Below are 72,089 nucleotides of genomic sequence, written 5' to 3'. Positions count from 1 at the left end.
AACAACATAAAGGTATATGGAAACAGAGCACAAATATGAGGACAACTCTTTGTAGATGGACAAATAGCTTCTTTGGATGCTCTACCCCAAATACATTTTATTACCAGCAGAAGTCATAATAAACAACTGTATGTATAACTACTCTCCTGCACTTTGTTCTGTTTCAGTTCAACAATCCCATGTACAGAAATTAGAAACCATTCAAATCTGCATTACAATTTCAAATTAAGCATATCTGGAAGAGGAGTGAACCATGTAGCTTCTTATCTGCAATTCAGTACAATTATGGCTGATCTTGAGCTTTAACTTCATTTCCCCCCTTACCCCTGAACTTCCTGAGATTAAAATCAGTCTCTCAAGATATTCAATAATGAAGCATTCACACTGAAGGGGTAGAGAATTTCACAGGTTAATCACCCTATTGAAGAAATTTCTCCTCAACTCAATCCTAAATAATTTACTTAACCTGAAATTATGTCCTTGTGTCATACATTCTCAAGCCAGGTTAAGCAACCTCTGTATCTCTCCAATCTATTTCAATGACATCACTTCATTCTTCTAAACTCCCCTGCCAAAGGCTCAATTTACTCAGCTTTTCATTAGTGGAAAGTGACTGGTGAATATTTGCCACCCTGCCTGTATATTATGTCCTTCCCTAAATATGGAGAGCAAAGCTACACAGCTGTGGTCAAAGTCCTGTATATTTGTAGGCTTCCTTATTCTTGAACTCCAGTTCCCTTGAAAGAAAGGGCATTCTGCTTCTCTCCTGACGTGGTTTCCTTGGTAATGAAGGTTTGTTAATCACCGCACCAGGATATTCCAGCTGGGAAAAGGAGAAGAGCAAGCTCCAAGTACCATCCTAGCTGGGATGGGATTGAACAATTAACTCGGCCTTGGCCTCCCTAACATGGCTTGCCTTACTAAATGCATGTTAGATTTCTAGTTCATTGCATGATTCCGCTCCAGTCCCTATAAACAACAACATTTACAATTTTCACTCCTTTTGAAAAGTGTTCTACTTTTATCTTGGTGCATGTGACAATAAATCTAATCAAATCGCCAAAATGACAAACCTCACTTCTCCACATTAGACTCTATTTTACACCTTTTGGTTTACTCACTCGGCCCTATCTCCTCTGAAGTTTCCCTCACGCCTTTGTTTGATGAATAACCCTCAAATACATTACTGTGTTTGGTGATCTAGTTACTAATTGCCAAAGCCTGAAAATATCTCCTTTTTCCATTCCGTTTGGTTCTTATCTTTTAACCAATCCTCTCGATGACCTGCTAGCAATTGTGATTTCGGGGTTTCATTCGTTTTCAGTCCTAGACGGAAAATTACCTTCCCTTCCAGTCCCACTCCATATTTTTAAATAAAAACAAGAAATGCTTCCTGACGTTAGGCAGCCGTGGATTAAATCATCGTGGTACAACTCCGATATAATGAAGTGTGAAGGAAGGGATAAATTCTAATCCAATGAATTTCCCTAATTCAAATTCGATACAGATAGACAGAAATTGGTATGTACTTACTTTGCCTTCAGTTCCCTTGTTCTCCGCGGTAATTTTGGGAAAGATTAAAAGCCAAAAGGTGCAGACAAGGGATGCGATGATGATGAAAAGTAGCAGCACGGAGACGAGCAGGACCGTGAGCAAACGGCGCTCACACTGGTTCGATTCCCTGCCTCGGTCTAGCTCCCAGCTGCTCAGGGTCTGACTCACGGTCACTTCACTCAAATCCCCTTTCTGTGACATGTCTCAGCGTGCCGCGGTCTCACTTGGTTGTCGATCCGTTCCCTGGAGAGGAACCTTTCTGCTCTGAAGCCTGTTACTTTCTCGGGCCCCTTTTTGTTTCATTAAAAGAGGAAGTTTCCGTGATGACAGAATCCATGAGTCGGACTTCCCCAGCGGAGAGGAGATGCCGTTTCACTGACAGGAACTGTCCAGGATTGACCCGAGAAAGCGGAGAAAGGAAACGGGGGCGGAGGAAAGCCAACTGTCAGTGGAAAGGGGCGAGGTTTAACTGGAGAGAAAATCATAATGAGTGAGAAAGGGAAACATTAAACGGAATAGCAACAGAGGAGAGAGACGGGCTCGGAAACTCAGCGCAGAGAGAGATGGCATAAAGGGAAACAAATGAAAGGGTGAGAAACATAGTCGTTATGGTTTGGAGATGCCGGTGTTGGACTGGGGTGTACAGAGTTAAAACCCACACAACACCAGGTTATAGTCCAACAGGTTTATTTGGAAGCACTAGCTTTCGAAGCGACGCTCCTTCATCAGGTGATAGTGGAGAAATGGCACCAAATGAGAAGGACATGAAGAGAGGCACAAGGGGAAAGGGTACAGACAATACAGCTGCTCCAGAGAGACAGAGGTTTGGTCTAGGACATAGAGTGGTACAGGCCGCCAGTACAATCTCGTGAATCAGACAGAGTACACACACACGGAAACACAAAATGAAAAGCTTTGTTGTGTACAAATGCCTGTTGCCATTACAGCAGTGACCACAGTCTGGGGGTCGGGATAACCTTGTCAATGCAAGTCTTCCTACAAAGAAATAGACATGCACTCAGTGAGACAGGGAAGATGTACCACTTTCCAAAAGAAGCATATTTAGTGAGACACAGTCAGGAGGAAACACAAATCGCCTCAACGATATAAAAAAGCAGAAAAACAAACGGGAGAGATTGGTGGGAAAGTGAAGGGTGGAGAGACGCTATTGAAACAGAATGGGAAAAGGAAATACTGACGGTGGATGAAAAACATAAATAGCTGGGAAAAGAAAATATAGACAGGAGGCCCACTTGCCATTGTCCCATCCCCCCACCCCGTCCCCTTTCAGTGAGCACCACCCATCCCCAGTGGAGCCCCATCAGTCTGTACAACCACCTGCAGACTCATCCTGAGAATGGAAGAGAGTCATTCTGTCTGAAAGGGACTGCCAACGATGATGGGAAATGATCCATTGGAATGAAGTGACCAGGATTAGACGGTCCCTGGGATTTAGGACAGCAGGGGCATATATCTCTCTCTCACACACAATCTCACACCCTCCCTCAGAGGTGCAAGACAGCTAATGTCAGTCAATGTCACTGAGTGTGGTGGTTACTGCTGGTAATGCACAATGAACTCAGATCACAGGTGGGTGAGGAAGGGGAAAAGGATTGATTCCCAACAGGCAGCCATTCCCAATGGAAGGGCAGGCAGTAGCATAGAGATAATGTCATTGGGAAAATAATCTAGGAACCTCAGGGGACATGGATTTGAATCCAGCTCTAGCAGATGGTGAAATTTGAATTAAATAAAAATCTGGAACTAAAGGCTAGCCCAGAGGTGGGGAACCTTTTCATGTTGGAAGGCCGCATTATGTTAGTTGTAATCTAATAAGGCTGCATTCATGAAACTTCAATTATATATTCTACAAAATTCACATTTTTTTACTTGTGGCGGTCAGTTTGTGAGGATTATTTTGTTGAATCTTCTTTTACTCTCTGGTATTTTAAATACATTCATTTTAAGATTAAAATAAAAATAGTAAAGGACAAAAAAAACATATTAATAAAAAATAAAAGATTTGTCCTGCAAAATTTGGATTCATTCAGAAGGCCACACACAATGGTCTAACAGGCCGCAGGTTCCCCACCCCCGGGCTAGCCTAACGGCAATGACATAACTCTTATCAACTGTGGTCAAAAAAAAGACATCTGTTCACAAATGTCTTTAGGGAAGGAAATAGAACATAGAACTGTACAGCACAGAAACAGGCCCTTCAATCCATGATGTTGTGCCAAACATAACCAGTTAAACAAACCCCCTCTGCCTCCCATGGTCCATATCCCTCCACTCCTTGCTTATTCATGAACTTATCTAAAAGATGTTTAAACACCCCTATTGTATCTTCCTCCACCACTACTCCTGGCAGCACCTACTATTCTGTGTAAAAAACTTACCTCTCACATCTCCTTTGAATTTCCCATCTTGAATACACGCCCTCTAGTATTAGACATTTCAACTCTGGGAGAAAGATTCTGACTGTCAACCGTATCATAATTTTATAAAGTTCTACCAGGTCTCCCATGTGACAATGCTGTCACTTCAACAAGGTTATTTTTTCCCTTGGATTTTGTTAAAGAGAGGTGGTAAAGGCAGGGGTGCTGAAAGACACTAGTTTAACAATGGCAAGGGAGTGGCTAATTCTCCCAGTTCAGGTTTTTTCAAGTTTGTTTTTAGTTGCAACAGTGAGAAGCTGCTGCAGTCCAGAAAAAGGTTCCAAGCTTCAGCAGATGATTCTCAATTGACTTGTCTCTCTGAAATATTTTTGGGTGTTGTTCCCTCTTGCCTGTAAGACTCTGCGTTTGAATTTGCCTTTTGCAAATGGGATGTTGCTGGATTGGAACAGTTCCTTAGTTAAGTTTCTCTATGGGGTAGGTTAAGTTTTCTAATAGTTAAGTTATTCTAAATTCCATTTTCATTTGTTCATCTTTCAACTGTAGTGTTTAAATCAATTCTATTTTGTTTAAAGCTGAGTGGTTTGACCAGATGCATCACACCGGGAATATCCACTTCACAGCTGCCTTTAAAATAAGAGAAAAAGTTAGGGTCTGAGCTACTGTAAAATACTTTGAGGGTGTCTGGCCTGGTCTAAAACACCCTCAGCCTTTGCTGCTCCAGAGAAAACCCTCTAATAAAGGCAGCATCCTGTTAAACCTCTTCTGCAAACTTTAACACCTCCACATCCTTCATGAAGTGTGGCAGCCAGAATTGAATGCAATACTCTTAAGTGCAGCCTGACCAAACTTATATCTGTCATCCTTACCTGGTCGGGTCAACATGTAGACTCTAGAACCACAGCATGGTTGATTCTTAACTGCCCGCTGAAATGGCCCTAGTAAGCAACTTAGATCAAGAAACCATTAGGAATGGCTAATAAAAGCTAGCCCAGCCAGGGAATCCCACACCTCATGAAATATTTTTTTAAAAGTGCCAGCTCACTTGATAAAGGAACTCCAGAAGTCTTCAACATGCTCAATAAACACAATGATGTCCTTAAAAGGGCATCAGTTGGCCATTTGAGGATTTCAATTAACATCTAAGTGGGAAGGCTGTCCATGATCAGGCAAAGGAGGGAATCCAGCGAGGACCCAATCTGCACCCTCCTGACAAATTAAATGTCCTCCATATCTACGTTTGGGGTTGGTGTACCATTGCATTTCACCATTTGTGTCTCTTCATCTTTCACTTTCTATTTTCCTCCTCCCATCTCTTTAGCTTAGAATTGAACATTAATGATGCTTTGTTTTTAATCCTTACATATATGAGGAAGGCCAGCATTTGTTTCCTACTTTTAATTGTTTTTAGAAAGTGACTGTGAGCTACTTTCTTGAACTGTTGCACTCCATCAATTGTGGACACTGTTATGATGTCACTAAGAAGGGATCTCTTGGATTTTGATCCAGTCACCGTCTAGGAGCAGCTTCTGTATATAGTTCAATATCAGTATAGGCTGTGGCTTGGAGGGGAGTTTGCAGGTAATGGTGTTCCCTTGACTCTATTGCTCTTGTCCTACTCAGTGCTATTGAAAGGCACTGTGTAAAGAGCCTTGAAGCAATCTTGTATAAAGTACACACATTGTCATTGTGAGCTGGTAGAGAGTGTGCATGTTGATTTTGGTGTGCATGTTTATATGGGGTGTTGATAAGTGGACTACTCTGTCTAGATATGTCAAGTTTCTTGAATATTGGAGCTGCATTCACCCAGCCAGTGTGGAATATTCTAACAGCCTGGTAAATGGTGGACAATCATCCCCACTTTGGATGTCATGATGAAAGGAAAATTACCAATGAAGTAGCTGAAGGTAGCTGAGCCTTGGACACATAAAGAACTCTTTAAGAGGTGTCCTAAACCTGAGAGGACTTGCCTCTAAAACTTCAACCATCTTCCTTTATGCAAGGTGTGACTCTGACTAGTGAAGGGTTTTCTCCATGATTTTCATTGATTCCAGGTTTACTAGACTCATGGATGCCACAATTGGTCAGTTGCTTCTTTGCCTTCAAAAACAGTCACTTTCACCTCCCTTCTTGTGTTCAGCTCTTTTGTCCATTTTTGAATCAAAGCTGTAATGAAAGCAAGAGGTGAGTAGCCCTAGTGAAACCCAATGGCAATGACAGTCTAAAGCTGATCAAGACATTGCTGTGTAAGTGCTGCTGGGTGGCACTATCATCAATAGAGATAAAATACTAAATGGTTCCTCAAGTTCTTTGCCTGTAACTTTTATTAGATGTCTTAACACATTTAAGATAAAGAACTGCTTGAATCAGTGGTTGCAGAATTAACATTAAAAAAAATCTTCAAATGTTGTAAACAATTTCTATACTCCTTTATCTACATCTAATTACATCCCTTTCTGTTCATTCCTTTTTTAAATTATCTGTCATCTATGTTTTACTGTCATTTTCCAATACATGTTCACTTTCCTTAATTTTCTCTTGTCCACAACAATATTCTATTTTGTGGTCACTTCTTTATATCTCTGTGTCACTGAGTATCTTGTTTCTGCCTTTTTTTCACTGTGTGTATAATTCTTTGAATGCCTGTGTATCTCTCTGTCAATCTCAATTTCTTTCTTTTGCAGTCTTAGCTCGATTTTCTTTCTAGATCCTTCCTTCTTTCTATTTATCTGCTCATGACTCGAACTATCTTTATCTAACTGTCTGTTGCACTGTTTCCCAACTAGCTCATGTCAAAACCTACTTGGTCAAATTTGGGATATTAAACTTCCTTTCTTACACCACTTATGTTTTTCCCCTCTCCTTTAATGCCCCTTTCATAGAGGCATAGAGTCCCACAGCATAGAGACAGGTCCTTTGGCCCATGCCGACCAAAATGTGCATCAACGCTAGCCCCATTTCCCTGCACTTGGCCAATCTCCTTCTAATCCTTTCCTATCTATGTATTTGTCCAAACGCCTTTCAAATATTGTTAATGTCCCTGTCTCAACCATTTCTACTAGCAGCTCATTCCATATGCATACTGTGTAGAAAATGTTCCCCTCAGGTTCCCTTTTATTATTTCTCTCTAACTTTAAACTGATGCTGTCTAGTCTTCGATTCCCCAACCCTAGGAAAAAAAAACTGAGTGCATTCACCCTATCCATGCCTCTCATGATCTTATACACTTCTATAAGATTCTCTCCACATCCTACTCTCTAAAGAGAAAAGCCCTAGCTTGTCCAATCTCTCCCTACTCAGACCATTGAGTCTTGGTAACATCCTTGTAAATTCCTCCTGCACACTTTTACAGTTTAATAACATCCTTCCTACAGCAAGGTGATCAAAACTGAACACAATACTCCAAGTGCGGCCTCACTATTGCCCTGTACAACTGCAACATAACTTCCCAACTTCTATATTCAATGCTCTGAATGATGAAGGCCAGTGTTCCAAAAGCCTTCTTCATTGCTCTATCTAGCTGTGACTCTACTTTCAGGGCACCTGAACCCCAAGGTTCCTCTGTTCCACTACACTCCTAAAGGCCCTACCATTCACCATGAAACTTCCATTATCTTATTTCCTCCAGTTTCTGACTTTCTCTCTGTTTGTCTTCTCTTTTCCTGTCCATGTCTCATTATTGCCCTGCACATTTGTTGGTGTTGTTTGCGTGAATGCTCAGGGAATCATCTCAGTTAGTTTCTGTAAATCAGAAAACTCCTAAATGCCTTATAGAAAGGGGATCCTGGGAAGTCCCACATGAACAGTAAGAGCTGCCTATTTTTAGACACAACACAAAATTATGTCATAGCTCTACTTGGCTGGTTAAATGGAATTTTTGTCTAATTTTAGCAATTCTTTGTATGGTCTTTATGTTTAGGTTTCATTATTAATAAAATATAAAATAAATGCAGCTCCTAAAACATGTGAAAATACTGCACAGACAGGAGAATGACAGAAATAGAGTATAAGACAAATAGAGTGGACAAGAATACAGAGACAGATGGTGTATGAGAGAATAAGAGATTATAGGTACAAAGAGAAGCACAAATGGAGAATTAAAGAATGGAGGCTGGGAAAGGACAAAGAGAGCCAGTGGGAGAGAATATAAAATTGAGTTCTTCCAAAGCTTTCTTGCCACATCCTAACTTACACTAAGTCATATTTGCTCATCATCCACAATGCTTGCTGTCTCACACTGACTCCCCATTAAGCAACACTTGATTTTAAAATCTGCGTCTTTGTTTTCAATCCCTTCACAGCCTTAACTCCCACCACTTCTAATATTTTCCATAGCCTCCTACAGTTCACTGCTGTTCCAATTCTGACTATTTTTAATTATTTCACATTTGGTGACATTATTTTACACTGGCTGGTTCCTAAAATCCTGAACTCCACCCCCCCCACCTCAAAACTGCTTTGCTTCTCCAAGTCTTTTCCCCTCTAAGATGTTCATCAAAACCCCCTACCTCTTTGACCAAGCTTTTAGCTATCGATCCTATTACCATCTTCCAAAAGAAGCGCGTTACCCAAGCCATGGTGACAAAATAGGAGAATCATTCGGACAGTTTAAAATTGTTAAGGAGGAGATGTTGGATAAGCTGTTGATACTTAGATTTGACAAGATACTCGATCCAGAGGAGATGCAAGAGAAAGAAGAAAGAAATACAATTGCAGAGGCATGGCCCCTAATCCTTGAGTCTTCTCTTATCTTGAAGGTGGTGTTAGAGGATGGAGAATTGCATACATTACACTCTTACTCAAAAAGGAAGTTAAGTCAAGCAATTGTAGACCAGTCGGTTTAACTTTGGTAGAGTCAGAGAGTTTTACATCAAAGAAAGAGAACTTTTAGCCCACAGTGTCGTCAGCTGTCATCGAGCAGTCGACAGTAGTACCATTTTTTCAGTACTTGCTATATCCTCGTGGATTCCAAGCAATCATCTAAATACTTCTTTAATGTTCTGAGGGTCCCTGCTTCAACCACTCTTTCAGGCAGTGATTTCCAGGAATCCCCAACTCTGGGTAATAAAGTTTCCTGTAAATCCTCTCTAAACTTCCTGCCATTTACCTTAAAATCTACGTAATCTGATTATTAATCCCACTACAATGGAGAAAAGTTTCTTCCTGTCTGTCCCATCTATGCCCTCAAATCTTTATACACCTCAACCAAAATCCCCCTCTGCATTCTCTATTCTAAGGAAAGTAGCTCCAGCCTAGCTAGCCAGTCATCACACCTGAAACATTCCAGCCTAAGAAACATTTTGCTGAATCTCCTCTGCACCCTCTCTAGAGTAGTCACATACTTCCTCTGGTGTGAAGGTCAGAACTGCAAACAATAATCTAACTGGCAGCAAATTAATTTCTTATCCAACTCCATCATAACCTCCTTGCTCGTAACAAAGGCATGTGGCCCATACGTTATCTTAATACTTTATCCACTTGTCCTATTACATTCAAGAATCTATGGATATACACGCCAAGGTCCCTCTAATCCACTGTACTTTCAACAATCCTACCATTTATTATGTATTCCCTTGCTTATTAGTCCTCTAAAGTGCATCAGCTCACACTTTTCTGGATTAAATTTTGTCTACCATTGTTATGTCCATTTGATCAGCCTCTCGATATCATCCTGCAGTCCAAGGCTTTCCTGCTTGCTATTTACCTCACTACCAATTTTTGTCTTATCTGCAAACTTTTCTGTGGGAAGCTAGAGAAGTGATTGCTGGGCCTCTTGCTGAGATATTTGTATCATCGATAGTCACAGGTGAGGTGCTGAAAGACTGGAGGTTGGCAGACATGGTGCTACTGTTTAAGAAGGGTGGGAAGGACAAGCCTGGGCACTATACACCAGTGAGCCTGACCTCAGTGGTGGGCAAGTTGTTGGAGGGAATCCTGAGGGACAGGATGTACATGTATTTGGAAAGGCAAGGACTGATTAGGGATAGTCAACATGGCTTTGTGCGTGGGAAACCATGTCTCACAAACCTGATTGAGTTTTTTTAAGAAGTAACAAAGAGGATTGATGAGGGCAGAGTGGTACACGTGATCTATATGGACTTAAGTAAGACGTTCGACAAGGTCCCTCATGGGAGACTGATTAGCAAGGTTAGATCTCAAGGAATACAGGGAGAACTAGCCATTTGGATACAGAACTGGCTCAAAGGCAGAAGACTGAGGGTGGTGGTGGAGGGTCGTTTTTCAGACTGGAGGCCTGAGACCAATGGAGTTCCACAAGGATTGGTGCTGGGTCCTCTACTTTTTGTCATTTACATAAATGATTTGAATGTGAGCATAAGAGGTACAGTTAGTAAGTTTGCAGATGACACCAAAATTGGAAGTGTAGTGGACAGCAAAGAGGGTTACCTCAGATTACAACAGGATCTTGACCAGATGGGCCAATGGGCTGAGAAGTGGCAGATGGAGTTTAATTCAGATAAATGTGAGGTGCTGCATTTTGGGAAAGCAAATTTTAGCAGGACTTATATACTTAATGATAAGGTCTTAGGGAGTGTTGCTGAACAAAGGGATCTTGGATTGCAGGTTCATAGCCCTTTGAAAGTGGTGTCACAGGTAGATAGTTTAGTGAAGAAGGCGTTTAATATGCTTTCCTTTATTGGTCAGAGTATTGAGTACAGGAGTTGGGATGTCATGTTGTAGCTGTACAGGACATTGGTTAGGCCACTGTAGGAATATTGCGTGCAAATCTGGTCTCCTTCCTATCGGAAAGATATTGTGAAACTTGAAAGAGTTCAGAAAAGATTTACAAGGATATTGCCAGGGTTGGAGGATTTGAGCTATAGGGAGATGCTGAACAGGCTGGGGCTGTTTTCCCTGGAGCGTCGGAGGCTGAGGGATGACCTTATAGAGGTTTACAAAATTATGAGGGGCATGGATAGGGTAAACAGGCAAAGTCTTTTGCCTGAGATCGGGGATTCCAGAACTAGAGGACATAGGTTTAAGGTGAGAAGGGAAAGATATAAAAGAGACCTACGGGGCAACTTTTTCACATAGAGGGTGGTACATGTATGGAATGAGCTGCCAGAGGAAGTGGTGGAGGCTGATACAATTGCAACATTTAAGAGGCATTTGGATGGGTATATGAATAGGAACGGTTCGGAGGGAAATGGGCCGGGTGCTGGCAGGTGGGACTAGATTGGGTTGGAATATCTGGTCCGCATGGTCGGGTTGGACCGAAGGGTCTGTCTCCATGCTGTACAATTCTATGACTCTATAACTTGCTGGTCGTACCTCCTACATTCAGATCTAGATATACACTACAAAACAGCAAAGGTACCCAGCACTGAACCCTGTGGCATGCCACTGGAGGAAAGGGGCAAGGGGACTAAGTATCAGCCAGCACAGTAATGACAATTTCCTATGGTTATTAGACAATGTGGCTTGTGCTGCAATCATTGAAATGAGGCCCCTCTGTCAAAAGTCCATGTAGAGACATTCCATGGCCCTTCTTGTCAGAGTTTTCTTTTTCCCACTGTATTGACGAATACACTAAACTCTCAAGGACAGTTATTTTACAAAGGTGGTTATTGGGAGACAAGGGTTACCCTCTGCAATGACAGTTATCAGCTCCATTAGGCATCAGGGGTAAATACCATGCAGCTCACTTTGACCACGGCCATATGGATCAGATTATAGGCTTGTTGAAGGTGCAGTTTTGATGCTTGGATTGGTTTGGAGAACTTCAGATAGAGGGTCCTGCATAACCCTTGCATGCTATGCTCCACACAGTGGAGAAGGCAAAGTGGGGATGTGGTGGATGCTGAAAAGCTGAGAGAGTTGCAGCAGTCCTTCAAAGAGGAAAATGAGGGTATTGAACAGGAGGAACGTCATCTTCTGGCATGATGGAGCACTGCAGCATCAGGTGCAACAGGCCAAACAGGACCTAACTTACACCCCATCCAGTAAATGAGAGCTGGGTGCAGGGATCACTCATTGACAGTAAACTTGTTTCCGCTCAAAGGGCAAATGGTCCCTGTCTGTGCTTAGAAGACAAGTGGTCCCAGTATGTGCTCAGAACCAAATGCAACTTTTGTTGGTTGTTTCTTTATTTCTATTGTTGTTGAGTAGGAAGTGAGTGTTTTCAGCTGTCTGAAGGTTTTTTAGTGCAATGTGGCCCTATGTTGAACAATGAGAAGACAGAAGGCTACAATGGACATTGATGAAAGAGTAGCCCTCTCTAGTTGGAGTTCTAAGAAGCAATGACAATAAGAACAGGTAACCTGTGTAGCTTCAAATAGCTATGAATGTGCACTTTTATTTGCAATGAAGTGTCAACCTTGCCACACATGTGCATTCCCACTATGTGTAGAGTGAAGGACAACTCCAGACTGGACTTTAAGGATAAGACTGGGCATCGGGAATTCCAGGAGGTCCCGGCCATGTCAAGTACTTCTGCTGTTTGCAAAGAGAAAGAGGAAAAGCACTGTGAAGGAGTGGTGCATAGCTAATGAAATGAGTTGTGGAAAACAGTGTGAGAAAACTCACTAAAGGTTCATGGGGAGAAACCATACCTGAAACTTGCCAAAGATTACACTTATCCAATTTCTTGTAAAATTCAGCCCAATGGACCAAATAGCTATCTTCTACACCATGACAATAGTGTGATCCTACTATATGATTCAGTGGCAAATTTTACTCTATTAATGCTGTTGTGAAGTCCTTTGGGGCACTTTATTAATTAAAGACATCATGTAAATACAAACTCCATAAAGAATAGAGAGTAAAGATAAATAACATCTAAATGGGCATGGAAATTTTGTCTCCACTTATTTGGAAACCCTATTATGATCCCTCAGAGACCATTAACTTAAAAAAAAACAAATGTCCAATTGATAGCTAAAAGCACCACTGACTAAAGATTGATGTTGCAGGCAACTTATAGTTTAAACTACAGAACAGAACTTGCCCTTTTTGGTAGTGTAAGCAAGTTAAAAAAATCTGCTTCATAGGTAAACCTTACAATGTCTCATAATTAGTCATTTGATTTCTCTGGAACAATCTAATGTGGTTCTTAGCTCCTGAGAGTTCAGTTCTATTTCCCAACCTAGTATCTTTTAACCCTTTCATGATGAGAATTTGTTTTTGGAGCTTCTCCCTTGAGCTAAAGCTAGGTGAATCTTCTAGCCTCCTATTAAATCCTCACAAATTTGTTCTTTTTAATCCAAACACAAGCAACTATTGTCCATTCTTTCATGGTAAGCCATAGACTTTTGTCTTCTCATGGCTCTATCTCTCAAATCTCGGTAAACTGTGTCTGAGAGCTTGTGTTATCTTAGAAATCTTTTCCCTCACAAAGCACAACTGCATGACTACTTGAATCACCTGAGCCTTGTAATGCTTATTACCGTACATACTTGCGTATAGGTCAAATTTTGAAGATTTTTTTAAAGCTGAAATTAAGAGGTCGACTAATATATGAGGTATTGTTTTCGAGGGAATGAAAATCATGCTTGGTATGAGTCAAAAAATGGACAAACAAGAACCAGATCTTTATATAAAATAATAAACAACAAAACGAAAAAGAATTACACCAAATATTGAATATTTATCTACAAAATAACTGTCTTCATTCTGTCTGCTATAGTAGAACAGTACTGTCGTACCATATTCCAGTTACCGGTACTATGAAGTATATGTAGGTCTACACATATGTACAAAGGTTAATAGCATTCCAGCAGGTGGCCAGGCCATCTACCGGGGGGTATTTGTACAGCACGCACTTCATGAAATAAAAACAAAAGAGCAGTAAGACAAAATAAAAATACTGATAGTATTTTATTAGAAAATACCACATGAAACTGTCAATAATATAAGATAAAAACTTTACATCAAACGACTGGTATAAACAGCAAAAAACTCTCCTTACTGTATATCACAAATATTACGGGATAGCTGCTTAAAACAAAAGTTACATGCAAAAATCCATTAGAATCCTTCAAATTCAATGTCCTCATCACTTGCACCACTGAATAATTCCTTCCAGTCATCTGGGTCAAGTATATTGTCGTATGGATCATTTTCATCTGCAATCCCAAGAGGATCATCAATTGATTTGTCATCACTTCCATCTGACCATAAATAGTCATCCTCTGTACCATCTAAAACATTAAAAGTTCCACATTTTTTGAAGGCTTTCACAATAATTTCAGTTTTCATCTCCTTCCAGGACTCAACAATCCACTCACAGACAGTTGTAAGTAATGGAGTAAGCGTGTTGCCACCCTTTGAGAAGCATTTTTTCCCCTTCTTACATCTTCTTCCCCTTGTATTACATCCCCTTCTTAAATGTTCCATTAAGTCCTTAAAAAGTTTTTTGATAGTCATAAGGCCTCCAGGAATCATTGCAATATCAGTATTGTTAGCCCAAAGTTCACTGATAAGACTTTTCACTCTGTGTGATCTGAACATATCCCAAACCAGTAAGCTTTTTTCCTTTCTAAGTCCATCTTGTTGCATATTCCAGACCTACCTAATCCAAATCTTGCAGCCACCTTCATCCATCCACCCTTTTTCATGGACGAGGACAATAATGGCTTTCAGAAATTTCTGTTTGTGCAGTTTTCTGATTAAAATCCATTAAAGGCTTTGTTCCATCTGCCATACAACCAAGTACCACAGATGAATTGGCTCAAAGGTAGAAGACAGAGGATGGTAGTGGAGGGTTGTTTTTCAGACTGGAGGCCTGTGACCAGTGGAGTGCCACAAGGATCGGTGCTGGTCCCTCTACTTTTGTCATTTACATAAATGATTTGGATGTGAGCATAAGAGGTATAGTTAGTAAGTTTGCAGATGACACCAAAATTGGAGGTGTAGTGGACAGCGAAGAGGGTTACCTCAGATTACAACAGGATCTTGACCAGATGGGCCAATGGGCTGAGGAGTGGCAGACGGAGATTAATTCAGATAAATGCGAGGTGCTGCATTTTGGGAAAGCAAATTTTAGCAGGACTTATATACTTAACGGTAAGGTCCTAGGGGGTGTTTCTGAACAAAGAGACCTTGGAGTGCAGGTTCATAGCTCCTTGAAAGTAGAGTCACAGATAGATAGGATAGTGAAGAAGACGTTTGGTATGTTTTCCTTTATTGGTCAGAGTATTGAGTACAGGAGTTGGGAGGTCATGTTGTGGCTGTACAGGACATTAGTTAGGCCACTGTTGGAATATTGCATGCAATTCTGGTCTCCTTCCTATCGGAAAGATGTTGTGAAACTTGAAAGGGTTCAGAAAAGATTTACAAGGATATTGCCAGAGTTGGAGGATTTGAGCTATAGGGAAAGGCTGAACAGGCTGGGGCTGTTTTCCCTGGAGACTGAGGGATGACCTTATAGAGGTTTACAAAATTATGAGGGGCATGGATAGGATAAATAGGCAAAGTCTTTTCCCTGTGTTTGGGGAATCCAGAACTAGAGGGCATAGGTTTTGGGTGAGAGGGGAAAGATATAAAAGAGACCCAACGGGCATCTTTTTCATGCAGAGAGTGGAATGAGCTGCCGGAGGATGTGATGAAGTCTGGTACAATTGCAACATTTAAGAGGCATTTGGATGGGTATATGAATAGGGAGGGATTTGGAGGGATATGCACCGGATGCTGGCATAGTTCTGTACCCTGGCATATCAAAGTTCATTGGGATTTTGTCTATATTGCCGATGCATGAGAACCTGTACCCGTTTTTCTTCTGACTTCTGATTACAAAGCAATGGAGCTCAATTAACTTGTCATAACGTTCTGCTGGTAGACAATGGGCAATCTTAGTTTTCTGTCTAAGCACTAAATCATACCTTTTCATAAACCTACTGCACCACCTAGCACTGGCTTTGAAATCATTGAATCCACCTTTTTTTGCTTCATTTTTGTCGAGTCACTATGCTTCCGTTCTGATGACACTGAATTACCCAGGCAGCAATCTTTTCCTGTAGCTGTGGCCAATTGTTCGCCTTTCCTTGTTTGGCATACTTGTGCTTTGGATAAGCCTTTAACCGTGTGGCTTTTTTCCTCCAATCTCAAACAAATTTTTCAAGTCCTCATCACTTGCACCACCGAATAATTCCTTTCAGTCGTTTGGGTCAAGTACATCGTTGCATGGATCATCTTCATTTGCTGTCCCAAGGGGATCATCAATTGATTTGTCATCACTTCCATCTGACCATAAATAGTCATCCTCTGCATCATCTAAAATATGTTGTCATTTCAGAAATACAGAAACCCCTTGCAGCCACACTATTGTTGTTCTTCTCTGCAATTTTAATAACTTTTAGTTTAAACTGTGCAGTATACTTGTTTCTTCATGATGCCATTTTGTCAGAAAAATTTGGGGGAGTTTTACAGTAAGTTCAGAGCACAACTGTACACGACACCTATTAGTAAAGAAACTGAGGCAACAGCAAGAAGACAAGGTCAAGGGCTGCCATAAGGTAGATATTTGCAAGCGCAGGTTAAATATATGTATGTAAATATTACATAAATAAATATACACTATATATATTAGATTACTTACAGTGCGGAAACAGGCTGCTCTTGAGACATTGTCTTGGAAGTAAATAGATAATTTAAAGCATAATTGCTTTCAATGAAATAGTCTCAAAACCTTTCTGGGACTTTGCAAACACAGGTGCTGCTGTGAATACCTTGAAGCTTCCCAGCAAAACAATCTGAACAGCCCCCTCACCCCAATCTATTGTCAAGTAGTCTTCAGAAGTGGTTACATGACCAATTAACTTTATCCCAAATTAAAGTTTGTGTGAAGATTTGTAGCTCGGGTGCTCGTTGTTGTGGGTCTGTTCGCCGAGCTGGGAATTTGTGTTGCAGACGTTTCATCCCCTGTCTAGGTGACATCCTCAGTGCTTGGGAGCCTCCTGTGAAGCACTTCTGTGATGTTTCCTCCGGCATTTATAGTGGTTTGAATCTGACGCTTCCAGTTGTCAGTTCCAACTGTCCGCTGCAGTGGCCGGTATATTGGGTCCAGGTCGATGTGCTTATTGATTGAATCTGTGGATGAGTGCCATGCCTCTAGGAATTCCCTGGCTGTTCTCTGTTTGGCTTGTCCTATAATAGTAGTGTTGTCCCAGTCGAACTCATGTTGCTTGTCATCTGCGTGTGTGGCTACTAAGGATAGCTGGTCATGTCGTTTCGTGGCTAGTTGGTGTTCATGGATGCGGATCGTTAGCTGTCTTCCTGATTGTCCTATGTAGTGTTTTGTGTAGTCCTTGCATGGGATTTTGTACACTACACTGGTTTTGCTCATGCTGGGTATCGGTTCCTTTGTCCTGGTGAGTTGTTGTCTGAGAGTGGCTGTTGGTTTGTGTGTTGTTATGAGTCCTAGTGGTCGCAGCAGTCTGGCTGTCAGTTCGGAAATGCTCTTGATGTATGGTAGTGTGGCCAGTCCTTTGGGTTGTGGCATGTCCTCATTCCGTTGTCTTTCCCTGAGGCATCTGTTGATGAAATTGCGCGGGTATCCGTTTTTGGCGAATACATTTATAGGTGTTCTTCCTCTTTTTGCAGTTCTGGTGTGCTGCAAAGTGTTGTGGCCCTTTTGAACAGTGTCTTGATGCAACTTCTTTTGTGTGTTGGGTTGGTTGCTTTCGTAGTTTAGGACTTGGTCTGTGTGTGTGGCTTTCCTGTATACCTTTGTGATGAATTCTCCGTTCGGTGTTCTCTGTACCATCACATCTCAGACAACAATTCACCATAATGAAGGACCCGATACCCAGCATGGGCAAAACCAATGTAGTGTACAAAATCCCATGCAAGGACTGTACAAAACACTACATAGGACAAACAGGAAAGCAGCTAACGATCCGCATCCATGAACACCAACTAGCCACGAAACGACATGACCAGCTAACATCAGTAGCCACACACTCAGATGACAAGCAACATGAATTCGACTGGGACAACACTACTATTATAGGGCAAGCCAAACAGAGAACAGCCAGGGAATTCCTAGAGGCATGACACTCATCCACAGATTCAATCAATAAGCCCCTCGACCTGGACCCAATATATTGGCCACTGCAGCGGACAGCTGGAACTGACAACCGGAAACGGCAGAGACAAACCACTATAAATGCTGGAGGAAGCATCACAGAAGCGCTTCACAGGAGGTTCACAAACACTGGGCTATCACCTAGACAGGGGACGAAACGTCTGCAACACAAATTCCTAAATTAAATACACAGTCCAAAGGCATAATGATCGCATAAAGCTTGTAACTGCAACAATTCAGTTTTTGCACATGTTCTCTGCGAAGTTCCTATTTCGCAAAATGAATCACAAAATTCTGATTTGTCAAATGAAATGTGCTTATCCAACTTGTGTGGGGGTCGCTGTGGCATTGTCATGTTCATGTGGTGCAATTGAGGTAATGTCAATTCTCCACATGTGTGTCAATGATACAATCCTGTGATTGGCCTCTGCAGATTCTGTTACATTTTTCATCATCCAATGTCTCCAAAGTTCTTAAAAGAAATACCACTGTCAGGAATTGGATTAATGTACTATTTTAGACTTAGTAAAAATGTTCAACGTTGATAGACTGAGAAGATGGCAAAGATAGATACTGAAGAGAGTAAAAGGTCAGTGAAGTACAAAATGGAGAATACTCGTACAAAAGTAATTTAAAAACTAAAGATGAGAGATAGATGCTATCAGTAATCTGGATGTTACAGCTGTAAATATCAGGCGTGACTGAGGCCGCGAAAACATTGCCAGAACAGCAGCACAACACATTTTAAAATGTAGATGTGGAACTTCACATACTTTGATTGCCATTCTTTTAGAGCAATGCAAGCCATTCACAGGACTGAAGATTTTTCTCTTATGAACAATAATGGATATGAGGCCATATTATAAACTTGGAAATAAAAAGTTTGCCAAAATTGGAAATCTGTAATTAAAACAATGTTGGAAATAAACAGTAGCTTTGTGAAACTGTGAAATGAAAAGATAGATTAACTTTGGGGAGGCCTTTAGTTCTTCTGAAGGAGAGTCCATAGTCAAAACATGACTAATATATTGTAGTTATGTAAATGTTTCTTTTATACCAGAACTCTACATTGTACAGATACTTTGTGAAGAATTGAAATTAGATTTTATTGTCACATGTACTCAGAACAGGAGTACAGTGAAATGTGTAGAAAGTCACTATTCTATGGTGCCATCTTAAAATACAAAAACAAAACCAGAATTTTTTTTAAAAAGAGAAGAAATAAAGGAAACAGAACCAAGCACTGCCCCAGAGTGTGATTGAGTTTTGAGAAGATTTGTAGCTCTGGTTGAGGTTCTGGATGTAAGAGGGCAAACCTACATCCAGAACAGTGTGTGGTGCAGGCAGATTCAATCAAGATATTAAAAAAGGAATTAGACTTACTTGAAAAGGAGAAAACTATACAAGGCTATGGGGAGAAAGTAGTGAGATTTTCATTTGGAAAGCTGACATAGTCATAATGACCTCGTTTTGTGCTATTATACATCAGTGATTCTGATGTATACAATAGAGGAAATATTATATAGAGCATCTTTCAGGGTATCTCAAAACACGACAGAGCCAAGAGTTGTAGTTCCTGCTGTTATATGGGAAGCCAACTCATACACAGCAAGGCCCCCGAGACAGAAACATTATTAGAACATTTATTTGACTCTTGTGAGATGTTGACCAGAATAATGGGAAAACTCTATCCTTTTCTTCAGGAGATTCTACATAATCTTTGAAACATAGAAACTCACTTCACCTGACAATGGAACAGTGTTCCAAAAGCCTGTGATTCCAAATAAACTTGTTGGACTATAACCTGAGGTTTTGTGACTTCTGTCCACCCCAGTCCAACACCAGCACCTCCACATATTTGAAACATAGAAGCCAGGAGCAGCCATTCAACTCTTTGAGCTTGTTTAGCCATTCTTTATAATCCTGGCTGATCATGAAGTTCAATTCCCTGATCCTGTCTATTACCTCCCTCGCACCACCCCCATATCCCTTGATCCCTTTAGCTGCAAGAGCTATATCTACCTTCTTCTTGAAAACACGTAATGTTTTGGTCTCAGCCCCTTGTGTCACCTTGTGTCACCCTCTGTAGGTGAAGAAATTCCTCCTCATCTCAGTCCTAAAAGGTTTGTCCTTTAACCTTAACACCCAGTCTGGACTCTCCCACTATCAGTGACATCCTCCCTATACCTAAACTGTCTAGTCCTGTTAGGATTTTATAGGTTTTTAAGTACAGGGTTTTTTCAGACTGAAGGACTGTGAAGGGCAATGTGTGACGAAGATTGGTGCTGAATCCATTGTTTTTTGTCATTTATATAACTGATTTGGATGTGAATATAGGAGCTATGGATAATAAGTTTGCAGATGACACCAAAATAGAAGGTGTAGTGGACAGCAAAGAAGGTCCTCTCCGAGTACAACGGGACTTTGATCAGATGGGCCAATGGGGTGCGGAGTGGCAGAAGGAGTTTAATTTAGATAAATGCCCGGTGCTGCATTTTGGAAAGACAAATCAGAGCAGGACTTCATGGTAATGTCATAAGTGTTGCTGAACAAAGAAACCTTCGAGGGCAGTATCATATTTCCTTGAAAGTGTAGTCCCAGGTAGACAGGGTGGTAAAGAAGGCGCTTGATACACTTGCCATTATTGGTCAGAACACTGAATATAGGAGTAGGGAGGTCATGTTGCAGCTGTACAGGACATTGGTGAGGTTGAGTTTGGAACACTATGTACAATTATGGTCGCCTTTCTATACGAAGGATGTTAGGAGAAAGTGAGGACTGCAGATGCTGGGGTTCAGCGTTGAAAATTGTGATGCTGGAAAAGCACAGCTGGTCAGGCAGCATCTGAGGTGCAGGAGATTCAATGTTTCAAGCATAAGCTCTTCATCAGACATTGAAGTGGAGGGAACAAGGGGGCTGAGAGAAGGAAGGATGTTGTTAAATTTGAAAGGGTTCAGAAAAGATTTACAAGGATGTTGCCAGGACTGGAGAGTTTGAGTTATGGGGAGAGGCTGAATAGGCTGGGTTTTTTCCCCTGGCACATTGGAGGCTGAGGGGTGACTTTATTGAGGTTCTGGGTGTAAGTTTGTTCACTGAGCTGGAAGGATGTTTTCAGATGTTTCATCACCATACTATGTAACATCATCGGTGAGCCTCTGGTGAAGTGCTGGTGTTATGTCCTGCTTTCTATTTATGTGTTTAGGTTTCCTTGGGTTGGTGAAGTCATTTCTGCATCAGTGATGTTATTTTCTGTGTTGGTGATGTCATTTCATGTTCAGTTCTACTGAGAAAAAGAACAGGAAATGACATTACCAAATGGGAAATGACATCATCAGCCCAAGGAAACCTAAGTACGTAAATAGAAAGTGGGACGTACCACCAGTGCTTCACCAGAGGCTCACTGATGATGTTACCTAGCATGGTGATGAAACATCTAAAGACAGACCTTCCAGCTCAGTGAGCAAGCTTACATCCAGAACACCAATATGAGCTACAAATCTTCTCAAAACTCTCTAACTTTATAGGGGTTTATAAAATCATAAGGGGCATGGATAGGGTGAATAGCCTATGGTGGGATGGTCCAAAACTAGAGGACGTAGATTTAACATGAGAGGGAAAAGATTTAAAAAGGACCTGAGGGGCAACTTTTTCATGCAGAGGGTGCTGCATGTATAGAATGAGCTGTCAAAGGAAGTGGTACATTTAAAAGGTATCTGGATTGGTGTATTGAATAGGAAGGGTATAGAGGGAAATAGGCCAAATGCTGGCAAATTGGATGAGGTCAGATTGGGATATTTAGTCAGTGCAGACAAGTTGGACCAAAGGGTGTGCTTACTTATCCTATGACTTTGAGATCTGAGAGTCCTCCATTCTTCGAAACTCCAATGAATAGAATCTGAACTGACTCAATCTCTCCTCACACATCAGTCCTGCCACCCCAGCAGTCAATTCGGTAAACCTATATTTTACTTTCATTTCCAATTGTAGACAGGCCAAGGATACAATATAATACATATCCTGTAAACAGAAATTGCATATATGGTTATAGTGTACAGGTTATATAACACTATAATATTATATGGAGAATAAGCAGACAGCATATATACTGTAGAGCATCATTCCCTCAAAGCTGTGTGGCTGCATGTATGTACAGCTGCTCCAAAGGTCCACATACACTGATCACAGCATTGACTTTCAGCTCCAGATGTTCCTGCCATGCAGGGATCTTGGAGACCTGCACAGCTGGGATGGGAATTACAGAGTAAAAAGTGAGGTCTGCAGATGCCGGAGATCAGAGCTGAAAATGTGTTGCTGGTTAAAGCGCAGCAAGTCAGGCAGCATCCAAGGAACAGGAAATTCGACGTTTCGGGCCAGAGCCCTTCATCAGGAATGAGGAGAGGGTGCCAGGCAGGCTAAGATAAAAGGTAGGGAGAAGGGACTTGGGGGAGGGGCGATGGAGATGTGATAGGTGGAAGGAGGTCAAGGTGAGGGTGATAGGCCAGAGTGGGGTGGGGGCAGAGAGGTCAGGAAGAGGATTGCAGGTTAGGAGGGTGGTGCTGAGTTCAAGGGAATCGACTGAGGGAATTACAGAGGATGCTACAGTGAAGCATAATGCTGTAACTTTATATAAAAGTGTAGACATCTAACATAATGCAGACAGAAAAATAAGTTATATAGTATCTCTCAGGACAGTCCCAAGCAATTATGGCCAATTAAATAGTTTTGAATGTAGTCACAGCTGTAACACAAGAGATGTAGCAGCAAATTTATGCAAAGCTCTCACAAATGGCAATATGATAATGACTAGAAAACATGTATTAATAACATTGTTTTAGGGGTAAATATGGACCAGAATACCCAATGGATCTCTTCTGCTCTTTTTTAAAATAGCCTCCTGAGGTCTTTTACACTCATCTGAAAGATGGGACCTTGGTTTAATGCTTCAATTGAAAAGATTACATCTTGAACTATGCAACACTTCCTCAGTACTGCATTGGAGTGTGAGAAATGTTAATGTCCTCAAGTCTTGGTTTTGCTCCAAATATGGACAACTGAGCTGAAGTATCGAGCTGAGCTGAAAGTGACTGCCATTGGTATCAAAACAAACATTGATCAAGTGTGTTATCAAAGAATCCTAATAAACTAAATGTCAGTAGGAACTGAAAAAAAACTCTCTGCTGACTGCAATCATACATATAAGGCATAAGTCAAGGGTCTAATGGAATACTTTGCAGTTGCCTTGATAAGTGAAGCTCCAACAATACAAGCAACACAATACCATTCAAGACATTGTAGTCCACTTGAACACTACTCTTTCCACCAACTTAAACATCAATTCCCTTCAGAACTGAAGCACAGTGGCAGCATTAATCGTTCACAAGGTATGGGTGTCATTAGCCAGGCCAGCATTTATGACCCATCCTTAATTATCATTGAGAATGTGACGGTGAGCTGCTTTCTTGAATTACTGCAGTCCATAGGGTGTGCAGCCACAATGCTGTTAAGAAGAGAGTTCCTAGGTTTTAACCCAATGACAGTGAAGGAACATGATACAGTTACAAATGATGAAGGGCTTTTGCCCAAAACGTCGAATTTCCTGTTCCTTGGATGCTGCCTGACCTGCTGCGCTTTAACCAGCAACATATTTTCAGCACAGTTACAAATTAGGATGGTATGTGGTTGGAGAACACATAGGTAGTAGTGTTCACATAGTATAAGCTCTTACCACAGCTTCATCCAAATCTATGGCCTTCTTACGGAGACAGCATAGCCAGGAACACACCACCACCTGCAATATCCTATCGAAGTCAGGCAACATCTTGATTTGGATATATGTGGTTTACTCTCCTTCACTGTTGCTTGGGTAAGATCTTGGAACTTTATCTCCAAGAGCACAGTGGGTGCACCTCTATTCCTGGATGTAAGAAGTCCACAACCTCTCACCCAAGCAAGACTGTCCAGTAATCTGTGCAAAATAAACAGACTTTCTTTTTTGAGTAGATGATATAGTATTTGACACACGATTAAATGACGAACTACATAACTATAAAGATTGGAATACACAAAATATAATGAGTTGCTAAACGTAAATCTGTTCCTACTGTAAAAATTCCAGGTCCTTATTTCTTAGTCACAAGCAGAGTGAGAGTTGCAGGAATTAGGGGAGTTTTTACAGAGTGCCGAGCTGGGGAAATTGGGATCATGTGGTGATTCCTCCACCTCCCTCTAGCGGCGATCCCCTGCCGCCTACCGTAAACTGGGAAACTCTCAGCGACAAAGGGCAATCGGATGATGATATACAAACAACAACATTTGTACCAGGGACATAGCGCGTTGGATTCAGTGCAAACTGTACCGCGCATTGCTGGGAAATAAAAACACAGCCACGTCGCCTTCATTTCTCCAGGACCGGTTCGGGGCCATAAACTCTATCTCAGAACTGTATTAATTTCACCTGTAACAAATCCTGACTCACTGAAATCTTATCAATAATCATAATATTGTGTATTATTTTAAAGTGGTTGTGGCCTGTGCCACACGACTATGTAATCCATGCAGTGAAGAAAAGTAGGTGCTGATCATAGGGGTGTGAATGTACAGGTGATGGTGAGTGAGTGATGGACATCGGGGAGTGAATTCAGGGATGGTGAGTGAGTGATGGATATTGGGGGGTGAATGCAGTGATGGAGAGTTAGTGATGGACATGGGGGAGTGAATGCAGTGATGGAGAGTTAATGATGGTCATTGGGGAGTGAATGTAGTGATGGAGGGTGAGTGATGGTTATTAGGGAGTGAATTCAGGGATGGTGAGTGAGTGATGGTCATTTCTGGTCAGTATGTGTTAGCAATCATAGGTAAAGGGACTCAAACTGACCTACTTTGATTTTAAAATACTTCCTCAAACTCTTAATACGTTAATTATAGTTAGGAATGTTTGATCTATTTCTGATTGCCTTTAAGATGATGCCATTCTCAACCTGACTACCTGATTCATAAGTAACTGCTCATAGATTAATGTTTTGAGCAGACCTTTCTGTGTTCAAATAAGACAGAACTTTCCAGTCACTTGCTTGTTTTTTTCAGCAATTGCACTGGTGACTTTTCAGTTGTGGTTTTTAGTAATGTCATGCAGATCATTGGAACCCACTCATACTTCCAGTATCGTGAACATTTTACTTTCACTTCTTTATCTTGTCATTTCCCAACTTTGTGGAGCACTTTTTAATTTAACTCTTTAGAATCGATGAAGTATAATTCAGGTAAAACAACTCCGACATTTTTTTTAAATTGGAGATCTAGAATCATAAAATCCCTATGGTATGGAAACAGGCCGTTTGGGAAGCTAGCTACAAATGCAATAATGGAAAGCAAGAGTCAGTCTCATTTGATTTTTTAAGGGTACATAACTCTCCAGTGATTGAACTGTAGCTTCAACAAAATGCATCTCAAAACTCTACTGCTACTTCCATCGATAAGCATAGACATAGCATCATGGGGCTACTAATCTCAATGAATGACATGTTGGACATACAATGCTTGGAAAGCTGTGGACCTATCCAATGGACCATTGGATTTCTATCCTATAAAGACCAATAAACTGAAATTTGTGATACGATAGATTTTGCTGCCATTTTAGACTGTATTTGTATAAATATAACATTTTGCTATTGCTTTTTCTGTCCTGGGAATGTCAAATAAGACAGTATAAGCAGTGGTGAAGCAATTAACTTGGCTATATTCAAAGTAAGGTCAATACACTTGAGTAAGAAGGTAGAAGGATAACATGTTTTATAGGTTTACACAGAAAATATGTCATTTAAAAGGGCCATTTGGATTAACCAATCCATGCTGGTATTCAAGATCCACTCAAGCCTCTTCTCGTCTTTTATCATCTTCATCTACCTTATGACCATTATTCTCATCTCCATCTTATGCCTGTCTCATTTCCCTGTAAACAAATCTGTACTATTCACTTCAACCAATCAAATTCCAAATTCCTATCATGTGTTGGCTAATATGTTTCTTTTGAGTTTCCTATTAGATTTCTTGATGACTATCTTATATTCATAGCCACAAGTTATACTCTTTTCCACAAGAAGAAACATTTTCTCAGTACCTGTTCTGTTAAAACTTTTCAGAAGTTTAAAGGCCTTCAGTACATTACCTCTCAGACCTTTAGTCTCTTGGAGAAAAGTGAACCAGCCTGTCAAACTTTTCCTGACACGCCTCCATACACATTTCTGAGATCATCTAGAGAAATCTTTTCTACACTTTATCTCAGTGTCTCTATAGTCTATACTTTTTTAAATAATATGATGACGAGAACGGCAACTGTATTCTAAGCATGGTTTATGTAAAGTTTAACACAGTGATATAAAGGGGAATTACTATAGATGTTAGAGATTTGAAGTAAAAACAGGAAGTGCTGGAGAAATTCAGCAGATCTGGCAGTATCTGTGTGGAGAGAAATAGAGTTTATAGCATTTGAATGATGTGAGACATGGTGAGAAATTTTGGACATTGAGAAAATCAGGTAAGACATCACACAAGGACTTTCCAGATAGAAACTAGTTGCCAGGAATTTCTGACATAAAAGTCAGAGCAGTTACTTAGTAACACCCACTCGCCATTTGTTCCTCTGAATCTCCACCTTAGACCCTTAGAAACTTTCTAGGCTGGGATACACTACATCAAAGCCATTAGTGGGATTGATTCATAACGTTGCATGATGTTTTAAAGAGTGCTTCAGGCCTGGATATGTACTCACACAGTAGGTCAATGTGTAAGGCCTCCATTCCTGATGAAGGGCTTTTGCCTGAAATGTCGATTTTCCTGCTCCTCGGATGCTGCCTGACCTGCTGTGCTTTTCCAGCACCACTCTAATCTAGATTCTAGTTTCCAGCATCTGCAGTCCTCACTTTTGAGTAGTTGATTTTAGCCTCTCAACGTGTAAGGTTCACATAGAGCATTTTGTGATCACAGGTGTCTTTCACCTACTCTGTCTAGGTGTCTGTTTAATTGCCCTTCAAGATGGCAGAGATCACATGAAAGTGGAGCCCTTCCCTCATTTACTCTATCACTCAGGATGTGGGGCTGTCATTTTCATCTCCACGCTTTCTGGTTTGATGTTGATGGAAGGAGACAGCAGTTGCAGTGTGTAACAGACTCAGCTTCTCAATCTTGGTGACCTCTGAAATCTTCAAATCTCCTTCTTGGTTGCCCTCTCTGACAAACTTACCAGCTTTGGTCTTCCCAAGTTCCCACCAATCAACATTTATTTAAATGTTCCTTTCCCACTTTCATCTCTGAGCCCCAGACATTCCACACTGTGATGTCAGGCATGTTAGTGCACTATGGCACCATCAATAGTACTGCTGATTATTGATTCCCCCAAATCACTCTCCATACACAAATACATTACCCCTTCCCCTTCCATCCGGTATTATTTCCACCATACATTTTGAGTTGGCCTTCTTCAGAATTGTCACTCCTCATTCCAGCATGCTACCTCCAACCCCCACTATTGAGTTCCACAGCTTCTCTACCAGAACAGCAGTCTCGAGAAACCTTCCTTTGATAGTTTGTGGACAGATTCCCAGGATTGACCATGAGCCAATACCTTGACTAACTTGGATGGATAGTTCCAAATGATGACTGACCAGACTTCTGACTGCTGTCTGTGCAGTTCCCTGATTTACGTACAACTCCCCAATCTGGTTGCATTGGCCCTACAGGGCTGAACATGACCACTCCCTGGACAGTAATGTTATTTGACTGTCCCAAGTGACCAATTGACTGTGTTCATGCTCCTAGACTGACAGCAGACACTACTTTTGATTTACTGTGTTGGGACTCTCTGACTGGAGACTGGATCCTGACTTGAATGAGTTCTACTCATTCATTGAGATGTGTCGATTGGATGAAGCACATGCAGTCTGTTTGTCGAGGTGTAAGATCGATATAGCACTGTGCCATACAGCAATAGTCCAACCTCATGACTTTCAAAAACATTGACAGGTTGTTTGGCTTTGTGCTCACAGTAAATGGCAAGGCAAGACAGAAGGCCTGTGTATATTTCAGCTGTGGCCATGCAGCAACAAGGCAAGGCAGAGATTCTGAGAGCATCTAAGCAGGCACAAAGTCAGGTTTCATTTTGGAATCTGACTGGTTAAGTTGTATCATCAGCTGAATCTTCCACACAATTGTAAGCAATTTAAAGGACAAATCATCAATGTTTAAGCTCTGAGTCTAATTTAATCTGACCAAACATGGAAAATACAATTAAAAATGTTTTATCGGTTATAATTTAAAAGAAAGCTCTTGCACAGTTTACCAAGAAAAGCAGATTAGCATTCCAACTCTTACCATCTCTAACACCCCTGGTAAGAAAACCCAGGCACATGATATAAATGCAGGAAAAAGGCTGCAAAATCCTTTCTGATGTTACTTTCCGTAAAGAATGGGCACGATCAAATGTTTAAAAACTATGAAGCTTGTCTGCAGGCTGAACTGGAGTGTGCAGCAGGGCTGGCAGCTTTTACTGCATTAGCAGAACAACTCATTTACCTGGGGCTCCCGAGTTCCGTAGTTCAACAGCACTATGGTACAGTTACGTTAATCTACTATGTCCTCAATTACAGCTGGATTGTGGAGTGGAGGTGGGGTTTTGATTGGGATATTGAAGGGAGAGAGAGTGGAAGTTGCAGAGACACTGGCAATAATCTTCCAATCTTCTCTAGATTCAACAGTGGTGCTGGAAAACTGGAGACTTGCAAATATTTTGCCCTTGTTAAATAAAGATTGTAAAGATAGGCCCAGCAATTATAGACTAGTCAGTTTAACATCAGTAGTGAGGAAAACATATTTGGGATAGAATGAATAGTGACATGAAAGGATTTTTAACAAACATTTGTTTATATTTTACTGGTTATCTTACTATTAATTGCTATGATCTGTGTGCACAGATGCACAAGTCTAGTAGACAAAGAGAGTAGATTAAGAGTGCTTCAGTCTTGAACTGATTTGTGCTTTATTTTCTTCCTCTTCGGTCGAGTCTTCCTTTTGGTTTTCCAGTCAACAATCTGCTGTGATTGCTGTTTTAACACTGCTCTTGTGACAATGTCACCACTTTCATCACTGCTGTTGCCATCATCGTCGTCATCATCAATATCATCATCATCATCATCATCATCTGCAATCAGAAAACTTGGTTACACATCACTAAACAAGAAAGAATGCATGAAAAAGAAACTGATAGAAAAGTAAGGAGGCAGAGAAAGACGCACACACAGATATAATCTTTCTTCCATTCATTTACAGTATGGAAATGTTCCTGCTGACACTAGTAATGGAAGACAGAGAAACAGACTAGGTCAAAAAAACTGGAATTGGCTAGCATGCTAATTTTGCAATGCTGGTCAATGTTCAGGAATGTAGGAACAGGGGAATACCTGCCAGATTCCCCCAATTATGACCAACAAAGGCCCTTCGAAAGTTCAATAAGAACATACTAACAAGTGCTGTTGATTGTCTCGGGGTGAAGGAGTAGAGAGTGGGGACTGCTGATGCTGGAGATCAGAGTTGAAAACTGTGGTGCTGGAAAAGCACAGCAGGTCAGGCAGCATCTGGGGAAAGAGAATCAAAGTTTCAGGCATAAGCACTTCGAAATGTCGACTGTCCTGCTCCTTAGATGCTGCCTGACCTGCTGTGCTTTTCCAGCATCACACACTCGACTCTGTATCAGGGTAAAGGTGAGGTAGGGTGGAGGGGGAACATGGGTTACATGCTCTGTTGGAGCAGACCTGATGAAGGGAGCCAGTCATGACTATTCCAGGGAATTACCTTAGAGACATAAGCATTTAAATATTGCAAAGGAGGATGTAGTTCAAGACAAGCAGAGTGGGACAGCAAGGAACAGAGAGTTTAACCATAATTGTATATTGCTGAGTAAGGCTCATGAAGGGAATATGGGATAGGAGTTGGTTAGCTTTAGCTGATGCAGAACAATGCATATATTATAGGTTCAATTCCTGCACTGGTTGAGGTCACATGACAGCCCTGCCTTCTCAACCTCATCCCTCACCTGAGGCGCAGTGACTCTCATGTTAAACTAACCATCGGACCTCTCATTAAAGAGAGAGCAGCCTTATGGTCCTCTTGGGACTGTGGTAGCTTTATGATGCACGGAATAATAGCAAAAAAAACCCTAAAGTCTCTTTATCTGAATGCGTGAAGGATCCACAATAAGACTGATGAACAAGTGGCATAAACAGAGGTTTACATTAATTATGATTTTAGCGGTCTGGTTACAAGGTGTAATAAATAAACTGAGGGGGACAACATTTCAAAAAGACAGATGGAATGGCAAAGGAAGAGAGGTAACCATGACAGTAAAGAATGACATTATTGAAAAGGAATCCTTTCTTACAAATTACCCAAGTGGGATTAGAGAAGTTAGGTGCTTGTTTTTGATCAGATCAGACTTTTTCGATGCTGTCGACTTCTATGACTCCACGAAGTTGAATAAGTATAAATAAAAATCAGGAATAGCAAGAATCAGAAAAACACTGGTCAGAGTAGTTTATACTCACCTGTACCTTTGGACACAGCAGTAAACAAAAAATTATTGTAGCTTTTAATAAAGGCAGTCATGGAGAATTTTAATTTTCATATAGACTGGAACGATCAAATGGCAAAAGTAGTTTAGAAAATGAGTTTGTAGAATATTTTCGGGACAGTTTGCAGCATGTTGTGAATGGACTAGAAAAAAGTTACATTGGATCTAGTGTTGTGTAATGAGGAGTATTAATTAGTAATATCATAGAGGGAAATGGTGACATAGTGGTTATATCATTGGATTAGAAACCCAGCGATCTATAACAATACTCTGGGATATGCATTAAAATCCCACCAATGTAGATACTGAAATTTAAAATCCCACCCATATAGCTACTGAAATTTAAATTCCCACCAACGTAGTTAGTGAAATTTAAATTCTATGAATGAAACCTAGAATTGAAAGCTAATTTCCATTGTAGTGATCATGAAAGCATAATCAATTGTGATAAACCCATCAAATCCACTAATATACTTTAGTGAAGGAAATCTGCTATACTTATATGTTCTGGTCTACATGTGATTATAGATCCACAACATGGTTGACTCTGTAATAGCCTAAAAAAACTCAGTTGTATCAAACTGATATAAAGACTAAAATGAATCGAACGAACCACCTGGTATTACCAAAGCCAACAACAGCTAAATCAGCTCTGATGACGTGCAAATTCCTCCTTCCAAATATCTGGGGGACTATGCTAAATTGGGAGGGCTGTTGCGCAGTCTAGTGGGAAAGCAAATGCTTGACTGTAGAGAAACTCAACAAATTGTGCCTTATAGACAACAGCCCCGGGGCTTGCAGCACAATGGTAAACAGTTGGGCACGAGTTGAGAGTGTGGTTCTGGAAAAGCATAGCAGGTCAGGCACCATTCGAGGAGCAGGAAAATTGACATTTCGGGCAAAAGCCCTTCATCAGGAATGAGGCTGGGAGCCTCAGGAGTAGAGAGATAAATGGGAGGGGGGTTGGGGCTGAGGGGGAGGTAGCTGAGAGTGCAATAGATAGATGGAGGTGGGGGTAATGGTGATAGGTCGGAGAGGAGGGTGGAGCGGATAGGTGGGAAGGAAGATGGACAGGGAAGACAGGTCATGAGGGTGGTGCTGAGCTGGAAGGTTGGGATAAGGTTGGGGGAGAGGAAATGAGGAAACTGGTGAAATCTACATTGATGCCATGGGGGTGGAGTTTCTGAGGTGGAAGATGAGGCGTTCTTCCTCCAGGCATCAGATGGTTAGGGAGTGGCGGTGGAGGAGGCCCAGGACCTACATGTATTTGGCGGAATGGGAAGGGCAGTTGAAGTATTTGGCCACGGGGCGATGGGGTTGGTTGGTGCGGGTGTCCCGGAGGTGTTCTCTGGAGTGCTCTGCGAGTAGGTGTCCTGGCTCCCCAATGGGAAGCAGTCTGAAATACCATCTGGAGCTAATGCCATTTATTCAAAATACAACCTTAAACATTTAAAGTTTTCTTTCTGGTGAAACTCCGAGGTTTTGTTGTTATTGTGGAGAAATTCTTAATTTTTCTCACCATTACATACTACTTTTTCTCTAATGGCAGCAATGAACGGGGTCCCAGTGTTTGATTTAAAATATCATTCTTTATGGATTGCCGAGAAAGAGAAAGAATGCACAGAGACAATAAGGAGATATATCAGTGGCCCTGGGATTCAGGGGCCTCCACTCTCAATTTACTTGACGTGGTGTTCCTCTTCTGGCCTTACAGGAGGTGGAAGCAGCCTGCTCATTTATTTCTGCTAGCAACTAAGATGCATGTGGTAGTTGTCCTCATTGTGAAGATGCCTGTAGGGACATCAAGAAGTTGCTGTATGATTGCAGCATCTCTGTCATTTGGCCCTCTAGCAGAGTCGACCATGATCAGACGATCGGAAGTTCCTGAGGAGCAGTGCTTTAGTCCTCTTCTATGACATTCTCAACCCTTGGTTGATCTACTCATGCTCCTATTTCATCTGACCTTAGGAACATATAGAGCACAACTTACATCCTTTCCAAAGATCACCAGTGGTACTAACAGGTTAGTGCTGCACAATGTAATAAACATTCTGCACATTTTGTTCAACTGCTCCTGCACGCACTCTGTGCGCTGCCACATTTGGCTCTCCAATAAACTCACCACTCTCTTCCTGGAGATGCCCTGTATTTGTAGCCCTGGGCATTGGAGGTGCTCACAAGCTAGATGGATTCCTCCATTGTAAACCCTTGCCCCTACACTGCCTCAGAGAACACTGACTTGTGGGACTGCCAAAGTTGCCTATGGTTCTAGTTTCTGTTTCTGCACACTCGTGCCATGCTTTGCATCCAGTAACTGAATCGCTGATCATATGGAACTACGCTCTGCAATAAGAATATCTGCATTGGTGGATATGGTGGTGCCTCCTTGGTTTCTTGCTGATGATCTTTGCTGTTGGTTGAGAGGATCTCAATGGATGGATATCTTTATCTATGGGAGACAGAAGAAAAGATCAGAGCAATAGCACTGGAGAGAAGATGACTGTGCTTACTGATTGCAATGCTCTCTGTAATCAGCTTTTCCACAGTGTCCATTTTCACCAGAGATGACACCCAACTAGGCCACAATCCTGGCTATTTCCAATATCCCAATCTTCTCTAGATGTTATCACTTGGATCAAGGGGTCGCTTCTTTCCATTTGGGCTCTTTGCAGGGGCATTGTGACCCCATTTCTTCTGCAAAGGCAAAGTAGAGAAAGATAAGGCACTGATGTCCTGTACGTTTTATATTTCTGCTCCAAATTATTAATAGCTTCATGTCTCTGTAGTAATGGATCATCATAGCTGCACTATGGCTCTGTGTGCCATTCTGAGGAATCCATAAGTTTTCACTGGTACTCATTTTTGAGATTTTCAGGGGGAGCATACACTCTGGGATTCCTCAGCAGGTGATTTTGCTGCAGTGGGAATATCCTGAGAGTTGGAAATGGCACTCATCTTACCAGAGCACATGAGGTCATTGAATCATTTCCAGCACTGGTTCCAGGACTTCTTGGTGATACTTCACTCTGTTCATATTCCCAGCAATATCCTGCCATGCATGTTTTGGCCAAATGAGGGGATTCCTCCTGACACCTCCTCTAGGAAGCAGACCTCTCTTATGGCTTCTATCATAGTCTCAAGAACTGCATCGATGAAAGAAAGGACAGCCTAGCTCAATGTTCTAGGCCCCATACTAACAGAGAACATTTTGGAGATAACAGTAGGTTTAACAGCAGCCACAGTAATGTCTACCAGGATCTGTTTAAATCAGGCCCAACAATCTTCAGCTGCTTCCTCAATGACCTTCCCTCTCTCATAAGGTCAGAAGTGGGGATGTTTGCCAATGATTGCACAATATTCAGTACCATTCACGACTCCTCAGATACTGAAGCAGTCCATGTTCAAATGCAACAAGATCTGGACTATATCCAGGCTTGGATCAAGACGTGGCAAGTAATATTCATGCCACATAAATGCCAGACAATGACCATTACTAAAAAGAGACACTCTGACCATCGCCCCTTAACATTCAATGGTATTACCATCACTGAATCCCCCATTGTCAACATCCTTGGGATTACCATTCACCAGAAACTCAACTGGACTCACCACATAAACACAGTGGCCATAGGAACAGGTCAGAGACTAGGGATACTGCGGTGAGTAACTCACCCCTGACACCCCAAAGTCTATCCACCATCTATAAGGCACAAGTCAGGAGTGTGATTGAATACTCCCCACTCACCCAGACGGGGGCAGCTCCAACAACGCTTAAGAAGCTTGACACCATCCAGGACAAAGCAGCCCGTTTGATTGGCATCACATCGACAAAATTCAATCCCTCCACCACCGGCACTCAGTCGCAGCAGTGTGTACTATCGACAAAATACACTGCAGAAATTCACCAAAGATCTTTAAGTAGCACCTTCCAAACCCACAGCCACTTCCATTTAGAAGGACAAGGGCAGCAGATACATAGGAACACCATCCCCTGCAAGTTCCCCTCCAAGCTACTCACCATCCTGACTTGGAAATATACCATCATTCCCTCACAGTCATTGGGTCAAAATCCTGGAATTCCCTCCTGACCAGCATTGTGGGTCAATCCACAGCGAGTGGACTACAACAGTTCAAGAAGGCAGCTTCCCACCACCTTCTCAAGGGTAAATAGGGATGAAAATGTGTTGCTGGTTAAAGCACAGCAGGTTAGGCAGCATCCAAGGAATAGGAAATTCCACGTTTCGGGCATAAGCCCTTCATCAGGAATGAGGAGAGTGTGCCAAGCAGGCTAAAATAAAAGGTAGGGAGGAGGGAATTGAGGGAGGGGCGATGGAGATGTGATAGCTAGAAGGAGGTCAAGGTGAGGGTGATAGGCCGGAGTGGGGTGGGGGTGGAGAGGTCAGGAAGAAGATTGCAGGTTAGGAGGGCGGTGCTGAGTTGAGGGAACCGACTGAGACAAGATGGGGGGAGGGGAAATGAGGAAACTGGAGAAATCTGAGTTCATCCCTTGTGGTTGGAGGGTTCCCAGGCGGAAGATGAGGCGCTCCTCCTCCAGCCGTCGTGTTGTTATGTTCTGCCGGTGGAGGAGTCCAAGGACCTGCATGTCCTCGGTGGAGTGGGAGGGAGAGTTAAAGTGTTGAGCCACGGGGTGGTTGGGTTGGTTGGTCCGGGCGTCCCTGAGGGATGGGCTATCAATGTTGGCCAGCCAGCGACCCTCATGTCCCACACATGAACTTTTTATGAAAAACTCTCACTCCCATGGCCTCTAATTGGATGATCAATCTGTCTCCATATCGATATATCACAGTTTAAAGTCTGGTTGAAGATTTGTAGCTCGGGTGTCCGTTGTTGTGGTTCTGTTCGCCGAGCTGGAAGTTTTTGCTGCAAATGTTTCGTTCCCTGGCTAGGGAACATCATCAGTGCTATTGGAGCCTCCTGTGAAGCGCTGCTTTGATGTTTCTTCCGGTATTTATAGTGGTTTGTTCTTGCCGCTTCCGGGTGTCAGTTTCAGCTGTAGTAGTTTGTATGTGGGGTCCAGGTTGATGTGTCTGTTGATGGATCTTCTTGCTGTTTCCGGGTGTCAGTTTCAGCTGTAGTGGTTTGTATATGGGGTCCAGGTCTATGTGTCTGTTAATGGAGTTTGTGGATGAATGCCATGCCTCTAGGAATTCCCTGGCTGTTCTCTGTCTGGCTTGTCCTATGATGGTAGTGTTTTCCCAGTCAAATTTATGTTCCTGGTTGTCTGAGTGTATGGCTACTAGGGATAGCTGGTCGTGTCGTTTTGTCGCTAGCCACAGACAGAGAACAGCCAGGGAATTCCTAGAGGCATGGCATTCATCCACAAACTCCATTAACAGACACATAGACCTGGACCCCATATACAAACCACTACAGCTGAAACTGACACCCGGAAACGGCAAGAAGATCCATCAACAGACACATCAACCTGGACCCCACATACAAACTACTACAGCTGAAACTGACACCCGGAAGCGGCAAGAACAAACCACTATAAATACCGGAAGAAACATCAAAGCAGCGCTTCACAGGAGGTTCCAATAGCACTGATGATGTTCCCTAGCCAGGGAACGAAACGTTTGCAGCAAAAACTTCCAGCTCGGCGAACAGAACCACAACATATATCACAGTACCAGTCATCAGCGCAGATATTATGCATCATGTTGTGTTTTCCCCTGGATCAGGTTTGTGATCCGGAAACAGAACTTATTTGTATGTATTGACCTTTCTGTGAAACTTCAGCCTTAGGTGTCAGATATTACAGAATTACTTACCAGCTTTTCCAAAGTTACGAATTAGAAAGCACTGTTGCAGCTGATGCTCACATGGTACAGTTGTGAAGAAGACAGACAGTGAAGAATTTGCTCCAAGTTTTGCTGTGATCTATCTTCAGTGACTAATTGACATGATTTGAGGGAGGATCACACATATCCAGACCCCACATGACAATGCAAGTCATGAGTTATTTCATTTTCTAAGTTTGTATTCTGCTTTACTGCCTTTAGTTATGAACTGTTTCATAAAGAATAAAGTTGGTAATAAAAACAACACAGATTACAACTGGAGCTGCAGCTTTATGAAGTCGACAGAGTAAACTTTGTGATGAAGGAGAATCAAATGTAGTTCCTCACCATCATATGTATCGGGTTTTTGGGCTGTGGGAAGCTTCACTCTCATGTTGTAAGGTGGAAGTTTGCCTTCCACGCTGGCATGGAACTGAAACACAAGCAAAAAGATAGTTCACGAATATATTTCCACAGGAGAATGGAGATTTGCAACACGTACTTTTGGGATCCCCCGGTAATGTGGGACTCGTACAGAATTGAGTTTGAGGTCCTGTAAAGAAAATTTTGAGAGCTCAGTCGAAATTTGAAAAGCAGGGCTCTTTAGGTTTATAATCTCAAGATTATCCCATGTGCTAGTAGGGCTTGAAATATGAACAAAACACAGTTGAATATGTGACTAAAGAGCTGGAGCCAGAAAGAAGGTTTCAGATATTTGGATCATTTTAATCTCTTCCAGGGAAGAGGGACCTGTACTTGTACCTAAATTGGAGGGGTATTGGGTGGATGAAAAATATTAGGTTAGATAAATTCCCAGGACCTGATTGGATCCTACCCCAGAATACTGAGGGAGACTTCTGGGGTATTGACAGAAATCTTTGTAATCTCTTTAGCCACAGTTGAAGTCCCAGAAGACTGTTTTTCTTTTGTTTAAGAAGGCAACAGGGATAATCCAGGAAATTATCAGCCAGTGAACCTTACAACTGTGGTAAGAAAATTACTGGAGAGGATTCTTAGGGACAGGATTTACTCACATTTGGTAAAGATTGGACTTATTATGAGAAGTCAGCACGGCTTTGTGTGGGGGAGGTTTTGTCCTGCAAATTTGATTTGAATTTTTCAAGGAAGTGACAAAGATAATTGATGGTAGGGCAGTGGATGTTGTCTACATGGACTTCATTAAACTATTTGGCAAAGCTCTCATGGCAAGATTAAGTCACCTGGGATCCATGATGTGTTGGTAAATTGGATACAAAATTGGTCATTGAAGACAGAGGGTGGTTGTGGAGGGTTTTTTTTTCTGATTGAAAGTCTTTGACCAGTGGTATTTCACAAGAATCAATGCTGAGACCTTTGTTATTTAGAATTTATATAAATGATTTGGATGAAAATGTATGTGGTCTGATTCATACTTTTGCAGCATACACAAAATTAGTGGAGCTGTGGGTAGTGAGAAAGATTGTCAAGCATAAAACAGGATGTGGATCAGTTGAAAAGTTGGGTGGAGAAATGGCAGATGAAGTTTAATCCAGACAAATGTAAGGTTATGCATTTTGGGAGGTCAAATGCAAGAGGAAAGGATATAGTAAATGGCAAAATCCTTAGAAGCATTGATTTACAGAAAGATCTTGGGTGCAAATCCATCACTCTCTGAAAGTGGTAACATAAGTGGATAAGATGGTAAAGAAAGTGTGGGGTATGCATAACTTCATTGTATTGATTATAAAAGTTGACAAGTCATATTCGGTTCTGATTGCCACACTCCAGGAAGGACGTGGAGACTCTGGAGAGGATGCAAAATAGTTAACTGGGACGTTGCCTGGTTTGGAGTGTGTTAGCTGTAAAGGAGATGCATATTAGAAGTATAAAGGAGAGGTGTTTTAATTATAAAGGAGAGGTATATTAGAGGTATAAAGAGAAGTATATTAGAGGTATAAAGGAGAGGTGTATTAGTGATAAGGGCGAGGTTGAATAAATTTGGATAATTTGTTTTCACTATAGCATCAGAGGCTGAGGGGCAACCTCATAGAAATACACTAAAATTTTCAGTATCCGGCACCTTGGGATCATGAGTGTGCCTATTGATTAAGTGGTCCAGATAATCAAGAGGTCCACGTAATCAATGTAAAAGCACATCCCAAGTAATAGAAATGGAATGTGGGAGTGTACACATCACTGTTATACTTTATTTACAGCAGAAATTACTTAAATAATAACGCAACTTTACCTTAAATTAAACTTAGTGGCAGAAAACCGTCAAATAGCTACTTGGACATAGCAGTAGATTGCGGACTTTGAGGAGAAATTGACTCAAAATTGAATCAACGGTTGATATTTTATATATGAACAGGCAGGGAATAAAGGGATGCAGATCATGTTCAGGTAAGTGGGATTAGTTTAGTTTGGTATCACGGTTGGCACAGACATAGTGGGCTCACAGTCCTGTTCCTGTGCAGTAATGTTCTATATTCCTCCACTTCCCACCTTGCAAACTGGGGTTGCCATTTAAAACCAAATAACTAGAGGATAAAAAAAGCTACATGAAAATAAATACATAGAGGCTGGTATCTGGTAATCAAGTCACCCTTTACCTATACATGCATTGCATGGACTCTGACCAGCTAGCTCAGAGTCAGACCCTAGTGCGAGGGCACGCTCTGAATCTCCTGTTTACACCTGTCAGCCAGGACTCCCTTATTGGTCCAGGTTAACAACCCTAATCAGGGATTGCATACTCAACAAGATCCACCAGGTCCTTGTTCTAATCACTACACTGCACAATGGGTTATCTCACCTCATCATCCTCGATCAATTGCAATGTCTTCTTCATGTCAATTCCTTTAAGATTTCGATAAAGTTTAAGAAGTTTGTCCTCTGTTAATGACAATAAGTCCAATACATACTCATCTGATGTGGGGCTCAGTACCACAGCTGGAATATTGCCCTTTGACTGAATAATTCAAACACAAACAAGTTATGTGAAAATCACTGAGAGCCCAGCATTAATGTAGCATCTTTCAATATTGAATATGTCATACATTTTATAAAATACATCATGTGAAGAAACTTTAATCCAATATATTATCAACATTGTAAAGTAATGAAACAGAAGAGCTTTTACCACCAGTAATATCAGTAATAGCAAACAGGGTCTCATCCCAACTAACCTATGGGTGATGGAAAAATTCCATGCAATACTCTGGAGCTGATCAAGTTACTCACTGGAATAAAATCTCTGGAATTAGTTTTTTTGTGTGTGTGGCGATTACTTACAATTTGCACATGCTTCAATTTCTCGTAGATATGTTCCACGCCTGCTTTAATGGACATGGTGATATGGCTGACATATTCAAGGTACTCCATTAACTTATCTCGTCGATTCTCCTCATTGTTCAGGTGAGTTTGTAGCTCCATTAACAATTTTTGCTCACTATGTTAAAGACACCAGGGAAAGCAGACAAGTCAGATTTAAAGCAATAATGAATGAACAGAGTGCTCAGTATGAATGGGAGTATGAATTCAAACATACAAGTAGCACACATGCAGGTACATGGTTTCATTTCACAGCAAAAAGACTGAGAACACCAGACTTTGCATAAGTATAGAAAACAAGAAAGAAAAGAATGAAAGTAAGTGGAAAGAAAGGACAAAGTATGAAAAGAAAAGGTAGGCAGGTCAAGAGAGAACATTGAGACAAAAATGCAAAAAGCAGAAAATAATACAGAACAGAAGGAGGCCACACGACCAATCATGTCTATGCCAGCTCTTTGAGAGAGTTATCTCAAAGTTTGGGAGAAGATTTGTAGCTCGGGTGCTCATTGTTGTGGTTCTGTTCGCCGAGCTGGGAGTTTTTGTTGCAAACGTTTCGTCCCCTGTCTAGGTGACATCCTCAGTGCTTGGGAGCCTCCTGTGAAGCGCTTCTGTCATGTTTCCTTCGGCATTTATAATGGCTTGTCTCTGCCGCTTCCGGTTGTCAGTTGCTGTCCGCTGCAGTGGCCGGTATATTGGGTCCAGGTCAATGTGTTTGTTGATAGAATCAGTGGATGAGTGCCATGCATCTAGGAATTCCCTGGCTGTTCTCTGAAATTTCATCAACAGATGCCTAAGGGAAAGACAACGGAACGAGGATATGCCACAACCCAAAGGACTAGCCACAATACCATACATCAGGAGCATTTACGAACTGACAGCCAGACTGCTGCCACTACTAGGACTCATAACAGCACACAAACCAACAGCCACTCTCAGACAACAACTCACCAGGACAAAGGACCCGATACCCAACATGAGCAAAACCAATGTAGTGTACAAAATCCCATGCAAGGACTGCACAAAACACTACATAGGACAAACAGGAAGACAGCTAACAACCCGCATCCACGAACACCAACTAGCCACGAAACGACATGACCAGCTATCCTTAGTAGCCACACACACAGACGACAAACAACATGAATTCAACTGGGACAACACTACTATTATAGCGCAGGCCAAACAGAGAACAGCCAGGGAATTCCTAGAGGCATGGCACTCATCCACTGATTCTATCAACAAACACATCGACCTGGACCCAATATACCAGCCACTGCAGCAGACAGCAACTGACAACCGGAAGCGGCAGAGACAAGCCATTATAAATGCCGAAGGAAACATGACAGAAGCGCTTCACAGGAGGCTCCCAAGCACTGAGGATGTCACCTAGAAAGGGGATGAAACATTTGCAACAAAAACTCCCAGCTCGACGAACAGAACCACAACAGAGTTATCTCATTCAAATCCATTCCCTGTTACATTCTTCAAACCCATGTTTGAGAAGTAATTGAAAGACAAAATGAGAAATAAACAAGTACCAAAAATGATTAAAAGTATAATAGAATGGGAGATCAGAAAAGAATACAAACATTTCATATTGAAGTATGATGTGGAATGGGAAAGGAGAGAGTTATAGAAGGAAAGAGAAAAAAAGCTTTTTATACACTTCAATGAACAAACAGAAATGAAAAGAATAAAAGTATGACTTCACCTATCTCTGCAGATGGATTACTTAATGGTTGATCATGCACTGCTTCATTTTTAGGTTGCTCTGGAGATAACCATATTTAGTAGTGACACAGACATAAATGGCACCAAGGCTTTTAAAAATTATTTGATCATGGGATGTGCACATCCCTGAATAGGGCAACATTTATTACTGATTCCCCATTGCCTTTAATAATGTGGTGAGATACTTTCTTGAACTGCTGCAGTCCTTGGGGTATAGGTGCACCGACAGTGCTTTTGGAAGGGATTACTCCAGATTACTGGCCGTATTATCCTCTACCTTCTTTAGGTTGTTGAGTGAGATCTTTGCCAAAACTTCTGAATGTTTCCTTGTAAGACAACTTTTGTACTAGAAATCAGCCTAATGAACCTTTGTCCTTTTCTCTTGATGCTTTTCGATAATGGAATTCTCAGAGTGCACACGGAACGAGAACTGTGCATATCCAATGTCAAAATGAATTTTCAGAACTATTTATAAAATTCAATGCTATTTGTTTTGAATGGTTTCATCAATCTAAACCACTATTTTCCTAGAATGATAGAATTCCTACATTGTGGAAGCAGGCCATTCAGTCCAATGAGTCCACCCCACCCTTCCAAAGAGCATCCCACCCAGACCCACCCTATTCCTGTAACCCTGCATTTCCCATGGCTGATCCACTTGACCCACATATCCCTAGACACTATGGGCGATAAATCATGGCCAATCAACCTAACCTGCATATCTTTGGACTTAGATTTAGTTATTTTAAATGACTATTCTTTCTTCATACATATACTTCTGTGTCTGAAATATGAGCTCGACCAGACCAAGCTAAACTGAAACCGGTTGATATTGTGGATGCTGAAAGTCTGAAATAAAATTAGAAAGTGCTGGAGACATTCAGCAAATCTGGCAGCATCCGCGGAAAGAGAAACAGTTAATGTTCAGAATGCAGTAAGACTCAGTTCTCCAAGAATCATACTGGACTCAAAATGTTAGCTCTGTTTTTCTCTCCAGAGAGACTGATTCATACTTGAAACAAACAAAGTTCGTAATTAATTAAAAACACTGTTCCTTTGTCTGCAATATTCATTTTATTTGAAACTCCTCCTTTAAATCTGAAACTGACCGACTGTCTCTCATGCTCTGAACATGCTTGGATTGAAACATCTTAAATTGAACTGACCTAGCTTAACTCCTGATGTTAACCACTTGAGAGGTCACTTAAAGCAGAAAGGATTAAACATAAATCATGTATCAGTGGATGTTTTCTAGCTTTATAGAATGTGTCTGTTACATAGACTGCAAGTCCAAGAAACAAAGTTATTTGGGGTTACCTCAGTCACAAGACCTAGGGTGTGGAAAACAGAGCTGTCATCTAGATACACGGTCAGGGAATATTCTTCCTACCTGGAGAGCTTTGTTTCACCAGAATATTTCAGATGGTCATATTCTGCCTGCAGTACCTCTTTCTCCACCCTCAGCTGCACCATCTGCTTCTCATTCTCCAGTTCCAACTCCTCTAAATGCTTCAAGGTCTCTTCCTGCATCACAAAGCGTTTCACTACATTCTGCAACAAAAAGCAAGACATAAGCTTATACCAGAAAATCACAGAATCATAAAATCCCTACAGTGTGGAAACAGGCCCTTCAGCACAACAAGTCCACACTGACCACCTGAACAGTAACCCACGCAGACCCATTCCCCTACCCTACTATTGTATATTACCCCTGGCTTATGCACCCAACCTACACATCCCTGAACCCTATGGAAATTTAGCATGGCCACTTCACCTAACCTCCACATCTTTGGATTGTGGGAGGAAACCAGACCACCTGGAGGAAACCCACGCAGACACGGGGAGAACACACAAACTCCACACAGACTGACAGTCGCCCGAGGCTGGAATCAAACCCGATTCTCTGGTGCTGTGAAGCAGCAGTGCTAATCACTGAGCCACTGTGCCAGCCATGCAAACTCCACACAGACAGCTACCCGAAGCTGGAATTGAACCCGGATTCAATTCAATTAAATCCAAATGACCCACACATTTCAAATTATTAAACTACTCAGCATCACATTCTATTGCAGCATTTTTCTATTTTATGCTTATGGATTTATTTATTGTATGATTCCACAGTTCAGACTATTCGGGTAAAGGAGCCCGAGATCATTTTCACTTGCACATTTAGCTACAGTTCTTCTGCAGTGTGTCTAGAAATTGAATGGAGAAGCTTATTCATTTTATTTCAATAATTTATTTTAACCTCAACCTCAGAAAGTGGCAGAATAACATGATATTATCATCTTAGGCTCAATCTAACACGCAATTACTTAAACAGTATTGAAAACACGTAGCAGTAACCTAAGATATATAATTAAACATTTGCAATGAACAAGGACAAAATAATTTTCTTAAATCAATCACCTTTTAATTTTCTTATAGCATTCAGGAGCTGACCAACCAAAATCTCAAATCATCCTCGATGTGCCTTTTGCTGAGTACATTTAAAAGTAATTAGACAGGAAGGAACACTACACACAGAATGCACTTCCCTTACACACAGGCTGGGCCTTGGTATCTAGACACGAGTGACAGCTGCAGGAATCTTTAAACCACATTTCTCCCTGAACACCCCTCACCTGTATATCGCTAACACCAGTCACAGTTTTGATCCATAAGACAGATTCTTCAAATACGTTGATGGCCCTTTCCTCGGCTCCAGTTTCTTGTGTTGCAGGTCGCTCAAAGTGCAGCTCATCAGAGTGAGCACCTGTTCGCATTGCCTGAAAAAGTCAATCATAAAAACAGTTTAATTACTCAGACATTTGTTAAATTCTCCAATAATGCAAACTTCTGGTGATATTTCACAAGGTAAAGATTGTGAAATAATAATAGCTTCACCAAGAGCTACAATTACTATCAGTACTGCAAAGGGCAAGATTTTTGGATTTTGGGATGATCTTTTCTCAACTGAGTCAATAATGAAGTTCAGCAAAACATGATTCCTTATCTGCTATGGTCTGTTTCCAGGATAATGAAAGTGATTGTATACAACCCCACAGGCCCTGGCTCAAGGTGAATGAAGTTGCCTTATTGAGCAACAAGAGACAGAGTAGTAGTTGAAGGGAGTTTCTCGAAATGGAGAAAGGTGACCAGTGGTGTTCCGCAGGGGTCAGTGCTGGGGCCACTGTTGTTTGTGATATACATAAATGATCTAGAAGAGGGCACATTTGGTATGATCAACAAGTTTGCAGATGAAATGAAGATTGGTGGAGTGGCAGAAAGCATAAGGGACATCAGAGAATACAGGAGGATATAGATAGACTGGAGAGTTGGGCGGAAAAGTGGCAGATGGATTTCAATCCAGACAAATGTGAAGTGATGCATTTTGGGAAGTCTAATTCTAGAGCGAATTATACAATGAATGGAAGAACCTTGGGAAAAGTTGATGGGCAGCGAGATCTGGGAGTGCAGGTCCATTGTACCCTGAAGGTTGCTGCACAGGTGGACAGAGTGGTCAAGGAGGCATATAGCATGCTTGCCTTCACTGGACGGGGTATTGAGTATAAGAGCTGTCAAGTCATGTTAAAATTGTACAAGACATTGGTTTGATCGCATTTAGAATAGTGTGTACAGTTCTGGGTACCACATTACCAATAGGATGTGGACGCTTTGGAGAGGGTGCAGAGAAGGTTTACGAGGATGTTGCCTGATATGGAAGGTGCTAGCTATGAAGAGAGGTTGAGTAGGTTAGGTTTATTTTCACTAGAGAAAAGGAAATTGGAGGGGACCTGACTGAGGTTTACAAACTCAAGAAGGGTATAGACAGGGTGGATAGAGACAAGCTTTTTTCCAGGGTGAAGGATTCAATAACGAGAGGTCACATTTTCAAGGTGAGAGGTGGAAAGGTTAAGGGCGATACACACGGCAAGTACTTCACACAGAGGGTGGTGGGCATTTGGAACGCGTTGCCAACAGAGCTGGTAGAGGCAGGCATAGTAGATTAATTTAAGATGCGTCTGGACATATGCATGAGTAGGTGGGGGGCAGAGGGATACAGATGCATAGGAATTGACTGACAAGTTTAGATAGTACATTTGGATCAGCTCAGGCTTAGAGGGCTGAAGGGCCTGTTCCTGGGCTGTAAATTTTCTTTGTTCTTTGTTCTTCTTTATTTGTGGAGGATTTATTCAGTATTGCGGCAAATACCTTAAGTTCAGAACCATGTCCCGGCTAAGCTGGGAATGGAGGAGTTCACCAAAGAATGTTTGGATTCAAGCATGCTCATATTAATACATTTATACAGTAGGATAGCAGCAATATACTATTCACTCTATTGAGATTCTTGCTCCGTTCAATTGGATCATGGCTGCTCATCTACCGCAAGACACATTCCTGTGCCTGCTACATATCCCTTGTCATTATTCCTATCCAGAAGTCGATTTCTGTCTTGACCCTGCTCAACAATTGAGCTTCTGGTGTAGAGACTTCCAAAACATCACTACTTTCTCAGCGAGTAAATTCCTCTTTATCTCAGTTTTAAATGGCCTACCCTTATTCTAAGATTATATCCCCTGGTTTGGGATTACCTGCAGTGTTCCCTCTAATTTTCTTTCCAGCTATGTGGGTTTCCAGGAACCCGGCACAGCAGCAACTTCAAAAACTGCAAGTCAATGCCACATTCAGTCTGCAGGACCACAAAGCTGCACAGCTTAAAGGAAATATTGACCACCAGCCAAGGAAAATATTCTACCTATATCTGTATTGTAAAGATTATGTAAGTTTCAATGACATCACCTGTCATCCTTCACAACTCTAAAGTTGACAGGCCCAGTTTTCTCAATGTCTCCTCATAAAATAAACCTTCACTGAATTACTCTGGTGACCTGCATTGAACCCCCTTTATAACATCTATATCCTTCCATAGATAAGGAGACCAAAACTGTACACCATACTCCACGTGCAGTCTAACCAAGCCTGTACACATTTACCCCAAGACAAACTTTAGTCCTGTGCTCAAATACCTTTGCAATGAAGATCAACGTACTATTTGCCTTTCTAATTGCTAGCAGACCTGCATGTTAACTTTTAGTGAATTATGAATAAGGACAGCTGGGTCACTTTGAAATTAAAGACTCATTCTATATAATTTTTACCCGTCTTTCTGCACGTTCTGCTTGTGTTCTCTTCTCCTCAGCCATCTTCTTGTACTCAGTGAGAATCCTTTCCCGTTCCCGTCTTTCCTTGTGCATAACCTCCTCGTGCTGCTGAAGTTCTGTCTGCTCAGTGAAATCACACAAGTATCAGAAACCATCAAGTCCACTAAAATACAGGAGGTGGTGTGCAGCACCATCACTGAAATGGTATGCTGGATCTTTAGTGTCACTGTACAGATACAAAAAAAGTCACCTCTAAAATAAACTTAGGATTAAAAGAAACAAAAGCAGAGAACGCTGGAGTAACTCAGCAGAACTGGTAGTTTCTGTGGAGAAAAAGAAAATCAGTTACTGTTTCAAGTCCAGTATGACGTCTTAAGAACTGGAAGAAATTCTGGGTAGGGTGTTGGCAGGGGCAGTGTCAGGTCCCCAGAGTAAAGAGGGATATTGTGTTCTGTGGTTCTGGGGGGAGGAGAGGGGTTATTGCCTCAGGGTCTGGTGGGTGTAAGGAGTTGGGGAAGATATAGTTCAGGATGTGTGAGGTAGTCAGGGGTCAGTTTAGTAGTTATTTATGTGCTAGACAAGATATTTAATAGTCTAACTCTTCCTGAGGAAACACCCACTTAGCTTCATTGGAATCCTCCAAATTCTCTGACTTAAATGGATACTTTCAGAGGTTTGTATGCGCAGGGGCATTGCACGTTTGATTTTCCTGGGCAATCCCTTCAGAATCTGCTATGATGGAAATATTATACAGTGCCCATGTGTTACCACACGGGGTAAATACCTCTGTTATTTTAAAGCAGCCACGCAGAAAAAGTTCACCTCACACCATAATCTGTTAAAATTTGAGAGGCAAAGAACTATCCCAAACTATCCTTTACTATTTAAAGTAAAATTTAACGATTTTATTTGTTAAGTCCAAGAGAGAATATTAAAACCAACAACTATTTCCAACTCCTTTCTCTTAACCCTATCTTTTACTTCCCACCCTACAACACTGGTCTGATAAAAAGTCCTGATTAAGAAATTTTTAAAAATCATGTTTCAAAATCCACCTTCTAAACAAGCACCTGAGGGAATTCAGAAAAAGCAACAAATAATTCATACCATGTTCAAGTCTCAGTCTTCCTAATTCATAAATGTCTGTCCACAAGCACATAATGCCAAGTCCTTCAATAAGATGTACAGGGTCTGGTAGGTGTAAGGAGTTGGGGAAGATATAGTTCAGGATGTGTGAGGTAGTCAGGGGTCAGTTTAGTAGTTATTTACGTGCTAGACAAGATATTTAATAGTCTAACTTTTCCTGAGGAAACACCTACTTAGCTTCATTGGAATCCTCCAAATTCTCTGACTTAAATGGATAATTTCAGAGGTTTGTATGTGCAGGGGCATTGAACCTTTGATTTTCCTGGACAATGTTTGTGTTTGTGTTCAGGTTAGTACCTTGGCAGCATCTCGAGATAGTTGAGCATTGGTGTTCATGGCTTGCAGTTCTTTCAGTTCCTGTTGTTGCTGTAGGACTTCAGCTTCCAATGCATCAAGTTGTTTCTGAAAGGTCACACTCTCCTCCTGGAAATAGCAATAATGATGAATATAAAACAATAGAACAACATCACAACTAAAGAATACATTGTTCCTCATACGCAAACAGATATCTAAATGCTTCCAAAAAGAACCAGTAAGATATGTGTATTTACACTACTTCTTCTACATGCTAAAGCAGCAAATAATATGAGAGTTTTGCAATCCTAACACATCAGTTATGAATAATACAACAGATAGTTAACCAACAAAGGAGAAGGCAAAGCTGTGTGAACATTCCAAGCTCAAAGGTGAGGGTGCCCACACAATGTCCAGCCCAATGCACTTGCAACCATTTTCAGTCATAACTGCCGAGCATCCTTCTGAGAGCTCCACAGGCCAGTCTTCAGTCAGTTCAATTTACTCTATATTATATCAAGAAATGGCTAGTGCACACCAATTCTGGCTACATCACTGAGGCTTCAGCACCAGAACATGTGATGTGGTGTATATGGATTTCAGTAAGGTGTTTGATAATGTTTCCCACGGTAGGCTATTGCACAAAGTACAGATGCGTGGGATTGAGTGTGATTTAGCAGTTTGGATCAGAGATTGGCTAGGTGAAAGAGGACAGAGGGTGGTGGTTGATGGGAAATGTTCATCCTGGAGTTCAGTTACTAGGGAGGGAACCACAAGATCTGTTTTGGGTCCACTGCTGTTTTTCATTTTAATCAATGACCTGGATGAGGGCTAGAAGGCTGGGTTAGTAAATTTGCAGATGATATTGAGGTCGATAGGATTGAGGATAGTGATGAAGGATGTTGTAGGTTACAGAGGGACATAGATAAGCTACAGAGCTGGGCTGAGAGATGGCAAATAAAGTTTAATGCAGAAAAGTGTGAGGTGATTCACTTGGAAGGAGCAAAAGGAATGCAGAGTACTGGGCTAATGGTAAGATTCTTGGTATTGTAGATGAGCAGAGAGATCTCAGTGTCCATGTACATAGATCTCTGAAAGTTGCCTCCCAGGTTGTTAGGATTGTTAACAAGGCATACAGTGTATTAGCTTTTACTGGGAGAGGGATTGAGTTTCTGAACCATGAGATCACACTGTAGCTGTACAAAACTCTGGTGCGGCCACATTTGGAGTATGTCATACAGTTCTGGTCACTGCATTATAGGGAGGGTGTGGAAGCTTTGGAAAGGGTTCAGAGGAGATTTACTGGGATGTTGCCTGGTCTGGAGTGAAGGTCTTACAAGGAAAGGCTGAGGGACTTGAGGTGTTTTTTTTAGAGAGAAGATTGAGAGGTGACTTAATTGAGACATATAAGATAATCAGAGAGTTAAATAGGTGTAGAGTGAGAGCCTTTTTCTTCAGATGGCAATGGCGAGCATGAGGGGACATTACTTTAAATTGAGGGGTGATAGATACAGGACAGATGTCAGAGCTAGTTTCTTTACTCAGAGAGTAGTAGGAGTGTGGAATGCACTGCCTTCAACAGTAATAGACTCATCAATTTTAAGGACACTTAAATGGTCATTGGATAAACGTATGGACAAGAATGGAATAGTGTAGGTTAGATGAGCTTTAGATTGGTTTCACAAGTCAGCACGACATCAAGGGCCGAAGGGCCTGTACTGCGCTGTAATGTTCAATGTTCTAACAAGACACACTCTTAACCAAGATATTCCAGTCCAGCTACAATACTGACAACTATTTGACAAATTTAAAGTCGATATTTATTTTCAAATCAACCTCTTCAGAGACATTGTTACATACCTCGGGAGCAGGTGGGACTTGAAATGAGGAAACTATTAGCCCAGTAGCAGGGACAGTATCACTGCACCATTGAAAACTGACAAGCTATCTTGAAACCACAAAAAGCTGCACAAATCCAATTCAGCCAGTTAACTATCTGTTTGTCCAATCTCAGTTATCACCAATGTGATAAAAGATGTCCTTGACAATTTTATCAAATGGCGCTTAGAAAAATCAGCAGCTCACCAAGGGGTGAACTTTCCTTTTTGCAGTTGAAATATGGCCTGGAACAGGTTTTCTTCTACAATATTCTGCTTTTCACCAACTAATTACATAAACAATATGTTGGGTACATTACTCACTGAATCCTGTGGTGAGCAAAATGAAACTGTCCTCTACTGCTAGCACCATATTTAAAACTCAGCTGAACACCACGTCAGAGACTGGAAGCCTGGAACTGGTCCTTGCACAGTGATGCTCATCCCTAAACTATGAAGGCATAGCACAGAAGCTCACTCCCTAATTCTTCAAAAAGAACTTGAGTTTCGAGTGAGCAGGGTGGTAGGGAGAAGATTAGTACTTTTCCTTGATGACTGCAGAAAGAAGTAACCCACCAGAATCATTGGGCCTAATCAGAGATAACACCAGAAGACAGTGTTCCCTACACTGTAGAAAGGGATATCCAGCAATGTCACAAGAAAGCCAATAATCTCCGACGCTCCACAAGGGTAAATACCACCATCTTCTCTCTGCTACTTCATACTCAAAGGGTCATTACTCACTCTATCTTTGCCATGGCAATATCCAATTTCTCAAATAAAACATTATGTTATGAAACTTCATAATATTGTTTCCATATTTCTAGCCAGCTTTCTCTCATAGTCTATTTTCTCCCTCTTCATTATTGTTTTAGACATTCTTTCCTTTTTTATAAATATAATCTTACCTTCTGACTTGCCATTAATCTTTAACATCCTTAGTTAGACATGAATGGTAAGTCCTTCACCTAGAGTCTTTCATTCTCACTGACATGTATTTTGGCTGAGTGTTGTGCGATATCTCTTTAAATATCTGCCATAGTATTTCTACTGACTCATTTCCTAACTTAATTTCCCAATTCACTTGGATAATTACCTTCATAACATCTTAATTGCCTTTACTTATGTTCTCAACTCTAATCTCAGACACATTCTTCTCTCCTTCAAGTTAAGATAGAATTCAATCATGTTATGATCATCATTACCAAAACCTGCCTTTCCTGAAATTGTTAATTGATCCTATATCATTGTATATTACCAGATCTAGAATATCCTGCTCTCTGGCTGCCTTTTGTATGTGCTGCTCTACAAAATTATCCTGAAAATACAAAATAAATTTAGGGTGGCATGGTGGCTCAGTGGTTAGCACTGCTGCCTCACAGTCCCAGTTCAATTCCAGCCTTGGGTGACTGTCTATCACCCAAGTGCTCTGGTTTCCTCTCACAGTCCAAAGATGTGCAGGTCAGGTGAATTGGCCATGCTAAATTGCCCATAGTGTTAGGTACGTTAGTCAGAGGGAAATGGATCTGGGTGGGTTACTCTTCGGACGGTCACTGTGGACTGGTTGGGCCAAAGGGCCTGTTTCCACACTGTAGGGAATCTAATTTATCTTCCAGAAGTCATTTGCCAATAATTCACACATCTGTATGTAGATTAAAATCACCTATGATTATCACTGCACCTTTCTCATAAGCCCCTATTATTTCTTCCTGCATTCCCTGACCTACAGAGTGGTTATAGTTGTGGGGTCTGTAAACTTTTCCCACAAGTGATCCTACATCTTGATCTTTAGAATTCATGTCAGCTCTCTCTAGTGTACTAAAGCCACCTTAATGATCAGAAATACTCTTCTTTCTAACTTTAGCTTCTTGTCCTTCCAAAATGTCAGGTATCCTGGAATATTCAGGTTGCAGCCTTTGTCATCTTACAGCATTGTCACTCCTATCTCCCTAATGGCCTTGTGGATCTACCTACAGCACATGGACTCCAGTTCAAAACAGCAGCATTTTCTCAAGAACAACCAGGGTCGTGCAATAAATGCTGGTCTAGCCAGTGACATCCACTTCCCATGAGTGAACACAAAAAGCACAACACGCATATTCATTCACATTTGACTAATCAATATATCTGAATTATTGTGAATGCTATATTTGAATACAGAGCCTTTAACTCTGTCTTTTCACCATTTTTGCAATTTCTGGAATTGTCTTCTAGCACAATCTTAATTTTGTAATGCCATTTCTCTAAATGCTACCTTACCCCACTTTGTGTTGGTTTTGGGATCTTTGTTGCACTGCTAATGTCAAGCGGTTCTTGTGCTGTTTTATAATCTTCTGCTCCCGTAATGTACTTTGCTACATTGCATTTGTTACGAAAAGCAATTATTCAAATTTTTGGTTTCTGTAAAAATTCAAGCACTATGTACATCTATTTTACTGTCTCCTGGTTACACAAAACATACTGGCGTCTATAGAATCATTTCTAACAGATTCCTAACCATTTTCAGAAATAGACCTCATCTTTACTGTAGTGATAGTAATGAGGTCAGCCATCTGAACCTCAGAGAATATGAGTTCTCTGATTGGGGCTGTTAACCTGGTCCAATCAGGGAGCTGTGGCTGACAGATATAAACAGGAGTGTCAGGAGTCGTGTTCACTTTGAGAGCTGGCTCTGAGGGAGCTGGATCAGTGTCAAAGACTTTCCACGTGTAAATAACGGGTGACTTGTTGACAGGATACCAGCCTCTGTGCAGTTATTTCAATCTAGAAATTGTATGATTTATCAGTAGTTTGTAGGGTTATGCAATACATAAATACATTTGTCTGTGTACACTATTCTGCTCATTGGATTGTATACAAAGGCAGGAGCGATGGATCCTGTGACTGGGAAAAAGAGGTGCAGAATCAGCATTTTCAGTTGTTCAAAGCTCTATTTTTTTGTTAAGATAAGAAAAAAGGATAGAGTAGCCACACCAGATCTCAACAAGTATCTTATGGCACTAAACTTAAGAATAGATTTACTTAGAGTTGCTGTTTCTGTAATGTAAACAAATGAATTAGTCATTTTATCCTCACAAAATCCTGAAAAAAAGCTTAATTTCTGATGGAGTTGATTGCAAGATAAATACATACTTGAAACATGAAAAACTCCTCTCCTTTATAATGGAATGCCCATGTCCACTTCAATTCCTGTAAATGCCTTGTTGGAACATTCCTTTTATTGCAAACCTTCCTTCTAAAATCCATAGAGGAAAATGTGTGTGAAGTGGCACTATGTGTGAATCTAAAAGTCCCTTTGCATCAATGCTCCCTATATTGGTTACCATTTGTAAGATTTATGCAAAATATTGGAATGGTAAACAACCAAGTCCAATCACTAGGATTCACTTTCTTAAATTTTACCTAAGACTATCTCATAAGGAGAGCAAATAATGCATTTAATTATGAGACAAAGTGATCATGTTCTGAGTTGTCTCATCTACCAAAATACACATTAGAAGTTAGGCCACATATGGCAACTGATTTTCCAACCATTTATTACAAGTTAATCGTCAGAAAAATCACAACATAACATTTAAGGTGGATACTAGTCACGACGTCTGACTGACTAATAACACCATTTCTCTTGTTCACAAAATACTGTGCTGAGGACCTGGCTAAAGCTTACAAAAAGAGACCAAATCAAGTGTGGTGAGTGAGTCCAGAACTAGAGGGCATAAGTTTAAGGTGAGAAGGGAAAGATTTAAAAGGGACTTAAGGGGCAACTTTTTCACACAGAGGGTGGTGCGTGTATGGAATGAGCTGTCAGAAGAAATTACAGAGGCTGGTACAATTATAGCATTTAAAAGGCATTTGGATGGGTATATGAATAGGAAGGGTTTAGAGAGATATGGGCCAAATGCCGCCAAATGGTACTAAACTAATTTAGGACATTTAGGATTGAAAGGTCTGTTTCTTTCTGTACATCTCTACAACTCTATAGAAGTAGACTTTTATGAAGCCAAGGTTGATTACACATTAGCAATTCAAACAAAAGAAGATTTTGATGTTAAAAAAAATCTTGATGTTCTTTCTTATCATCAAGGAATGATATGTTATAGATTAGGTAACATGTTGCTTTTAGAGTCTATGTTTCCACAGTAGAATATTGAAACTAAATCAATTGTTAGATTGTTAATTAGATATTTTTGGCATCAACTGTTTTAAATTGTCTTTAACTTATATTTCACGGTATTTTTGATCACGCTGAGATTGGTATTTGAAAAGATGGCTAACTAGATGGCATAACTTTCAGCTGAGAGGAGAAAGATTTAAAAGGAAACTGAGGGGCAACTTTATCACAAAGAGGGTGGTTCGTATGTGGAATGAATTGCCAGAGGGGATGATAGATGCAGGTACAGTTACAACATTTAAAAGACATTGGACAGGTAGCTGAATACAATCAATTTAAAGGGATATGGACCAAAGGCAGGTAAATGGGATTAGATTAGTTTGGAAACTTTGTCAGCATGAATGAGTTGAACCAAAGGTTCTGTTTGTGTGTTGTATGTCTTTATGACTCTATCAGACTAGAGTTCTTGTGCCCATTTCCAAATACTCCACAATTCTGGAGGTGGTTATGCTTTTAAGAGATGGGGCAACAATAGTTAAATAAACATATAGGGCAGAATCTTATTGTTTTGGTTAAGTACAAGTTAGAACATAGAACAGTACAGCATAGGAACAGGCCATTCATATTGTGATCCTGTGCCAAACATGTTACCAAATTAAACTACTCCTTTCTTCCTGCCCTTGGTCCATTTCCTTATTCATGTGCTTTTTTTAAAAAGCCTCTTAAGCATCCCCATCTTATCTGCCCCCACTACTACCCCTGGCCGTGAGTTCCAGGGACCCACCACTCTGTGGAAAAAAAAACAAAAAAACTTGCCCATCACACCTCCTTTGATCTTTCCTCCCCTCTTACCTTAAATACATGGCTTCTAGTATTAGTCATTTCAACTCTGGGAAAAAGTTCTGACTTTTAACCCTATCTGTTCCTCTCATAATTTTATAAATTTCTATCAGGTCTCCCCTCAGCCTCTACCACACCATCCACTCCTTAAAGCTCACACCCTCTAATCCAGGCAGCATCCTGGTAAACTTCTTCTGCACTCTCTCCAAAGCCCCCACATCCTTTCTGTAATGTGATGACCAGAAATGAAAACAATACTCTAAGTGTGGCATAACCAAAGTTTTATAAAGCTACAACATGATATCCTGACTGTTGTACTCATCACCCTGACCAACAAACGCACATATGCCAAATGCCTTCTTTATCACTCCATCTGCTTGTGTGGCCACTGTCAGGGAGCTATGGACCAAGAGCCCAAGATCCCTCTGTATATCAATGCTGGTCAGGGTCCTGCCATTAACCGCATACTTTCCCTTAACATTTGATCTCCCAAAGCATAACACCTTACAGTTACCCAGAGTAAACTCCATCTGCCATTTTTCCACCCATATCTGCAATTGATCTATATCCCACTGTATCCTTTGACAATCTTATACATTATCCACTAATCCACCAATCTCTGTGTCATCTGCAAATTTACTAACCCAACCATCGTTGTTTTCATCCAAGTCATTTATATAAATCACAAACAGCAGACGTCCCAGTACAGATCGCTGTGGAACACCACTAGTCATGGACCCTCCAATCAAGGATATTTTATGACCTCTGCTTGCTCTTGTAATTTCCTATTTGAGTTCTTTTATGCTTTGTTTGTATTCCTCGTGGGCCCTGTCCAATTTTAACTTTCTAAATGTTACATCCGCTTCCTTTCTCTTTTTGACTAAATTCTCAATCTCCCTCATTATCCAAGGGTCCCATACCTTGCCATCCTTGTCCTGCCTCCTTACTGGAATATGCTGATCCTGAATTCTGATCAGTAGGTATTTAAAGAACTCCCATATGTCAAATGTGGACTTGCCCAATAACAATTGCTCTCAATTAACACTCCCTAGCTCCAATGTAATTCTAACATAATTTACCCTCCCCCAATTTAGTACCTTCCTGCATGGTCCTGACTTATCCTTATTCATAGCTTTCTTAGATCTTTAGGAGTTATGATCACTATTTCCAAAATGCTGTCCCAATGAAAAGTCAGTCACTTGGATAGGCTCATTTGCCAATACAAGATTTAGTATTACCCCTCCTCTAGTTGGACATACTGTTTCAAAATAAACCCTCTTGGATGCACCTGATAAATTTTGCCCTTTCTAAGCCTTTTGCTCTAAGAAAGTCCCAGTCAATATTGGGGAAATTAAAGTCACCCACTATGATAACCCTGTTATTTTTGCATCTATCCATAATCTGCCTACATATCTGTCCCTTGACGTCCCAGTGGCTGTTGGGGCGGCCACTACTATAATCCTATCAGAATGATTGCATTTTTAAAAATTTTTGAGCTCTACCCATATCGCCTCAGTGGATGGCATCATGCAACTGTGATGTCCTCCCTGATAAATAATGCAACACCTCCACCTCTTATACCTCCCTCTTAGACCTATTATATCTAAAACATCAAAACCCTGGAGCTTTGAAAAGCAAGTATTGTCCATCCCTCAACCCAGTCTCTGTAATGGCCACAACATCATAGGCCCATTTACTGATCCAGAATCTAAGCCCATCTACCTTACCTATAACACTCCTTGCACGTTTCAGCCGATCGACCCCATTGTGCTCATTAACCTGTCCCTGCCTGCCCTTCCTTTCAGACTTGTTGGTCGTAACATCTACCTTTCCTCAATCCCTCCATCTGCTGCTCTGGTTCCCAGTCTCTGAATAGCATGAGCAAACTTCCTTGTGAGGATATTTGTTCCCCTCTAGTTTAGATACAACGTATCCCTTTGTACAGGTCACCCCTGTCCTAGAAGAAGTCCAAAAAGCTGCAACCCTGTCTTCTGCACGAGCTCCTTAGCCATGCGTTCATCTGTCCTATTTTCCTATTTCTGTACTCGCTTGCATGTGGCACCAGGAGTAATCCAGAGATTACAACTTTTGAGGTCCTGCTTTTTAATCTACTGTGCACCTCTCTGAATTCTTGGTGCAAGACTTCATTCTTCACTTTGTCTATATCATTGGTACCAACATGTACCATGACCTCCATCTTATCACACTCCCTTTTCAGGTTGCCTTGTAGCCATTCAGTGACATCCCTGACCCTTGCATTAAGGAGGCAACACACCATCCTGGAATCATGTTGGCTGCAGAAATGCCTGTCTACTCCCCTGACTAAAGAATCCCCATCATTATCGTTCTTCCTCCTCCCCCACTGTACAGTTGTGGTGTCAGACTCTTGGCTCAGACCTCACTCCTCCGAGGTACCAGCACCCACATCAGTTCCAGAATGGAATTCCGGTTAGTGAGCGTGACCCCAGGGGACTCCTGTACTACCTGCCTGTTCTTTCTGGACTGTTTGGTAGTCACCGATTCCCTTCTTTTTTCTAGTCCCTATCATGCACCATTTCACCAATTCACCAATCAGCAGATATCTGCTGAATGACTGGTATCCCATGTGCCCATGCTACTGTGCATCCAGACAAGTGTTGAAAAATCTGGCATTGCCCTTCACTGGCAGCATAATGGCAGAGCAGGTGGCACAGTGGTTAGCAGTGCTGCCTCACAGAGCCAGAGACCCGGGTTCAATTCCCGCCTCAGGCGACTGACTGTGTGGGGTTTGCACATTTTCCCTGTATCTGCGTGGGTTTCCTCTGGGTGCTCCGGTTTCCTCCCACTGTCCAAAAATGTGCAGGTTAAGTGAATTGGCCATGCTAAATTGCCCGTAGTGTTGGGGTAAATGTAGGGGAATGGGTCTGGGTGGGTTGTTCTTCGGCAGGTGTGGACTTGTTGGGCCGAAGGGCCTGTTTCCACGCTCTAAGTAATCTAATCTAATATCACATTACCTATAGCACATAATTGGCAAGGTTGACATTGCTTTTCACCTACAAACCCTATTCTCTTATCCTTGTCACGGTGTAACCACCAAGTCATATACTTTACCTGTCCTTAAACACCTTCTGTCTACATATCTCTCTAGGTCACCACTACTCTTTTCCCAAAGCCCTATGTAGACCCCACAGTTTACCATTATCCCATTAGGGGAACAGGATATACAAATAATTGGATAACAATTCAAATCAGTATATCTTGGTTGGGAATTATATCAAAGATGGGAAAAGCAAGAAATAAGGATAAGGCTTTGCTCAATCAAGATCTGATGATAGCAAAACAGATTAGACAGAATTGCATCCTTCTGTTCCTGTGCGTCCTGTCTAAGTGCTTGCAATGTACTTGATCAGATGATCTGGTGTGAGATTACATTGCTCTGGGAAATTAAGTTGCAAATACAAATCTACAGCTAACCACTTTGCTACTTTCCTTAATAGAATCAGTGTGAGGACAGGTTTCCATAATATGAATACTGTTAATATTCATCACCTACTTAATATTGTACTTTCAATGGAGTTAAGAAAGCATTTCTCAAGATTTTTGATGTCCCAGTTTAACCAGTTTGAGCTGATAATCAAAACAGAACTTGTTGATGTCCCTCTGATGTAACGATGTTCTGATCCACTTTACCTTTTTCCATCATAGCAACGCTGGGAATTGCAAGGCTATCAGGTTATGTTGCAAGTAAAAGTTGGTCATACCTGCAGATGCACCTTTAGTCTCTGATACACTTTCATCACATGAACTGCTTCACGATACTTTAGCTGGGTCTTCTCCAAACGATTCTCCAGGAGCCGCAAGGTCTGAAGGTAGTGACATCAGAGATAACTTAAGGGTTTACTTAGCAACTCATGTAAAACACATTCAATAAAACCACAATGTTCAGTGGCAATGACAAAATAAGCAGCCAGTAATTATCTCGTGACAACCCCAAAGATTTATCAAACAGCTTGTTCCCTACACCCTGACAGGGGGTGAGAACGTCACTCTCAGGAAACGATGTGAATGCTAACAGGCATCCAGCTTTCATCCCCTCTTTTAGAGGACTTTTTAAAAAAAGTTGATGTATTAAAAATTGCCCAGTGGCTTTTCCTTGAACTGGCAGTTTCACCTGTGCATCCTCGGACACGTCCTCCATGTCTTCTTGCAGGGTTTTCACTTCCTGCATATTCTTGCTGTATTTTATCTCAAGTTCCATCTGAATTTTCTTCTTCATCTCTGTCTCATGCTTAAGAGCATTCAGGCGCTTAATCTTATCACAAACTTTCTGGTCCAACACCATAATGACATCCTGTGCAATAAATGAGGCATGAAAACCTTTAATTAAATTCATATTTTGTTATAAATTGTTATATTAGATGTTAAAAAGGATGTTATTCATTGAAAAACTAGGTGTTGCATGTTCTGGGACTAAGCCAAACATTTTCTTGTACTTTATACTAAAAAAAACTTGTTAAAATTGGGTTGCCCAGAAAACTAGTTTGGGAGGCATTGACCTGTATGAATAAACCTTTGGTGCCATATTTCCAACAACCTTCATTCTAAGGAAGGGTCAATTGACCCAAAATTTTAACCCTGATTTCTCTCCACAAATGCTACCAGAACTGCTGAGCTTTTTCAGCAATTTCTGTTTTAGTTTCTAAAGTTCTATTCACTGTGATTGTACAGAATCTCAAAGGGCCAAACCCTTCCTATTCCTTCTTATTGTGCAGAGTCCCACTTCATCAAACTGCTTCCTTTGAGCTCCCGTGATGTATGATTCCAATGGTTCAAGTTGTGAGTGCTCACTGAGACATCCAATAGCAATTCATTTATGGCTTTAATGCTAAAGCAAGCTGATGTTGAAATAGACATGGAGTCTGTAGTCATTCTAAATTTCAAATATCTTGATCAGCAATGAATACAAGATTGGCTGGTATTAGTCTCATCCCTGGCAGTATGTAGTTTCCAACTGGCAGCAAATTTCTACATTTCAAAAATCTTTCCCCTCACATCAACCTCCTGGAACAAAGCAAACTTCACAGAGTTTTGAGTTTACCACAGCTTGAGCCCTCTCTGACAAAACACAATTAGAAACATAGGTACAGGTGGAGGCCATTCAGCCCCTCAAGCTGTTCCCCCATTCAGTGAGATCACAGCTGATCTGTGACCTAACTCCATATCCTTGCCTTATTATCCCTTAATATCTTTATTTAACCGATTTAAAACTAACAACTGCCATCGAAACAATTATCATTTGTGGAACAGCATTCCAAACCTCTACCACTCTTTGTGTAGAAGTGCTTCCTACCATCTCTCCTGAATGGGCTGGCCCTATTTTTTTAGACTGTGCCCCTAAGTTCCCCATCCAGTGAAGATGGTTTATCCACCTTATCTTTTACAGTTAATATCCTGAAGATTTTGATCGTGTTCCTTATCCTTCTAAATTCTAGAGAAAATAGGCCTAATTTGTATAATCTCTCCTCCTAACATAATCCCTAAAGTCAGGGTATCATTTGTATAAACATGTATAACAAATGTCTATCTCATGCTCAGGATCATGGGATTAAAAATGAAGCATTTTGGTTTGTGCTTCTCTTTTCACCTTTAACCATTTTCAAGAGGTTTGGAACCACATTTGATTTTGCTATCGCTGTCATGAACGTCCACTAAACAATCACCTTTCCACTCTTATTCCTCAGTGCCGCTTTCTCATGACGATCTTGAAATGATTCTTTGACAAGTTTCTCATCGCTCTGAAACACAAAATTCAAATGCATTTCCATAAATTAAGGCATTAAGCCATCCCATAAGATGGAAAGATACACAAAAACATCAGATAAGGGTAAGATCTGACACAAGGCAGAGGGGTGAATCTGAGACAGGACAGGGTGGTGGGAAAGGGAAACTCTGCCACAGTGTGGAATGATGGACCATCACATGTGTGGGTAGGGGTGGAAATCTGTTGGCAATTGTTGTAAAATCAGAGAGAAAATATTCTTGCTCTACAATGATATAGATAAGTTGAGCAACAGGTGTGCAAGGTTATGTGCTAAATTACCCTATAGTGTGCAGGCTAGGTGGGTTAACTTTAGTAAACATGGGCTTACTGGAAGGGGGGATGCTCTTTGGAGCTTCAGTGGAGACTTGATAGGTCAAACAGCCTCTATCTGCAGTGTAGGGATTCTATGAACAGGTTAGAAGCTAAACCAAACTTATGTGCATTTTTCACACTGTCCGTTTACCTTCTAATTCCTGACCTTGATTACAGACTACGGATTAAGACTAGGGTCTCCTCTCCCTGGCAAGATGGACACATCTAGCCACAATGGCTAATGACCAATATTCACTAACCTATACTCATTCAGTCTACCAATCCATTAAACTTACAAGGGTCATCTTCAAATGTTTCCACTGGCTCAGTAATTCCACAAACCCTTCCAGCCATATGCTGACAAACTTCATTTTCTTAAAACTTAACTTTTCAACCAAGTCTTTCATCAATCTTTCTAATTTATCCTTCAATAGTTCAGTGTACGTTATTTGTATTATTCTCAGTTATTCCCTTCCTGTCTCTGTGAAACACTTTTGCACATTTTCTGTTTAAAATATGCTGTGAACATGCAAGTTTATTGTTACTCCATCATTGTGATGAAGGCAATTAAAAGCACATATACAACTTCTATGGAAATTTGTTATAATAAAGGAGAATTACTGGGCCTGTGAGAATGACAGCGAAATCAAAATCCAAGGCCAACAAGTCAACATATCCAACCAGACCATAGGGCTGCTCTCTTGTTAGAGAGCTGACTGGTGATGATTTAACCTGAGATTTATTACACTTCAGGCAAAGGGAGAGATTGAGAAGGATTTCATCTTACCATCAATGCTCCTGCAAGCATTCTGCGCAGGCGTTTATTTTCTTCTCTGACATTTTGAATTGTGTCCTTGTTCTTCTTAATTTTGCACTGTGAATTTTCATAGTAAGCCTTACGATCACCCTCTGAAATAAACCAGTCAATGAGGTTAGGATGTTCTGCAACTGTGAATAATCTTATTCTGTTCAGGAAGCAGTAAGATAGAGTAAAGTCACCATAGTCCTACTGAGCATAGGGCTGCTCTGTCATTACAGACCGACTACAGGTGGTGGTTTAACCTGAAGTCACCACCTCAGGCAAAGGCAGAAAGCCTAGGTCTGGCTCTGCCCTCTGCAACTGGATCCTCAGCTTGCTGACTCATAAACCGCAATCAGTGAAGATAGAAAACTGCAAGCTCTCCACGATAACACTCAACGCTGGAGGCTACTGTACTTCCTGTGCTCCCATGACTGCGTTGCCAAACTCCAAACAACCGCCATCTATAAATTTGCTGTAGGCATCACTGTGGTAGGAAGGATATCTGACAACAATGAGTCAGAATCCAGAAAGGAAATAGAGGGCTTGGTGGTGTGGTGTGTTTCGACATTGGGTACACCCCTCTGCTAATTTAAACCAGCAACACAGAAAGGATTTACCCCGTGCTGTAATGTGTTGCAATTTGAGAGGCAAAGAACTATCCCAAAAATCACTATTTAAAGTAAAAATTTAAGAACTTTATTCTTTAGGTTTAATAGAGAATATTAACTAACAAGTACTTACAACTCCTTTCCCTTAAACCTATCTTTGAGCTCCCACTCTACTAAAAAAATTCCTGATTACGATTTACAAAAAAAAAATCATGTTTTAAAACCAGTCGGCTTTGCTGAGTGTCCTCTGTCAATTTTCCTTTGTAGATTCTCTCTCCAGGTTAGCCTTGATGTTCTGTTGCACAAATTTATAGACAGGTACTTCTCCGACAGCTGTTCTGCTGGCAGTCTGTACTTGTTGGAGGCTTCGCAGTTCTCCCATTCAACTGTTCAAAAATATCCCGTTTTATACCCCAAGACGTGGGCGGCACGGTGGCATGTGGGCGGCACGGTGGCACAGTGGTTAGCACTGCTGCCTCACAGCGCCTGAAGACCCGGGTTCAATTCCCGACTCAGGCGACTGACTGTGTGGAGTTTGCACATTCTCCCCGTGTCTGCGTGGGTTTCCTCCGGGTGCTCCGGTTTCCTCCCACAGTCCAAAGATGTGCGGGTCAGGTGAATTGGCCATGCTAAATTGCCCGTAGTGTTAGGTAAGGGGTAAATATAAGGGTATGGGTATGGGTGGGTTGCGCTTCGGCGGGTCGGTGTGGACTTGTTGGGCCGAAGGGCCTGTTTCCACACTGTAAGTAATCTAATCTAATCTAATTGCAAGACAGCAGATCATTTCACAAACTTGATTGGAGTTTGGAGTCTTGGGGCATAATTTAAACTGGCCAAATTTGAATTTGTTTTTGTCATAGAAAGCATACAGTCTGGGTGCATAGAGGCTGGTACGGCAACTGCTCTGCCGAGGACCGTAAGAAACTACAGAAGGTTGTGAGCACAACTAAGACCATCATGGAAGCCAATCTCCCATCCAGAGACTCCATTTACATGCCTCATTGCTGCAGAAAGGCTGCCCACATCATCAAAGATCCATTCCACCCCAATAATGTTCTCCCACAATCTCTTCCATCAGGCAGAAAATACAGAAGCTTGAACACTTGCATAAGCAGACTCAAGAACAGCTTCTTCCTTGTCGTTATTAGACTGATGAATGGACTCTAACTTCAAATATTGCTGATCTTGTTAATGTTGAAATTGCTTAGCGCACATACTGTGCAGTATATCTTTAATGCCTCACTTTGTCCAAGTTTTTTTCACCCTATGATCTGTATGTCCTTGCTTACTGTGATCTGCGTGTACTGCTTGCAAACAAAGCTTTTCACTGTACTTAGGTACATGTGACAATAAATCAAATCAAAATGGAGAATCAAAGCAAATCAGGAAATTGGAAAGAACTTTGGCTTATTTTTTGTCACAGAAAATTTATAAAGAATTATAGAGGGGTTCCTTATTACAGAGGAGGTAGTGCTGGATGTCTTGAAACACATAAAAGTGGATAAATTATCAGGACCTGATTAGATGTACCCTAGATCCCTGTGGGAAGATAGAGAAGTGATTACTGTGCCTCTTGCTGAGATATTTGTATCATCGATAGTCACACGTGAGGTGCTGGAAGACTGGAGATTGGCTAACGTGGTGCCACTGTTTAAGAAGGGCGGTAAGGACAAGCCAGGGAACTATAGGCCAGTGAGCTTGATGTCAGTGGTGGGCAAGTTGTTGGAGGGAATCCTGAGGGACCGGATGTACATATATTTGGAAAGGCTGATTAGGGATAGTCAACATGGCTTTGTGCATGGGAAATCATGTCTCACAAACTTGATTGAGTTTTTTAAAGAAGTTACAAAGAGGATTGATGAGGGCAGAGCAGTAGACGTGATCTATATGGACTTCAGTAAGGCATTCGACAAAGTTCCCCATGGGAGACTGGTTAGCAAGGTTAGATCTCACAGAATACAGGGAGAACTAGCCATTTGGATACAGAACTGGCTCAAAGGTAGAAGACCTCAAAGGTGGTGGTGGAGGGTTGTTTTTCAGACTGGAGGCCTGTGACCAGTGGAGTGCCACAAGGATCGGTGCTGGGCCCTCTACGTTTTAACACTTACATAAATGGTTTGGATGCGAGCATAAGAGGTACAGTCAGTAAGTTTGCAAATGACACCAAAATTGGAGGTGGAGTGGACAGCGAAGAAGGTTACCTCAGATTACAACAGAATCGTGATCAGATGGGCCAATGGGCTGAGGAGAGGCAGATGGAGTTTAATTTAGATAATTGCGAGGTGCTGCATTTTGGGAAAGCGAATCTTAACAGGACTTATACACTTAACGGTAAGGTCCTAGGGAGTGTTGCTAAACAAAGAGACCTTGGAGTGCAGGTTCATAGCTCCTTGAAAGTGGAGTCGCAGGTAGAGAGGATAGTGAAGAAAGCGTTTGGTATGCTTTCCTTTATTGGTCAGCGTGTTGAGTACAGGAGTTGGGAGGTCATGTTGCGGCTGTCCAGAACATTGGTTAGGCCACTGTTGGAATATTGCATGCAATTCTGGTCTCCTTCCTATCAGAAAGATGTTGTGAAAGTTGAAGGGGTTCAGAAAAGATTTACAAGGATGTTGCCAGGATTAGAGGATTTGAGCTATAGGGAGAGGCTGAAAAGGCTGGGGCTGTTTTCCCTGGAGCGTCGGAGGCTGAAGAGTGAGCTTATAAAGGGTTCCAAAATTATGAGGGGCATGGATAGGATCAATAGACAAAGTCTTTTCCCTGGGATCAGGGAGTCCAGAACTAGAGGGCATAGGTTTAGGGTGAGAGGAGAAAAATATAAAAGAAACCTAAGGGGCAACTTTTTCACCCAGAGGGTGGTACATGTATGGAATGAGCTGCCAGAGGAAGTGGTGGAGGCTGGTACAATTGCAACACTCAAGAGGCATTTGGATGAGTATATGAATAGGAAGGGTTTGGAGGGATATGGGCCAGGTGCTGGCAGGAGGGAATAGATTGGGTTGGGATATCTGGTCGGCATGAACGGGTTGGACCGAAGGGTCTGTTTCCATGCTGTACATCTCTATGATTCTAATTTTAGGTTCCTGTTTAATTGATGTAGTAGGTCATCCTTGACAACTATCACGAAAGGGATCATCACTGTCTCTTCTATCCTCGAACTGAAAGGATGATCACAGCTCAGATTACTGAATCCTTGTCTGTACTAATTTGTACCTCTTCAGCTTCGTTTATCTCACATTCATTGCTCCTTTATCTCTCCGTTTTTATTTCCTTCCTTTCCCATTCTCCATTTACCCTATTATCTCGCTTTTAATTCTCGCAAATCGAAAGAATCAAATGAAGAGTTTTTCTTACACGTCCCGAATGAAAATATCTGAACAGTTCGAGTCTCCAGAAATAATATCATTCAGGACACGAAGTGTCATTCTGCTCCATTGTATTGCTTTGATACATCAACCAAACTTACCCAACAATTGGATTTTTTTCTGTAAATCCCAGATCTGTTCCTGTACGGGGACTCGCGAAGGTCCGAACATCGTGAACCCTGGACCGTCCTTTCTGTTGTGTCTACCCTATCCTCTTCATCCCTGAACCTGCTGAACTTCCAGTCTTTGCAACCGAATGTTTCAGAGCTTATTCCTCTCTTTGGATCGACATAATATCTTTCTGCCACTGAACTGAAATCTCTTTCCAAATTCACCCCTCTCCCTATCTTCGCCGCTCTGAGTCGATTCCCCGCTCTGTGATCAGCTCCTCTCTCTCCCTTTTCTGTCTCGTTTCGTTTGCTTGATCTAATCTCCCGAGCAACAGTTGCTGAGAAACCCGCATTTCCGCTTCCCGTCTGCCCTGCTGTGGTTTCCAACCAGGTTTCTGACCCCTCGGACAAACTGGGAAGGGGCCTATGAGTTGACAGTAGCCTGACTCATGCCATTTCTCCCCTCTCGTCAATGCTATATTGTACCTCCGACAGCACTGCGCTCGAATCAGCAAACCCGCCCCCTCCAATCCCTCTATTTGCTACCAGATCTCAAATATAAGTTCCTTCTTTTACCAGTAGCTTGCTGCCTGTAACTAAGGTCTACTGATATTGAGCAGGGATGGTGTGAGTGTTGGGAGCTGCTGTAGCATTCCTCATGTGACTGTGAAATCTGGGGGGAGCACCTGTAGATGCAGGATAGAAATGCCTGGTTCAGAAGGTGCTGTTGAAGGCTTAGGGTTAGGGTTATGTCTCTATTAAATCACCTGTCAACCTTCTTCTCTCCAACGAAAACAGTCTCAAATCCCTCAGCCTTTCCTTGTTCTTTGAAGAAGGAATAAACAGGATAGATGAAAGGGAACTAGTGGCTGTAACGTATCTGAATATCCAAAAGATGTCTAATAAGGCATTGTACATAAGACTACTTGATAAGAGCCCACTGTATTGGGGTTTGTATATTAGCACAGATAGAGGATTGGCTAATAGGAGGCAGAGAGTTAGACTGAATAGCAAATTTTCAGAATGCAACCTGTGATCAGTAGAGTGCCAAAGTGCTGGGGCCACAATTCAGTGAGGTTTATTTTTGTTCTGTCAGAAGGTTAATTTGTGGAAACTAAGTTGTTATGTATACTCAAGGCTGAGATAGACAGCCTTAATCAATAAGGGAATAAATGGTGGACAAAAGGCAGAAAGTGGAAATGAAGGTTATTAGATTAGCTATGACTTTGTTGGATGTTGGAGTTGGCTCAATGCTGAATGGTCTTCATACCAGGTATCAGTCTAGCGCAATGTTTCTCAACCTTTCCAGTATCCAGACACACTTCAATGAGACAAACAATTCCACATTGCTGCAAATGTGTTCTGCCGGTGGAGGAGTCCAAGGACCTGCATGTCCTCGGTGGAGTGGGAGGGAGAGTTAAAGTGTTGAGCCACGGGGTGATTGGGTTGGTTGGTTCGGGCGGCCCGGAGGTGTTCTCTGAAGCGTTCCGCAAGTAAGCGGCCTGTCTCACCAATATAGAGGAGGCCACATCGGGTGCAGCGGATGCAATAGATGATGTGTGTGGAGGTACAGGTGAACTTGTGGCGGATATGTATTCCACATTGCACCCACTTCTTCTCAGCTGAATGGATTGCTCATAAATGTCACATTTATTTGCATTGACTATGGTACAGTTTTACGACAGTCGTTTGTAACATAGAGCTAAAGAAAGGTCAATGTATTAATGTTTCAAATTCACCAGCAAAAATATACCATCTTCCACTGCAAGCGTCAGATACGTTTTCAAAATCTGCCCCTCAACTATTTCTGACTATTCACGCATGATGGGTCAGAGCAAAATGCAAACTAAATTCCAATGTCCTAGGTTGGGTGGGAAATCTGCTCCTGCCCCAATGTTCAGTCTTTTGATCAGGAGGGGATTTGATGAGAAGGCCGCCCACAAATCATGCTCCGCGGACAAGCACTCTCTTCTGTTTTGATGTGTAGAAAGTGCTGGTTCGCAGAAGTATGTTGTTGCAAGAATACAGCAATAGCATGATCAGAAATCGTCGAATATTTAGTTAAGCAAAAAACACACACACTCAGACACCTCTCCAAATTTCAGCGTCATTGTACAGTCCATCCATAGTTCTGAATATTCCACTTTTTCTTTTAATCTCAGTTTTTGTGATGAATCAGAAGACAGTGAATTTCACAATCCCAAGTTTGTGAACAGTTCTGTTCCGGACTTCGTTCGCACGTCGGAACACAATGCAACACAATATCTTCTCCTGCAGTGCATTGAGATGTTTGAATATGAGGCAATGCTTCTTGACAATTGCATCTGTCGCTGACAATGCCAGTGGAAACATCGCAAGTGAACCCTTAGCCTCTAACTCTTGCCAAAGGCCCAGTTTGACCTGAAATTTTAAAGTTTATCTGTGACGGTCTACGTTTTAGTATTCGGCATCTTCAGAGGCTGAAAGTATCTGTGAGATTTGCGAATTTGTCCCAACAGTAATCATCTTTACAAGACAGTTCATGCAATGCTGAAAACTCCGTCAGTTCTCTCCGGAGCTCCTGAACACGGGAGAGAACCGTCCCCAATAATAACCTCACGTGTTTTGTAACGGTAAACCTTGCACACAAATAGCGAACAAATGCGATTGCAATGGCTATGATTTTATGTAGTTCACAATTCGTACAGCTTTCTCAAATCCCGCAGCTAACTTTGGTGACATTGTTTTGGCTACAAGAGCTTCATGGTGAAGGATGTAGTGGATGATTGGAATACCAGGATTTTGATCTTTCATTTTACTGACAAATCCTTTTGAGTTTCCCATCATGGAGGCTGCTCTGTCGGTGCAAATACTTCAAAAAATGGCCAATAGAAGTTTGCTTTTCCTCGAGTAGGTATCTGTTACATAAAATATTTCTTCACCAGTCGTATCCTTAACATTGGCCCCCGTTTATATCGGTGATCTGGTCAATCTGCAAAGCAAACTTCCCACTTGTAGCGCATTTCCCTTTCAGCACCTTCTTGCTGTCAGCTGACCGGTCGTCAATTTATAATCAATGGATCATCACATTTTGTTGATCTCTTTTACAGCAGCGCTTCCTGACGGAAAGGCTATGATGTTTTTTGTATACAGGACTTTGCTACAAAATCAGTCACTAAATAACTCGGCTTTTCATCTTTGTCTGACACCTGCACACACTTCATCAGATTTTAGGTCTACTTGATATTTTCTTCTCCCAAGTTCTTGAAGTGCTAAATGTATATGTTCATAAGAGATTGATATTTAGTCTGTAAATGGCATGTTAATTTAGTTGGTACCATTGCAATGTTTGGCAATTTCACTCTGCAGATGAAACATTCACGTAAGGGGCAAGTACCAGCGGTGTCCCGCAGGGGTCAGTGTTGGGGCCACAGCTGTTCACATTATATGTTAATGATCTGGATGAGGGAACTGGGGGCATTCTAGCGAAGTTTGCCGATGATACGAAGTTAGGTGGACAGGCAGGTAGTACTGAGGAAGTGGGGAGGCTGCAGAAGGATCTAGACAGTTTGGGAGAGTGGTCCAGGAAATGGCTGATAGAATTCAACGTGAGCAAATGCGAGGTCTTGCACTTTGGCAAAAAGAATAAAAGCATAGACTACTTTCTAAACGGTGAGAAAATTAGTAAAGCCAAAGTACAAAGAGATCTGGGAGTGCTAGTCGAGGATTCTCTAAAGGTAAAGGTAAATGTGGGCGGCACGGTGGCACAGTGGTTAGCACTGCTGCCTCACAGCGCCTGAGACCTGGGTTCAATTCCCGACTCAGACGACAGACTGTGTGGAGTTTGCACGTTCTCCCTGTGTCTGCGTGGGTTTCCTCCGGGTGCTCCGGTTTCCTCCCACAGTCCAAAGATGTGCGGGTCAGGTGAATTGGCCATGCTAAATTGCCCGTAGTGTTAGGTAAGGGGTAAATGTAGGGGTATGGGTGGGTTGCGCTTCGGCGGGTCGGTGTGGACTCGTTGGGCCGAAGGGCCTGTTTCCACACTGTAAGTCTAATCTAATCTAATCAAGTAAACATGCAGGTTGAGTCCGTGATTAAGAAAGCGAATGCAACGTTGTCACTTATCTCAAGAGGGTTGGAATATAAAAGCAGCGATGTGCTACTGAGACTTTATAAAACTCTGGTTAGGCCCCATTTGGAGTACTGTGTCCAGTTTTGGTCCCCACACCTCAGGAAGGACATACTGGCACTGGAACGTGTCCAGCGGAGATTCACACGGATGATCCCTGGAATGGTAGGTCTAACATATGAGGAACGGCTGAGGATCCTGGGATTGTATTCATTGGAGTTTAGAAGACTAAGGGGAGACTTAATAGAGACGTTCAAGATAATACATGGCTTGGAAAGGGTGGACGCTAGGAAATTGTTTCCATTAGGCGAGGAGACTAGGAACCGTGGACACAGCCTTAGAATTAGAGGGGGTCAATTCAGAACATAAATGCGGAGACATTTCTTCAGCCAGAGGGTGGTGGGCCTGTGGAATTCATTGCCATGGAGTGCAGTGGAGGTCAGGATGCTAAATGTCTTCAAGGCAGAGATTGATAGATTCTTGTTGTCTCAAGGAATTAAGGGCTACGGGGAGAACGCTGGTAAGTGGAGTTGAAATGCCCATCAGCCATGATTGAATGGTGGAGTGGGCTCGATGGGCCGAATGGCCTTACTTCCACTCCTATGTCTTATGGTCTTATGGTCTTAAGTACCATCTCTTGTCCATCAAACGCCAAAGGCCAGATATCTCTCATTGTTCTGTCTCTGATCAATTTTTTGCTTTATTTCCTTTTGGGTTCAGATAGTTCATCAACGGAATGAGACCCCTTGTGACAAGAAACATGCCGATTTCTTCTTAGAATCAAAGACTTAGATCAATGGCATTACTAAATAAAAATCCAAAAAATATTCACTTTAAAATCTATGCTAACATGAAAGTCAGGCAGGTTCTATAGCCATTCCGACTGAATGTATCTTTACTGCACATGCAGTTTGTTTTCATGAAAATTTTTGGTCCTTTGCATGTGCAGGTTCTGATTCTCCACACATGCAGAATACTAACATGTATGGAGCTGACTCTCTGTGCTTGTGTAGTATTGAATATCTGCACATGTACAATGCTGAATATCCACACATGTGCAGTACCATTTCTCTGCAGCTGTAATATCTGTATATGTGCAGTACCAATTCTCAGCAAATGTAAAATCTGTATATATGCAATGCCAATTCTCTGCATGTGCAGTGCTGAATATCGTTGTATATGCAGTGCTCATTCTCCTCACACGTGCAATGCTCATTCTGCACATGTGCAGAGCCAAGTATCCTCACATATGCAGTACTAATTTTCCACATATGCTTTGGGATTCTCAATGCATTTTCAGGGCTACTCTCTGCACATGTGGTGACAAATGTTCATGTTTACCCTGATGCCATGAGATTTCATGGGGTGCAGAGCAATGTTTCCTCTCAGCAGTGCAATGGCTCTGATGTTTTGTGTGGACACATTAATCACAGCATCGACTTTCAGTTCTAGAAATGCACAGGCCTCAGAGATACATTCAGCCTAAATAAAATTAAGAGAGAATGCTATGAAGAGATTATGTTCTGGAGTTCCCAAAGCAACTCCATCCAGACTCTGTCTCACTTTGTTTCCATCTCTGTACTCAGGGATGGTGATGTGGTTGTCTGTAAGGTATGATTCTGTGAGTGTGATTATGTCAGGCTGTTGTTTAAAGTGGAGAGTGTGATGGTGGAAAAGCACAGCAGGTCAGGTAGCATCCGAGGAGCAGAAGAATCGACTTTTCGGGCACAAGCCCTTCATAAGGAATGAGGCTTGTGGTTCGGGGCTGAGAGATAAATGGGAGGGGACTGGGGCTGGGGGGGAAGGTAGCTGGGAAAGCGATAGGTGGATGAAGGTGAGGGAGAAGGTGACAGGTCGGGGGGCAGAGTGATGGATGGGTCTGGAGGGCAGTGCCGAGTTGGAGGCTGGGACCTAGATAATGTGGGGGGAGGGGTGTAAATGAGGAAGCTGTTATAATCCACATTTATCCCGTGTAGTTGCAGGGTCCCAAGGCAGAATATGAGGCGTTCCTTCTCCAGGCATCAGGTGGTAAAAGTTTGGCAGTGGAGGAGGCCCAGGGCCTGCATGTCCTTGACTTTGGGAGGGGAGTTGAAGTGTTCAGCTATGGGGCGGTGGGATTGGTGG

The 72,089-nt window shown here is 41.7% G+C and overlaps 1 protein-coding gene across 1 annotated transcript; it reads right to left on the bottom strand.

The window, feature by feature from the left end:
• Nucleotides 1–28,294: 28,294 nt before the first annotated feature.
• Nucleotides 28,295–66,146, bottom strand: odad3 (outer dynein arm docking complex subunit 3). Its single transcript, XM_060855054.1, has 13 exons — nt 65,849–66,146; nt 61,763–61,884; nt 60,563–60,637; nt 59,014–59,193; nt 58,604–58,705; nt 48,039–48,164; nt 46,593–46,715; nt 44,076–44,219; nt 42,842–43,002; nt 39,682–39,838; nt 39,203–39,358; nt 36,757–36,841; nt 28,295–29,182 (listed from the first exon to the last, which is right to left on the bottom strand). Exons 1-13 carry the CDS (start codon nt 65,916–65,918, stop codon nt 28,998–29,000), a joined length of 1,686 nt encoding a protein of 561 aa, XP_060711037.1. The 5' UTR covers nt 65,919–66,146; the 3' UTR covers nt 28,295–28,997.
• Nucleotides 66,147–72,089: the final 5,943 nt, after the last annotated feature.

The sequence above is a fragment of the Hemiscyllium ocellatum genome, chromosome 45 (assembly GCF_020745735.1).
Source record: "Hemiscyllium ocellatum isolate sHemOce1 chromosome 45, sHemOce1.pat.X.cur, whole genome shotgun sequence".
NCBI classification, from domain to species: Eukaryota; Metazoa; Chordata; class Chondrichthyes; order Orectolobiformes; family Hemiscylliidae; genus Hemiscyllium; species Hemiscyllium ocellatum.
The sequence above is the reverse complement of the archived record's forward strand: the minus strand, read 5'-3'. Positions and strand labels throughout refer to the sequence as shown.

Coding starts and splice junctions, on each gene's coding strand:
- odad3 (XM_060855054.1), bottom strand. CDS start 65,918: ATGTTCGGACCTTCGCGAGTCCCCGTACAGGAACAGATCTGGGATTTA. Junction 44,220..46,592: donor CAGAACGTGCAGAAAGACGG/GTAAAAATTATA, acceptor TGACTTTTTCAG/GCAATGCGAACAGGTGCTCA. Junction 36,842..39,202: donor AATTGATCGAGGATGATGAG/GTGAGATAACCC, acceptor CTTGTGTTTCAG/TTCCATGCCAGCGTGGAAGG.